Raw genomic sequence first — 71,267 nt, 5'->3', positions numbered from 1 at the left:
TACACACATACACACACATAGTTGTGATTGGTATTAGACCAGATTACTGTGCCTCTATTCTACAAACATTAGATTGGTGTAAAACGGGTTTTATGGTGGTGGCTTTTAAAGGGCACATCTTAACAAAAAACAGAAAGTGTTTGGCCATACTGCCCCCTGGTGGTATTCATGAACCATGCAGTATTTCTTGCTTCTTGGGTGCCTCAGGGTTGAAATGCTAGAAAAAGTCAGAAAGCCAAAGTCCTCCACCCTACACAGGCACCTGGAAAACAATAGATCTGACCTTTGGCTCTAGAAGAGTGAGTCTCCTCTCTGCTCTCTCAATTATTTTCACTGTTTTTGCTCATGCCTTTCCTACCTCCATGCAACCTTCAATCCTTCAGAGTCATTCAAACTGGGCCTCCTTGAGAAAGCATGGCTGGACCTCACCAGCCAGGATTTCCCACCTGTTTTTTTTAGTGTATATTAATTGAACAAAGGGTTTTCATTGTGATATTTATATACAGACATATAAGGTACTATGAATGCATTTGGTTTTGTTTATTTGAGACAGAGTCTTACTATGTAGTGTAGGTTGACTTTGAACTCATGGTTCTTCTACTTCAGCTTCCCAAGTGCTGTGATTCCAGGTGTTCATGATATCCCACATCATCTGTTTATTTTCCTTCCTTCCTTGCCCTCTTAACCCCACCTCTCTCTTTACTTGTGCTAGTTTCTGTGACAAATCCGGGGCCTAGGCACTGTCCCTGGGCTTTTTTGCTCAAGGCTAGCACTCTACCACTTGAGCCACAGCTCCACTTCTAGATTTTTTTGTTGGTTAATCAGAAATAAGTCTCACAGCCAGGCACTGGTGGCTCACGCCTGTAACCCTAGCTACTCAGTTGGCTGAGAGCTAAGGATCTGGGTTCAAAGCAGGCCCAGGCAAGAAAGTTTGTGAGACTTATCTCCAATAAACTACTCAGAAAAAGCTGGAAGTGGTGCTGTGGCTCAAGTGATAGAGTGCTAGTCTTGAGTGAAAGGAGCTCAGGAGTAGCACCCAGGCCCAGAGTTCAAGCCACAGGACTGGCAAAAAAGAAAGAGAGAAAGAAAGAGAGAAAGGAAGAGAGAAAGAGAAAGAGAGAAACAAAGAGAGAAAGAAAGTCTCATAGATTTTCCTGCCCAACATGGCTTTGAATGATGATCCTCAGCCTTCTGAGTAGCTAAGTGTAAGCCACTGGAGTCCACCTCCCACATCTTTCTTTAACCTCTCTAGACTTCACAGCCTGTACTGAATTATCAGATGGAATGAATTTTCTCTAAAACATAGTTCTTTGGTATAATTTCCTAGCTTAAAGAAAATTTAACTGAAAATTTTGCTTCAACTGGTCTATAGAGTTCCTGAAAGGCATAGACTTTTTTTTTAATCCAGTCATGAGGCTTGAACTCTAGACCTGGGTGCTGTCCCTGAGCTCTTCAGCTCAAGACTAGTGCTCTACCACATTAAGCCACAGTACCACTTTACGTTTTCTGGTGGTTAATTGGAGATAAAAGTCTCATGGAGGGCTGGGAAGGTGGCTCAGTGGTAGAGTGCTTGCCTGGCATGCATGAGACCCTGGGTTCAATTCCTCAACACCATATAAGCAGAAAAAGCCAGAAGTGGTGCTGTGGCTCAGGTGGTAGAGTGCTAGCCTTGAGCTGAAGAGCTGAGGGATAGCACCAAGCCCAGAGTTTAGCCCCCCCCCCCCAAAAAAGAAAAGTCTCATGGACTTTCCTGCCCAGGCTGGCTTTGAACAGTAATCCTCAGATCTCAGCCTCCTGAGTAGCTAGGATTACAGGCATGAGCCACTGGTGCCCCTCAAACCATATACTTCTGAGCAGCCAATATGTGCCTGGCACTGAGATGTGTGCTGGATGCTTTTACATCTGTGCCCTCACAGCAATTTTTTAAATTATTATTAACACAGAAGTTGTATGGAGTGGGGGGGGGGGCGCTGTGATATTTCCACTCATGTAAACAATACATGACCATTAACCTCACCCCCTTTATCATCTATCACTCTTCCCAACAATTTAACCAGATTTTATTGTTCTATTTCCCTATGTGTAAATATGAACGATGTTGACCATATTCATCCTCTTTCACCCTCTGTATTAGCCCTCTCTGTTTCTGCTAGTGCCCACCCCTAGAACAGAGCCTGTTTTACTTTCCTGTAATTTTTTAGTGTGCATTAATTGCACCAAGGGGTTTCACCATGTTATTTCAGATGTGTATATGTTACGTTTTGCTCAGAATAACACTCACTATTGCTTCTTACAATGATTCTAATGCAACTCCACTGCACATGAGATATGATCTCAGTATAGACCTGGAAAAAAACTGAGCCTCAAAAAGGTTAAATAACTTTCTCAAAGGCATTTAGCTAATATCAAGCAGAATATGAGTTTGAAGCCTCACACAGAGTGACAAGTCCACAGATTAGATTTCGCATGCAAGCTCATAGCAGTTGGCAGCACCTACCTAGAACAGGCATAGAGAAAGAATTCAAAATCCCTCAGCATGGAGAGTAAGTCGTTAGATTGAGGGGATAGAAGAGAGAAAGATAAGTCTTAAAATTAGGCCCTGACACCACCTGTAGGTCCCAGGAAATGCTTTTAAAGCAACCACTAAAGCTCCTGGAACAAGAATAATCCATTCTCATTGATTTCTTTAAAATGTATTTATGTGAGCACTATTAACTAAGGATTGCTAGGTATTCATTAAAGAATACTGAATATTTATATGTCCATTTCTGAGGTCTGGGAAGAAGCAGTAAGAAAGAAAAGTGTAGATTGTTTCAAGAGATGAGGAAATCTCTCACCCATGGCACATGGGAAGGGAGGGAAGGGATTATGATCCAGTTTAATGGAATACTACGATATTCAGCATGCTATGGAGATGGTCCTCTATGAAAGATAAGGGATCTGCTACTCATGCTGGGATTCCTATTTTCCTCCACTCTGATCTTTATGAATATCTCCTAAGAAACCAGAAAATATATTATGACAGAAGATTTGAAATAATGCTTTCTTGGAAGCCCAGTTGTTGTTTTTGTTTATTTTTTTGTCCTGAGGCTTGAACTCACAGCCAGGGCAATGTCCCTGAGCTTCTTTTGTTCAAGGCTAGCGCTTGAGCCATAGTGCCACTTCTGGCTTTTTCTATTGATACGGTACTGAGGATTCGAGCCCAGGGCTTCATGTATGCTAGGCAAGCACTTTACCACTAAGCCACATTCCCAGCCCTAGAAGCCAAGTTCTAATTTATGTAACCACCATGACCTGAAACAACCTGATACTGACTCCTCCTTTCCCAGAGTTGTCTGGCATCACTAGGTGGAGTACTTCAAAGGACAGAGGAATAAAGACACATTTCTGCTCATCAGAGAGCCTGTTTGGGGGAGCAGCTGCCACATGTATTACTGAGGGAAATCCTCCCAGAACAGCCCAGTGCAATCCTGGTCCTACTGCAGGGACCCCAGCTGCTCTTGATCCTTGTGGATTCCACCCTGGGCTCCAAGGTCACCCTCACGTGCCTGGCCATTGTTCCTGGGGCTGGTGGCAATGGCTGAGTCACAAGTTTCCAATCTCAGCACATTTTGTGCTGGAAGGCCCCACTCATGGCCACTACACACACACACACACACACACACACACACACACACACACACACACACACACACACACACAACACACCAGGCTTAACTTCTCCTTTTCTTATCAGTGGGGTCCCCTGGCCCCCATTTCTGCCACTGAACATTATTCAGGAGCAGCTTGATCTGTCAGAGAGAAGTTCTAAAAACAAGGACTCTCAAGAGAAGTGATTTGAGTCTCAGTCTTCATCTCCACCAAACACCAAGTGGCTTTCACTTTACCCAAAGCTCCCACTCCTTGCCCTTTAGCCCCATTACCAGGCTGCAGAAAAGACTCCCTTTCACAACCCTGTCCTGCAGCAGTGGCTCCTCCTTGCTTCACACTCTGATGATGAAGGAAAGGTGGACAGGGACTCAGGGCTCAGGGCCTCAACACTGCTCACAGAAAACCTCTTACACAAGTGACAGGACTTGTGGGCAGGGGTGGGAGGGAAAAACTGGGAGAAAGTGAAGGAAGGGGTGACATTGCCCAAAAAAGTAATATACTCATTACTTGACTTATGAAATGGTAATCCCTTTGTATAACACCTTAATAGCAACAATAAGATTACATTTTTGGGGGGGGTCGGTCATGGGGCTTGAACTCTGGGCCTGAACACTGTCCCTCAGCTCTTCAATTCAAGGCTAGTGCTCTACCACTTGAGCTACAGCACCACTTCCAGTTTTCGGAGGGGTTTACTGGAGATAAGAGTCTCACAGACTTTCCTGCCCAGCCTGGATTTGAATCTTGATCCTCAGATCTCAGCCTCCTGAGTAGCTAGGATTACAGGCGTGAGCCACCAGTGCCCGGCTAGCTACATTTAAAAAAAAAAAAAAAGAAGTGACAGGCAACTGTTTTTCTGTGCTGAGATAGAACCAAGGGTCCTATACAAGCTCACCACTGAACTACGTTCTCCAGGACTACTTTGCATCTTTCTTTCTTTTCTTTTCCTTCCTTCCTTCCTTCCTTCCTTCCTTCCTTTCTTCCTTCCTTCCTTCCTCTCTTTCTCTTTCTTTCTCTCTCTTTCTTTCTTCCTTTCTTCTTTCTCTCCCTTTCTCTTTTTTATGATTTTTTGTGCGTGAAAATACTATACAGAGGGGTTACAATTACATGGGCAAAATAATGAGTGCATTTCTTATCAAGCATTGTAGCCTCTTCCTTTGTTTCCCCTTCCCATCCCTTCCCATCCTCCCACCCCCCCCCCCACCCAATCCTCCTCCCCACCCCACCAAAGTTGTAAAGTTCGTTTTTCCACATAACGACTTGTACATCTCATTGTTGCAATGGGTCCACCTGTATCCCTATTTAAATGATTTGTTTTTTCTCTTCCCCTCCACAAATTATACCAACCTCAAATACAGTGAAAGCAGGGGTTATACCATGGGGGAGGGACATACAAAGCACAAATAAATAATCTTATAAATGTGTTAGAAACAATCACCTGAAAGAAAAAAAATTTTTTGAATACAAATCTTAGGGTTCATTTCCCTAACATTAACTTATCTGACCTTTTCTGCTTGACTCAGACATATACTAGTTATTGCAAATAAGGGAAACCATGGGACCTAAGTTTCTTTGGGTTCTTTCTCTTTTTGAGAGAGGGTCTCTCTACATACCCTAAGATAGCCTTGAACTCTAGGCCTTCCTGTTTCAGCTTCCCAAGTTCTGGGATTACAGATGTATGCCACCACACTTGGATATCTTTTACGTATTGCTTGTGTGTGTGTGTGTGTGTGTGTGTGTGTGTGCATGTGTGTGCTGGTAGTGGGACATGAACTCAAGGCCTCTACTTAGAGCTCAAGTTTTTGTTTTTGTTTTTGTTTTTTACTTACAGTTGGGGCTCTACCACTTAAGCCACACCCTTATCCAACTTTTTACTGGTTAGTTAGATATGGAAGTCCCATATCTGTCCAGATTGGCTTCCAACCTTGATCCTCAGATCTCAGCCTCCTGAGTAGCTAAGATTATCGTGTGAGCCACCAGTGCCTGGCTCTCCCATTTTTAAACATGCTTTTTCTGTTGAACTGTGAGAACTTTTGTTTTTTGTTTTTTGTATCTTGTTCTTGTGCTGGGGATGAAACCCAGGGCTTCATACATGCGAGGCATGTACCACTGATATACAACCCTGACCCCAAAATTCTCCCTCCCCCCACTATCAGGTTTGAACTTAGGGCCTCACATGCACTCAGCATGCTTATTTGGCTAGTGTTCTACCACTTGAGCCATGCCTTCAGCCCAACCTTTTCCTGGTTATTTTGGAGATGAAGTCCCATGGACTTTTCTGCATAAGCTGGCTTTGAACCATGATACTATGAATTCCAGTCTTCCAAAATTATTTATAGATACTGGATACTAGATTCTTGCCAACTACATGACTTTAAGATACTTACTTTCATTCTTTAGGCTTTCTTCCACTTCTTTGGCTTTCTCCTTTGAACACAAAGTTTTAATTATTTTTCTGATACTAGGGATTGAATATAGGACTTTGCACATTCTAGGCAAAAGCTCTAAAACTGAACTATCTATGGTACTGTACTACAAATTTTCATTGTGGTGAAATACAATTCATCTATATTTTTTCTTCTGTTAAAGGTTTTGGGTTTGGTACTATATTTAAGAAACTAATGCCTGGGCTAGGAATGTGTCTTAATGGTAGAGTGCTTGCCTAGCATGCATGAACCCTGGTTCGATTCCTTAGTACCACAGACACAGAAAAAGCCAGACGTGGTGCTGTGGCTCAAGTAGTAGAGTGCCTGCCTTGAGCAAAAGAAGCTTAGGGACAGTGCCCAGGCCCAGAGTTCAGGCCCCACAACTGACAAAAAAAAAAAAAGAAGAAGAAGAAATCAATGCCTAAAACAAGGTCATAAAGATGTATACTATGTTTCCTCCTAAGAAGTTCTTATTTATAGCTCTTATTTAACTCTTTGATCCATTTTGAGCTTTTGGGATTCTTTTTCTGATTCTGGGATTTGAATTCAGAGCCTCACACTGTAGGTCAACTTTTTGCTCATGGGTAGTGCTCTGCAACTTGAACCATGCCTCCAGTCTGCCTTTCGGCTGCTTAATTGGAGGAGTCTTGCTGATCTTTCTGCCCAGGCTTGCACTCAGCTCAGTTTGTCTTATTTTTGTCTACAGTGTGAGTCTTTACCAAATTCATATGTTGGAAGTTTTAATCCCTCATACTTTATAATGGGACTATATTTAGAGATAAAACTTTTAAGAGATAACTAAGATTAAACAAGGCTGTGTAGAGTGGCCTAACTGTTCTTAGAAGATGAGGAAGTTAGAATACACATGAGGAAATACCACACACACAGGTAGTGTGAAGATAGCCATCTATAACCAAGAAGAGAGGCCTCTGAAGACAAGGCTGGCAACACCAATCTCTGACTTCTAGCTTCCAAAATTGTGAAAATGTAAAGTTATTGCTTAAACCTTCTAGTCTGTTGTACTTACAATAGTGGTCCTAGCACTGTATTAAGGTCCAACTTCATTCCTTTGCATGTAGCTTTCTAGTTATCCCCAATCATTTCTTGAAGAAACTATTTCTTTCCCTTTTGAATGGCCTTTGTATTCTTGCTGAAAATCTAAATCAGATGTATAGACTTTCTGTGGACTCTCAATTCTATTTGTTTATTTAATCTATATGGCTTATCTAGTCTATATGGTTTATGATGGCTTATATGTCTATAGGTATAGTTAATGCTAGTACTATGGGGTACTGATCGCTGTCCCTGAGCTGCTTTTATTCAAGGCTAGTGTTCTGCCACTTGAGCCACAGCTGGACTGCTGGTGTTTAGGTAGTTAACTGGAGATAAGAGTCGCAGGTATTTTCCTGCCTGGGCTGGCTTCAAATTGCAATCCTCTTCTCCCAGCCTCTTGAGTATCTAGGATGATAGGCACGAGCCACTAGTGCTGGCAACACACAATGTTTTAATTACTGTATTTTTTTCTTTGTAGTAAATTCTGAAATTAAGAAGTGTGAGTCCTCCAGCTTAGTTATTTTTCAGGATCCTTTTGGCTATTGTGGAGTCCTTTCTAATTCCATATGAATTTATTGTTTTTTTCTTGTGCCAGCATTGGGCTTTGGGCCCTTATCTTTTTTCACTCTGGTGTTCTACCACTTGAGCCATAGCTCTACTTCTCCCATAATGAATTTAGGATCAGTTTGTCCCTTTCTGCAAAAATGGGAACTGGTATTTGATAAGGGTTGTGTGGAATCTGTGGCTCAGTTTGGAAGATACTGCTTTCTTTGGTATTAGGCCATCATGAACAATGAATGTTCCTTCTGTTTCTTGTATTTTTGTTGCTTATTTAAGGACTTTTCTGAATTAATTTTTGTAAAGTCAGCATTCTTTATTATATGTGGTCAATGAAGTATCTACTTGTTCTACTAGCTTAGTTGTCAGCTTAGTGGTGACTGAACATAGATTCTCTTAAATACTTGAGATTAAAAAAAAAACTCCAGATTTGCACATGGGTGGTGGATATGGGGGTGGGGGAGAATGGGGAGAGGAGCTTTCCTTCAATATTCAATCAAACAGTTTGTAACTCTTCCGTATTCTTCACTTCATATTTGTAAAAGTGCTGAAAGTCAAGTAGAAGTGAGAACCTGTCACTTGCTCAGGTTTCTCCTGAGCATGTGCACAGTCTTAGGAATGCGTGTGATTTTCTGGTTTCCCAGTGAATATGCCACAGTTTTTCAAACACTTCCTTCTCAAACTGATTCCAGGAACTAGCACTTCCTCTCAAGCTTTAGATGAACCCATTGCTTGTTCTAGTGTTATGCAATGGCCTAGGCAGCAACAACTATTTACTTGTAAATGTTTTCAATACCTGATCCTGAGATAGCCACTACCCACCCTCAGCACTAGAGAATGCCAATTAAACCAGATAAAGACGAGTCTTCAGAGCTAGCCCTCCAAGGAGACCCAGCACGAAGGTTCTTTGAAAGGAAACAACCGTAATTCCTTGAGAATGAGATCTATCCTGCTCCCTGTAGTACTGGTTCCTGGACCAGAATGAAACTACTTTCTTCAAAGACACTGCAACACAAAGACGAGAGCAGGATACCTTAAAACTCCACAGAGCTTGCTGTTCTTAGTAAGATTCAGCTAGTTCCTCTTGATATCTCCAGACTTCTGATTCATGTCCAAACTTCTAAAAAATTGGTTTTGACAGCTTTGTCAACTTTTTATGGTTTTTGAAGGGATGAACTTTGATGTTCCTTATTCTGACAATCACAGTTTATTTGGACAAATTGTTCCAGCCTTGGCCGCTGAGGGCTTTTCCAGTTGTTACCTATGTCCTTTTGGCATGCCTCACTTATCCACCTCTGTATTTTTTTTTTTATAGCAATTCCTTTCTTTGTGGTACTACAAGACACTCCACACTCAACTTGTATAACCCAGCCTCAGTCTTCAGACTTTAGGGTTCTTATTTATATATTTATTTATTTTTGGTTGTGGGGTTGAACTCTTCTGGGCCTGGGCACTGTCCCTTAGCTCTTCAGGGTTAGTGCTCTAGCTCTTTGAGCCACAGGGCCACTTCTGGTTTTCTGGTGGTTAACTGGAGATAAGAGTCTCATGGACTTTCCTGCCTGGGCTGGCTTTGAACCACGATCCTCAGATCTCGGCCTCCTGAGTAGCTAGGATTATAGGCATGAGTAATATTCTAAGTAATATTAAGTAATATTCTAAGGAAGTCAGGAGCTGATGGTTCATGCCTGTAATCCTAGCTACTTAGGAGGGTGAGATCAGAGGAATATGGTTCAAAGCCAGCCTGGGCAAGAAAGTCTGTGAGAATCTTTTTTTTTTTTTTTTTTTGGGGGGGGGGTCCAGTCGTGGGGCCTGAACTCTGGGCCTGGGAGCTGTCCTTCAGCTCTTCAGCTCAAGGCTAGCACTCTACCACTTGAGCTACAGCGCCACTTCCGGCTTTTTTCTTTTTGCATATGTGGTGCTGAGGAATCGAACCCAGGGCCTCATGCATGCAAGGCAAGCGCTCTACCACTGAGCCACCTTCCCAGCCCGTCTGTGAGAATCTTAACTCCAATTAACCACTAGAATACAGGAAGTGGAGCTGTGGCTCAAAGTGGTAGAGCAGTAGCCTTGACTGAAAAGGTCAGGGACAGTGCCCAGGCCCCAAGTTCAAGCTCCACAACCAACAAAATTTATATATATATATATATATTTATATATATATATATGTAAGTATTTATATATATTCATTCATTCTAAGGTATATAAGTCAAGAGTCTGTCTCTTGATGGAGAGATGGCTAGAGCAATGGAGAACAAGATACTAGGCTGCTGAGAAAGCTGGGTAAGTCCCTTGATACCTCTTTTCAGTATCTTTCAATCTTCTATCTACCCATCTACCTCTTTTCTGTCCTAAGCTAACTGGATTTTTTTTTTTTTTGGTCTGTTGTGGGGCTTGAACTCTGGGCCTGGGCGCTGTCCTGAGCTCTTCAGCTCAAGGCTAGTGCTCTACCACTTGATCCACAGCACCATTTCTGATTTTCTGGTGGTTAATTGGAGATAAGAGTCTCACAGACTTTCCTGCCTGGGCTGGCTACAAACAGCAATCCTCAGATCTCAGCCTCCTGAATAGTGAGGATTACAGATGAGAGCCACCGGTGCCTGGTGCAGACTGGATTTTTTTGTGGTATCATCGTTCTGTTTGCTTTTGTCTTTTTTATTTTGGTCCGTTGTAAGGCTTGAACTCTGGGCCTGGGCACTTTGCTCAAGGCAAGTGCTCTACCACTTTGAGCCACATTGCCACTTCCAGTTTTCTGGTGGTTAATTGGAGAGAAGAGACTCATGGAGTTTCCTTCCCAGGCTGGGTTTGAACTGCAATCCTCAGCTCTCAACCTCCCAAGTAGCTAAGATTACAGGCATGAGCCACCAGCATCCAGCTAGCTGTGTGTGTGTGTGTGTGTGTGTGAGAGAGAGAGAGAGAGAGAGATACTTGGGTTTAAACTCAGGGCCTCTTGGTTGCTAGATATGTGCTCTACCACCTGAGCCACATCTCAGATCTCTAAGCAAATTTTTTCACGTAGATAGTCTTCAATCATCTTTGAATGTGAGCTGCAACACATAAATCCTGTATTTTAACACATTCTAAATGTGTCTAATGTGTGGGCTACTGACAACCTTCATCACTGCAATTCATTTGATGTTTTTAATTTATTTATTTTGTTTATTTATTTGTTTTGTCAGTCATGGGGCCTGAATTCTGGGCCTGGGCACTGTCCCTCAGCTCTTCAGCTCAAGGCTAGCACTCTACCACTTGAGCCACAGTGCCACTTCTGGCTTTTTCTGCTTATGTGGTGCTAAGAAATTGAACCCAGAGCCTCATGCATGCAAGGCAAACACTCTACCACTGAGCTACCTTCCCAGTTGATGTTTTTAAAAAATTATTTTATTAGTACTTCTTTTTTTTGTGGGACAGTGATGCTTAAAGTCACAAACACACTCTAACTTTCATGGGGCAAATTGTCTATCATGGTCTATAAAGTTTATGAGTTCTACGAGTTTTGACAATACAATTATTTCTTCCACATTGGGTGATATTTACATTCCTTTCCTTTCACATATCATCAGCTGTTCCCTCTTTCCCACTCATCCCCTCCCTCCCATCGCTGCTTAGTTTGTTTTGATCAATGTCCAGTGCAGCTGATGGGTCCTGCTGTTGTATGTTTTTCCCTGATTCCCTCTAGTTCTGTGTCGTCCTCCTGGTTTCCCTCCGGTGTGCACATATATACCATACATGTGATCAGCAGCATGGGGTTATTTAGTGGTGACTCGACCAGAGGAGTGGGGGTCCTTTGTTTCTCAAGTCTTGTTAATTTTGTTGTATCACCTTACGCTTTGGATTTAATAGCCACTTATCACAGAGACCATGTGCCATTTGTCTTTTTGCTCTTGGCTTACCTCACTCAACATGATTTCTTCTAGTTCCATCCATTTCCCTGCAAATGCCATTATTTTGTCCTTTCTGATGGCTGCATTAATATTCTGTTGTGTATAGATACCACAATTTTTGGATCCATTCATCTGTGGTGGGGCATCTGGGTTGTTTCCATATCCTGGCTATTGTGAACAGTACTGCAATAAACATGGAGGTCCACGTGTCCTTGCATCCTGGTTCCTGTTGTTCAGGATAGATGCCTAGGAATAGTATGGCTGGGTCATTGGGGAGGTCAATATTTAGCTTTCTGAAGACCCTCCAAACTGCTTCCCAAAGTAGTTGTTTAAGTGTACATTCCCACCAGCAGTATAATAGGGTTCCTCTTTCTCCACATCCCCTCCAGCATTTGTCGTTGGCTGACTTTAGGATGTGGGCCATTCTGATTGGGGTAAGGTGGTATCTCAGGGTTGTCTTTATTTGCATTTTCTTTACAACCAGGTATGGTGAACATTTCCTCGTGTATTTCTTTGCCATTTTTATCTCTTCTTCTGAGAAGTCTCTCTTTAGCTCCCTTGCTCATTTAGTAATTGGTTTGTTGGGCTTGAGCGGGATTAGTTTCTTGAGTTCCCTGTATATACTGGATACTAACCCCTTGTCTGATATATTGATGGTAAATATTTTTCCCAGTTAGTTGGTTGTCTTTCTATCTTGGTTGCTATGTCTTTAGCTGTGCAGAAACTTTTTATTTTAAGGTACTCCCATTTGTTGAGTCTCTCTCCAATTTGTTGTGCCCCTGGGACTCTGTTCAGGAAGTTCCTGCCTATGCCTATAAGTTCAAGTGTCTCTCCTACTCCGTCCTGCAGAAGTTTCAGAGATTCAGGTTTGATATTAAGGTCTTTAATCCATTTTCAGTTGATGTTAGTACATGGTGATAGGCTGGGGTCCATTTTTACTTTTCTGCATGTGGCCACCCAGTTTTCCCAGCACCAGTAATTGAAGAGGCTGTGCTTCTTCCACTGTATGTCTTCGGCTCCTTTGTCAAATATCAGCTGACTGTAGATATGTGGTTTTATTTCTGGATCTTCTATTCTATTCCATTAGTCTTTGGGTCTGTTTTTGTGCCAGTACCAGGCTGTCTTTGTTATTATGGCTCTATAATAGAGTTTAAAGTCTAGCATCGAGATACCTCCCATGTTGCCTTTTTTGCCTAGAATTGTACTTCTTCTTTAATTTAGTGATTTTTAACTTCCAATTTCAATAAACATTACCTGTGTGAGAGGGTATAAGCTGAATTGGACATTGCACTAGGTTCCAAGAAGTCCATGATGTAGTGTGGGAGAATGAGCTCTACATAAATAACTAGTTATAGATACAGATTATAAGGGACTTTACATTTCTGAGATCATGTGGGCTTTGTTCAGCAGGTAGTGAGTAGCCAATGAAGGCTTTCTCAGAAGAAGCTAACAAGATCTATGCCAAGGAAGTGAGAAGACTGAAATGCACGAGCTTGGAGAAATGCAAGCCAAAGTAGAGTCTTTTGGTTTGGCTCAATGGCAGCAAAGATGGAAAGTCAAGTGGATAGAAACCTTGTCTGGGGGAGGTCAACAGGAAGTCATGAATGTGACCTTTGTGATTATCTGGACAACACTGTTATGCTTTAGAAGAGAATGATGAGGACAAAAGATACTAGTAACTACTGACTACTAGTCAAGTAGTAACTGTACTAGTCAAGGTGACTCTGGGGTAAGCTTCAGTTAACAGTCAAATACCGAAGTCTGAAGAGCCTATCCATAGAGTTTTATTTCCTACCATTCCCAGTGATGACTCTGGGATGCAGTCTGTTTTTATCTATCTTTATCAACTCAACTCCAAAAAGAGAAAGTATGGAGAATACATATCACTTTCACTAAGAGGTCTTTGGCCAGATTTAGTCACATGTTCAAACCTAACTATGAGAGGCTAAAAAATATAGTTGGGAGGGCAGGGATGGACATTTTTGTGATATTTGCTGAGCACCACATTCTCCGTTACAGTCACAGAACTGTTAAAGGCCTTATAATAGTTAATCTTGACTGCCAACTTGACTGTATTGAGAGATGTAGAGCACACATCTGTTATGTCTATGAAGACATTTCCAGAGAGTTGACAAGTGAAGAGAAAAGATCCATCTTGAATGTGGGCTGCACAATCCTATAGGCTGGGGTACAGATGGGCTAAAAGTGAAAAAAGATTACATATATATATATATATATGTATATATAGGATTCATATATAAACATATTCTTCCATCATTTGTTTCTCTAAAGAACTCTACAATCCTATAGCTTACTGGAAGTAAGTGTCACCTCATGAATTTGCTAACACTTCAGTGTACCCTGTGTTCTGAATCTCTTCCTGTTACTTCAGTCTTGGCAAAAGAACTGAAAACAGATTTTTCAGTCTTAGAAAAACAACCCTATGCAGAAACTATAAGTAGGCAGCCTGATGGAAGGTTAGACTATTCCAAGCAACTCCAAACTACGTATCAACCATATGGTGACTGTGCATAACATAAAAATACATTCAGAATGCCTCCATAGTACACATTAATTCAGACATATACACCCATGTTCTGTGACTTGCAGAGTCTTAGAAGCAGATATGGGCCATAGGACTAAAGTACAATAAAGAGGCTATCAATAGAATACAGGACAGTGGTTAAGTCAAGGGTTGTCTGTGCCTGCCAAGCACCCAACTTCCTTCTTAGAGTGGCAAGTAATTCACAGCATGTGAATTATCACCCTATAGCTGAGGAAATGCTCAACTCAAGGGCAGCTAATTTCTTTCTAGGTAAGCAAATGGATTTCTTGAAGTGACTGGAGATTAACTGGGTCAATCAGAAAATAGAACTGGAAAAATTTGAAGAGTATCAGTTGGAATAAATGGAAGAACAACATGATGGAAATAATAGAAATATAGAACCAGCAAAAGCCCGAGGATTGTTTTTCACAGGGTATGAAATAGCTGGTTGTTAGTGCCAGACAATACAGAAGAATACTTCTAAGTAGAATATCACTATGTTGGCATAATGTCCAAGTATCAAGGAATACCAATTTCCTGCCACAAAGAGAACAATGAGGTATTTAGTCCATAGAGTTGTGCTGATCAGATTCCAAACTGTATTTAAATCTCAATAAACCTAGCTGTGTGGCTATTCCTGAACATCTAGCATATGGCTGAGATTTCCTTCTTCCTGAATGCTGTAAGGTTGCTTACAATAACCTCTCATCACTTCCAGTAGTCTGAGAGAGTTATCTGTCACTTGCAACTACAAGAGCTTATAGAAAATAGAAACAAAGTTCTGACACATGCTAGAACATGAATGAATCTTTTTTTTTTTTTTTGTCCAGTCATGTGGCCTGAACTCTGGGCCTGGGCGCTGTCCCTCAGCTCTTCAGCTCAAGGCTAGCACTCTACCACTTGAGCCACAGCACCACTTCTGGCTTTTTTCTTATGTGGTGCTGAGGAATCAAACCCAGGGCCTCATGCATGCAAGGCAAGTGCTCTACCACTGAGCCACCTTCCCAGCCCCATGAATGAATCTTGAAGAAATTAATATAAGTGAAATAAGCCAGACACAAAAGGAGACTATTATATAATCCTACCTCTCTCTGTGTGTGTATATATATATATATATATATATATATATATATATATGTATATATCTCTGTGTGTGTGTGTATATATATATATATATATATGATTGAATAAAACAGTCAAATTCAGCCAGGTGCTGGTGACTCATGTCTGTAATTCTAGCTACTCAGGAGGCTGAGATCGGAGGATCGAGATTCAAAGCCAGCCTGGGCTGAAAAGTCCCTGTAAGACTCTTATCTGCTCTTAACCATCAGAAAATCAGAAGTGTCATTGTGGCTCAAAGTGGTAGAGTGCTACCCTTGAGCAAAAGAACACCCAGGCCCTGAGTTCAAGCTCTATAACTAACCAAAAAAAAAGTCAAATTGTTTTGTGTCTGTGTGTGGGAACTATTGGGACTTTAACTTGCTTTTTTGGTCATTGTTGATACTCTACCTCTTGAGTCACATCTTTAGTTCCGGGTCTTGCTGGTTAATAGGAGATAAGAATGTCTCAAATCTGTCAGTCTGGGTTGGCTTCTAATTGTGCTTCTCAGATCTCAGCCTCCTGAGTAGGTAGGATTATAGGCTCAAGCCACTGGCACCTAATGGACAGTCAAATCCATAAAGAAAGAAACTAGAATGAAAGTTTCCGGAGTATGGTGATAAGGTGGACTGAAGAGTTATTGTTTAGTGGAATGATAGAAAAGTTTTAGAAATAAATAGTGCTGACAAAAATAACATAAGACATGGTGATGATACATGTAACACTGTGGATGCAACTGACCTGAACACATAAAATTGTTAAAATAGTAAGCAATGTAAAATAGTAAAATAATATAGATTTTACCACACACACACACATACATGCACACACACACACACACACACACACACACACACACACACAAAGTAAGTCTTTATTATGGCTAAAATGCAATAGAAAGTAAACCAGCCTAAGGATAGAGAAACTTGGTTCAACACCCAGCGCTTCCACTTTCTAGTTGGCTACATTGGACAAATCAACTACCTTCTCTTTGTCTCTGATTATTAATAATTTTAAGTTTGTTGTATGAGCCAGGTGCTTGTAGCTCATGCTTGTAATCCCAGTTACTCAAGGAGGCTGATATCTGAAGATCACAGTTTGAAACCAGCTGGAGCAGAAAAGTCTATGAGACTCTTCTCTCCAATTAAACATCTAAAAGTCTACAGTGGAACAATGGCTTAAGTGGTTGAAAACCAGCCTTGAGCAAAAAAGCTAAGGAACAGTGCTGACTCTGAGATCAAGTCCCAGTACTAGCACAACATTAAAAAGGTTTGTTGTGAGAAAAAAAAAAAAAGATAACATGCAATAAATCATTACAGAAAGTATCTCATAAAAAGGCTCTTGTTTTCCTTGTTTGGATAAGGAGATGTAAGAGATCCCCTCCCATTTAGATAGGAAAGCGAAAGGTTTGTGTTTTTTTTTTGTATGTATGTCCTTTAACTCAGCACCTGGCATGGTTATAGGAAACTCACTAAATCTGCTTTCAGAGACCCCAGTCTCTTTCCCATTCCATGTTGTCATTTCCACCCCAGCCCTTTTGGGGCCACCATGCTCTGGCATTTTCTCTTCTATTTCCCATGGAAAACAGCCCTAAGGAAGGACTATCTTGTTGCTCAAACTAGAGTTCTTTTGTTCCTGTCTCAGAGTATCTATATTAGGCTTCAAAGCTTTCCAGGGAGAGAAAATCTTGGTCCAGACATCTGCTGAGGTGAATGGAAAGATATTTTTTTAGGCATCAGCAGAAATCTAAGTGTAGAGAAATCTGAGGCTGAAGAAATTCTCCAGGTTCTTTGCATCTTTCTCCAGCCAGGCAATTAATAATCTTGAACCACTGGCTGACTAGGATCCTTTTTCTGGAAATCAGCAAAAGCAAGGCATGGGTCAAAAGGTTTCCCCATTCATTTTCATCCTGACTCTATGCTATCTAGAACCCAGGCACCCACCACAAGGGTGACATGCAAATCTAACCAGTCCATATTAAAAATTTTTTAAAGAAGAAGCAGCAGCAAGCTGGGCACTGGTAGCTCATGCCTGAAATCCCAGCTAGTAGGAAACTGAGATCTGAAGATCACAGCTCTAAGCCAGCTGAAAAGTCTATGAAACTCTTATCTCCAATTAACCAACGAGATCGAAAGTGGAAGGGTGTGTGGTTCAAGTGGTAGAGTGCTAGCCTTGAGCAAAAAAGCCAAGTGAGAGTTCAAAGTGAAGAGGGGGGAAAGGGAAGAGAGGAGAAGGAGGAGGAGGAGGAGGAGGAGGAGGAGGAGGGGGAGGAGGGGGAGGGGGAGGGGGAGGGGGAGGGGGAGGAGGAAGAGGTACAGGAGGAAAAGAGGGGAAGTGGGAGGGAGATACACAGCAACAAAACAAAGGAGCTGTCCATGGTACTGAACTACAACTGAACAGGAGAGTCTCCTTGCTTCTGGGGAGACTCAGGAAATTTAGGTTCAGCATAGTCTCAGACTTAACAGTATGTGAATGAAAAGAAAGTTCTGAGAAGGTGGAATGAGAGGAGAGTAAAGAGTGAATGGGGATCTAGGGAAAGGGAGAGGGAGATAAAAGGAAAATATAGATGCTCAGACTTACGTACCAAGAAACTGCTAAAGTCAAAACAGAAACTTTAGCCAGGTGCCAGTAGCTCATGCCTATAATCCTAGCTACTCAGGCTGATATATGAGGATTGCAGTTCAAAGCCAGCCAGGGCAGCAAAGTCTGTGAGACTCCTATCTCCAATAAACCGCCAGAAAACTGGAAGTGATGCTGTGGCTCTGATGGTAGAGCACTTGCCTTGAGCTGAAGAGCTGAAGGACAATGCCCAGGCCCAGAGTTCAAGCCCCACAATGGACAAAAAGAAAAAAAAAACCAGAAACTTTATTTTTCTATTATTCTATTCTATTCATTTGTTTTGCTAGTACTGAGGGTTCGACCTAAGGGTCTCAAATGGCTTAGCTGGCCATTTAACCCTCACAGTAATTTCATGAGAGGTGGGTCAAAAGTCCTGAAATCTAAATTTCAGAATGGATCCTGAATAAGACCTGTGAATCTGAATTTATGCTCTCAGGAAATTCTAATGATCAACCAGAGATCTGGTTTGGAGACCATTCAGGTAGACAGTTTGATGGCAATTTTACAGATTAGTAAACTAGTGTTCAGCAAGTAATGCATTCAAGGCCACATGGTTAGGATTAACTACAATATAAAACTAACTCTCTCAGGGAAAGAACTTTGCCAAAAGCATTCCTGCCTGTGGGACAGCTAACATCTAAAAATGAAGAAAGAGCTGAAGGCCACCAACTAAATCCTTGAGACCAAGGGGAGTGGTGAGTGTTGCCAAATGCCGCAGAGAGATTGGGGAGGATGTGGCATGATGGAGAACTGGGGACTGACAGAGCAACAAGTCTGTGGCTCTGAGTGCACCACTAGAGGAAGAGGAAGACACCATCCTGGCATGGCAAGGGCACTCTTTCAGGAAATGTGGCCAGCTGGAAGGAGTTATATTTTGTGGTTCAGCCAAGATCACTCCTTTGAAAGATGATAGCTCTGTGCTGAAATTATTAAAACCAAACATCTGGATTTGGGGGCAGGATATCAAGGAAAAGAAGGGGAGGAAATCCAAGGGAGAAAGCTCAGATAAGCTGTGAGATAATGCAAACTGCAGCCCACTCTCCATATTTCCCAGGACCATTGACATTTTGTTGTATTTTGTTTTGTTGTTGCTTCACTTTTTCTGTTCTATGTAGACTCTGGTCATTAGGGTGCTTGCTTCTATTGGAATATGGAAAGGTTAAAGAATGTCTTGGAGGGCTGGGCACGTGGCTTAGTGGTAGATTGCTTGCCTAGCACGCATGAAGCCCTGGGTTTGATTCCTCAGTATCACATAAACAGAAAAAGGCAGAAGTGGCACTGCAGCTCAAGTCATAGAATACTAGCCTTGAGCAAAAGAAGTTCAGGGATAGTGTCCAGGCCCTGAGTTCAAGGTCTAGGACTGGCAAAAAAAAAAAAAAGACACTCTGATGATTTTTAGTAGTCCTGTGTAACAGGGTTGGAACTACATGGGAACTATAACCCAGAAAGTAGAGCTTATGATCGTCTATGTTGTTTCCACTTTGAAATACTCAGGTGGGTACCACAATCAAGGTTGACTGTGTTCTGTTCCTCCAGGGGCAGCCTGTGAAGCCCTGGCATGCACACTGCAGTGGATAGTATCCTGTACTCCTCTCACAAAACCTAATTCATATCCTCTTTCTGGTGGTTATGAAGCAACATCCTTTCACTTGAAAGACAATGATAGTGACAATAAGTTCTTATCCAAGATTGTAGGCTCCATGTTCATCAACCTAATCTTTCATAACCCTGGGGAAGTAGGTGTCATTAACCCCACATACTTACTAAGTGACAGAAGGCACAATTGAACCCCATCACCTCTTGACTCTAAGTCCAGTGTTCTTCCAATTACAAGTAACTTGCTAATGAGTTACTGGTCATAACTCTTTGAAGGCCACCTTAGCCTATTATGGCTGCATAGAAATAAGCAAGTCTCATTGGGTAAGAAGAATTCTGTAGTGATGAAAGAACCTATGTTGGTCTTTGCTGCTAGTGACCTTTGGCAGGGTGTGTCCCTGCTTTGAAGAGAGGCCAGAAGGAAAAAAAACTATGCACAAGTGCTGGCACAATGACTGGCAGGTACTCTTCCATCCTTCGCCAGCCTGGGTCTTTCTAAGCCCAAAGATATCCTAATTGAGCCTAATTTAGGTTTTTGGTGCACTATGAGAAAACAGGTTGTGTCAAGGCCTGACCATCTTCCACAACCAGCCCAAAACCAAGAGATATACTCCAAAGTCCTTTCCTTTGGAGGCTTCTCTAGGCAATTCCCTACCCCATAAAGTGAAATTAAGCTTATCCTAGAAATACAAGATCTTCCAAGAGTAAACAAAGGACTTCAGACTGTGAAGTATAACTGAAAGGGAATTCCTACTGCCTCTCCAAAGCCTGCTCCCACCCTGAGTGATACAATAAGCTTGAAGATAAGCATCTATCACCTAGCACACATCTATCTTTTCACTGTGCAGCAAAGGTCAGCTCAGTCAGCAGTGCTCTTCCCCACTCCTGAAATTTTTACTAAACTTAGGAAGTGGCTTAGCAGAGCCAAGAGAACCAGAAGACTGACTAGAACCCCAAATACCTACAGGGCCAGACAGGTAATGAATTCACACTTGTCAAAGAGGGGCACAGTGGACATGAAAAAGTCAGCATAAAGCCAGGCACCAGGGGCTCACATCTGTAATCCTAGCTATTCAGGAGCCGGGATCTGAGGATCGCGGTTGAGATTTTCTCCGATTAACCAGCAAAAAGCTGGAAATGGAGCTGTAGCTCAAGTGGTAGAGTGCAAGCCTTGCGCAAAAAAGTCAGGGACAACGCCCAGGCTCTGAATTCAAGCCCCGAGTGCACACACACACACACACACACACACCACCATTCTGAAATGTTTTGAAATATAGAGCTTTGAATAATAGCAGCAACAACAATAAAATACAGCGTTTTAAAAACAAATCTCTGCACCCCCCCTTTCTCCAGCCTTCCATCCTGTGCCTTGTTAATGAACTCCAATAATTCCGAGTGCTTTCTGTTATTTGCAGATCTGGGCTCCTTTCTCCCACCTTTTTGTTTTTTTTACCACCCCCTCCCCCCCTACACCCTAGGGCTCACGTACTTTGCGGCCCCGCAGGCTTTCTGCACACCCTCCCATCCTCGGAGCTGCAGAATAGGAGGGAAGCTTTCTTTCAGCCGCATAGACCCACTTTCAACCCCGCCCTGGCGCCCTGGAGACGCCTGAGGGAGGCGACAGGGCCTCGCTCTGAGGACCCCCTACTCTTCCTGGAAAACCCAGACCTCCTTCTCGGTAACTCTGGAATGGAGATGGGCGTAGAAGACGCCTTACAGAAAGCCTGCTCTCCGCGCTGAGAGGCAAAAGGAGGACACAGTCCAGAGACTCGAGACACAGAGTCTTGGGGTTTCTGGCTCGTAAACTCAGATGTCCAGGCGTTCCCCCTCTCCTCTGGTCACTTTCCATCACGATCGGGTCTTGGGGAGTTGCGCTGCGCACGGCGAGAGGCTCTTAACGCACACCGCGCTGCCCCTGCGCCCTGAGCGCACGGCTGCGGTAGTCACCGAGCTTCCCCGCCCCCGCTCCTGGGCGCCCCTCTTCCCTCTCCGCGATGGACCCAGAGCAGAAGCTCCGCCCCCAACGCACCGCCCCGGCCCCGCGCTTTAAAACCCGGTGCGCACCGCCCCACCGCGCCCAGTCTGCCGCACCTCTCGCATCCTGGATAGACTCAGCCGCAGCCGGACACACGGCCCCAATCCCCCCGCACCATGAGCTTCGGTTCCGAGCACTACCTGTGCTCCTCCTCCTCCTACCGCAAGGTGTTCGGGGATGGCTCTCGCCTGTCTGCGCGCCTCTCCGGGGCCGGTGGCCCGGGCAGCTTCCGTTCACAGTCGCTGTCCCGTTGCAACGTGGCCTCCTCAGGCGCCTGCTCCGGGGCCTCGTCGCTCGGTCTAGGTCTGGCCTACCGCCGGCTCCCGGCGTCCGAGGGGCTGGACCTGAGCCAGGCAGCGGCGCGCACCAACGAGTACAAGATCATCCGCACGAATGAGAAGGAGCAGCTGCAGGGCCTCAACGACCGCTTCGCTGTGTTCATCGAGAAGGTGCACCAGCTGGAGACGCAGAACCGTGCGCTGGAGGCCGAGCTGGCCGCGCTGCGCCAGCGCCACGCCGAGCCCTCGCGCGTCGGCGAGCTCTTCCAGCGCGAGCTGCGCGAGCTGCGCGCGCAGCTGGAGGAGGCGAGCTCGGCCCGCGCACAGGCGGTCCTGGAGCGCGACGGGCTGGCCGAGGAGGTGCAGCGGCTGCGGGCGCGCTGCGAAGAGGAGAGCCGCGGGCGCGAGGGCGCCGAGCGCGCCCTGAAGGCGCAGCAGCGCGACGTGGACGGCGCCACGCTGGCCCGCCTGGATCTGGAGAAGAAGGTGGAGTCGCTGCTGGACGAGCTGGCCTTCGTGCGCCAGGTGCACGACGAGGAGGTTGCCGAGCTGTTGGCCACGCTGCAGGCGTCGTCGCAGGCCGCGGCCGAGGTGGACGTGGCTGTGGCTAAACCCGACCTGACTTCGGCTCTGAGAGAGATCCGCGCCCAGTATGAGTCTCTGGCCGCCAAGAACCTGCAGTCGGCGGAAGAATGGTACAAGTCCAAGTTCGCCAACCTGAACGAGCAAGCGGCACGCAGCACCGAGGCCATCCGTGCCAGCCGCGAGGAGATCCACGAGTACCGGCGCCAGCTGCAGGCGCGCACCATCGAGATCGAGGGCCTGCGCGGGGCCAATGAGTCCTTGGAGAGGCAGATTCTGGAGCTGGAGGAGCGGCACTGTGCCGAGGTGGCCGGCTACCAGGTAAGGGCCCTGAGCACCGCATAGGTAAGGGACGCCCTGTGCTCTTTCCCCGCACATCTGCACTTCCTGTAAAACCGTAGTGGGGTGTAAGGGTGTGGGAGGAGAGGGGAGAAGGGAGTCTCCACTGGAGGCGTGGGCAAACGCGCGCGCGCGCGCACACGCACAGACACACACAAGCTGTATAGCTTTTTACTGTGAATTTAGTTGCCCAGAAACTCACTTTCCCAGCCCAGTTTCTAATAAAGCTTTTTGTGTAGTGTGAAAAATCTAAAAGGACGTCTCTTTCTCAGCAAGCGGATAAACACACCCTGGCGACCTGAAAAACAATTCCCTACTCCCAATAGGAGTGAGGCCACTGGAGGCAAGTCGCAGCCTCTCCGTGGTCCCAGAAAGTGCTCTTGCGCTCGCTTGCTTGCGCTCGCTCGCTGGCGCTCTCTCGCGATCTCTCTCCCTCCCTCCTCCCTCCCTCCCCCCCTCTCGCTCTCTCTCGCGCGCGCGCGCTCTCTCCCCCTCCCTCTCTCGCTCTCTCTTGCTCTCTCTCCCTCCTCCTTCCTCCTTCTCTCTTTCTTGTCTGAATTTGAAAGGCTTTCTGTGTGCTTCAGAGTCGTTGTTTATTGCTCAAAGCCAGGAACTGCGAAGACCCCAATCCCAATTTCTGGACATTTGCCCTTAAGGTAGAGAAGGGAACCTTTGAGGTGGATGGTGAGTGAGCTATTAACAAGTGCCCCGCCCCACCACTCCCCCACGCACACACAGTTCCCTAGCCGTCAACCTACGGAGGACATTTCTTCCCAGAGAAAGCTTTACACTAGATGGCTTTTCACTAGTTGGACTAGGTCAGGGCGCTGTCTATGGTGCTGATCTGGAATTCCTCCCATTTCAGAAATAATGTCTCTCATCTCGTGTCCCAGTTAGGAATCTCTAGGCAATTAACTGCTTGCTTTTTTCACCCCTCCCCCCTGCATTACTAACACATCCATCTTGGCTACCTGCGATCAGAGGTCACCCTGTGGGCAGCATCAATTTTCACTTTCATGGTTGGCTTAACACTTAACAAAAACCACTTAATCTGCTCAGCCACACTGAGGCCTCACTTGCAAATTCCAATTACCTTAACATTTTTCCATGTTAAGTGCACAGGACAAATCAGAAAGATGGTTTCTTTGTTATAGGCAACATTTTCCCTCACCTGTCTCTGGTGAAGGCCCTTTACTCTGGTGAGGGTATTGATTGAATCTTTCCTTTCAACAAAGGCCACTGCATCTTCAGGCTTACTACATAGAACATTTTCGGTTGATAAGTACAAAGAACACAGAGGCAGGGTGAATTGAAAATATTGAAGAGAACCAAAATAATGTGGAAAACAACCAAAATAGTGTGGTTCAGTTTCCAGACACAATAAAGCCTTTTTAATTGAATGACTATACGTTAGAAACTTCAGTAGTGTATTCTAGCTAGGTTTGAAGTTTATGTTTGACAACATTAATAGGGTATAGGAACATTAATAAAATAGAACCAAGATACAAGACTCTAGGCATTCACTCTCCGTGAGACCAAAGGAAGACACTGTGAGGAGAAGGATACAAAGACACAATGCCTCTGTGTCTCTGATCATATAAAATAATATTTATTGAAGAGAAAAAAAATTGAACCAAGAAAAGGCATGAAATCTTAAGTGTACTGTTTTTGTCAGAAGCTAAATAATTGTTATGTTAAGGTTATTTACTATTCATTACAAATGGCTCATTTGGTAAAAGATGAAAGCCTGCTTGAATTGTTAATTTGGTTAATTTGACATTACAGTATTATTCAAATAAATACTCCTGTTCTGATTCAAGCTCTGTAGCTTGAACTTTTCACTATGTAGTCTACCTCCTGAACAATACAATTAAGACTTAATTAATTAAGACTTCATGTTTCCTTCCAGAACCCTGAGTTCAGTTCAGTGGTCTTCTGGAGGGAATAGGCCAATATTTCTACCAAAAGAAAAAAGAAAAGAAAAGAAAAAAGAAAAAGAAAATCCATTACACAGAATTGCCCACCAAATTGGGCTATTCTATGTCCCCATTTTGCTTGTTTTAGATTCTACATGCCACCAAGCCTGGGCTCCTTTGCAGTAAAAGGCTTTCAGTGTTAGACAATAGTAGTGTCATCCAGACTTGGTCTACAGAGAACAAAAACCAACAGAAAGTGCAGCATCTGCAGCTTTGCAGTACTATCCTCACCCGCTGAGGCCTTCAGCGTCTCAGTGGGCCTACTAGAGGGAGGAGAAGAGGAGATCAGACAACAGAAAAGAGAATTTCCTCCCTGTTGGGACCTGAGACTGGGTGGGGCTTACCTAGCATCTGGTCAAAAACAATCTCAGTGTGCTGACCAAGGTGAAAAAAACCTCCTTTCCACCCTGAAAATTACCCATTGTTTTCTTGCCCTCTCACCCCCACCCCTCACTCCCCTCCCCGCCCTACACACACTTTCACTGCAGTAATGGGAAACAGCTCTCCTTCACCTTCAGGAATTAATGGTAGGCCCATTTTCCTTTGCTAAGTAACCCTCTCCGAGACACAGAAAGGCCCCATTAAAGTCTCACTTTCCCTGCCCCAGAGAGATGACAGCTTATTTGAGGAGACAGCTTTTTACACTTGAGAAAGGATAAAGAATGATTCAAGGTGACATAGTAAGTACACAATAGTATATGAGAACGTGAACCGGACAAGAGGAGGTTTAGAAAGAGCTAGGACTATTGTCTTCAAAAGCCAAATGCAGCCATCCTAATTGGAAAGCTGAAGGATTTTTCATTTCTGACAGAGAAGTTTCCCATCCCCACAGAGCTAGCTGCTTCATCTTTAGAGTCTCAACTGTACTAATGCTGTTCAAAGACCTTCTTGGAGGGTACTGGGGGGGGTCTCAGATATGAACTGTAGTCAGTCTTAGAAAGCCAGAGCTTTCCTTGAAAGACCTTGCTGAACACTCAAGATCACTGCTGGTTAATGCTCTCCAGGGAGACAAGCCAAGGCTGCCCTCTTCCCTCCAATATGAGATTGGAGTGCAGCCTAATTAAATAGCAGGAAGGGTCTGACCCCTGGGAGATTGGAGATGGAAATGGCTGCGTATAAATCAATAGCTTGATAGATCTATTTCTGGAATTAAGATTCAAGAAAGAAAAAAAGCTACATTTGATCTTTGTATTTTTAAAGCTATTTAATCTGGGTTTTGCTTTGTTTGCCCTTCCCTGTTGCATTTAGCTACTGTCACCTGTGCCACCACAATAACTCCTTTATAGAAATAAATTAAACTAGTCCCCAAGCATACTGACACACCAAGGTCAACTGAGAGCTTAAACAAAAAGATTGTGAGGACCACTCCTAACTGAACAGATTTAGGAGTTCAGAGGCGGAGCCACAAATATGCATTTCCTTTTCTTTAGTCATTTTTTACATTATCTTTAAATGGTATACAAAGGGGTTTCAATTCAGCATGTCAATTTGTGTGTACAAAGCATCTTGATCTATATCACCACTTTCTATAGTCCCCAGAAATATGTATTTTCGATGAAAGGGCCATATCTAGACAGCCTTGTATTCATTTTGGAGCACACTGACTTAAAGCACATATTTTTGTAAAGTGGTATATACATATATATTTAACATACATTTACATACATATGTAGATATACATATGTATGTGTGTGTGTGTGTGTGTAGTGAACCACATGTAAAACCCCTCTTACCTTGCCTGGCTGATTATACAAAGCATAGAGATAGCCCCTTTCCATCAGTATTGTATGGTACTCAATACTGCTTGGCTGGCTGAGTGTTTCCTCAAAAAGTTTATGAAATCCACAGCACCCTGTATATTTCCTTTTTTCTACTACAGATGCTAGTGTGGCTTTCTTGCAGCCAGCATTCTTCCAGGCACGGGCCAGATGCTCAGCAGTCGTCTTGGCTGTCTTAGGAGAGACCCCAGCTGGAGCAGGGAGTGCCTCTCCCCTGTTCCTGCAGGCTAAAGACAGCAGCAGCTGCATGGTTGGGGGAGGGGGCAGACTGCAGTGCTCTGCTCATTTTTCGAGCTGGAGGCCATCTTTGGCAGGGCTTTTGAAGGGCAATGCAAGACACAGCCTGGTGGGAGGAGAACACAAACAAAGACACCAGAGTAGATGAGCTATTACCATCAGTGGTCTACAGTTACTCCTGAAAGGAGTTGAGCTGTGCTTTTTGCCTACTCTGATCCATAAAATAGGCCTGTGAGTTTTATGACATAAAAGTATAAGGAAATCTCATCTGGCTAGAACCCAGCTCTCCACCAACCTCTTATTCAGAAAACACAGCTGTGAAACAAAATAACTCTATTTTTAAGAAATATGAAATAAAACATTTATCGCTAAATCACCTATTAGGAAGTTGGTTCTGCCAGTGCCCTCCACATAATCATTCTTACTTCATGTGATTCTCAAAAATGCTTCCTTTTGCGGGATTGGGGGGGGGGGGTTGGTCTCAAACCTATAGCAGGAGAGGACTCAGGCATTGTCAGGAACCAGAGCAGTCCATCAGGCCACCTCTCAGGACAAAAAAAACCCAGTAAGCAACAATATCAATGTACATCTGCTCTTTGAGGCCATTTAGGGGAGAAATATGTAGTCTTAAAAGATAGACTTAAAAGATAAAAAGAATAGAAAAATAATCCATTATTTTCATGGATATCTTAAATTGCCCAGAAAGGTTGCATTATATTTACTAATTGTGAATGGAGGATAAGTCATTCATTTTAGAAAGTTTTTTTTTTTTTTAATTGAAAATTGTTACCTTAAAAAAGACCTGAGCTGGCACAGTGGCTCACGCCTGTAATCCTAGCTACTCAGGAAGCTGAGATCTGAGGATCTCGGTTCAAAGCCAGCCCGGGTAGGAAAGACCGTGAGACTCATCTCCAATAAACTACTAGAAAACCGGAAGTGACGCTGTGGCTCAAACGGTAGAGCACTCGCCTTGAGCTAAAGAGCTGAAGGAGCGCTCAAACCCAGAGTTCAAGCCCCACGACCGACAAAAAAAAAAAATCTGATGCTTGCTGGGCGCTGGTGGCTCAGCCTGTAATCCTAACTACTCAGGAGACTGAGATCTGAGGATTGCAGTTCAAAGCCAGCTCAGGCAGGAAAGTCTGCGAGACTCTTACCTCCAATTAATCACCAGAAATCCTGAGCTGAAGAGCGGAGGGACAGTGCCCCGGCCCCACAGTTCAAGCCCCACAACTGACAAAAAAAAAAAAAAAATCTTATGCTTTAAGTGATATAGAGCAGGCTCATATTAAAGTTTTGTTATACATAATATTGCATTAACATTATATTTATTTCTTACCTACCTAAAAGTTATAGGGAGAGCTTATGATTAAATTGTCCATGTCATAAAAAAGGACAGAATCACATGATACATTCTTTTTTTTTTGTTTTGTTTTTGTCCGTCATGGGGCCTGAGCTCTGGGCCTGGGCGCTGTCCCTCGGCTCTTCAGCTCAAGGCTAGCACTCTACCACTTGAGCCATAGCGCCACTTCCAGATTTTTCTGCTTATGTGGTGCTGAGGAATCGAACCCAGGGCCTCATGCATGTGAAGCGAGCACTCTACCACTGAGCCACCTTCCCAGCCCCACATGATACATTCTTAACAATAGTTAAAATCACTAATATTTCTTAGGTACTTCTTGTATGCCATGCTATTGCAACGACTTGACTACTTTATCAGAATCACATACTAAAGTGGAGAATGGGAAACCAAAATCCTAACTTGGAGTATCTCAGAAAAGACTACACACAGAAGAAAAATCATTTTTCATATATAGAAATAAAGGATTAAAAAAAATCAAATATAGAGTACTAATATTGGGTATTAGTGCCAGGGCAAAATATACAACCAAAGGATGCCAATAAGCCCTCTTTCTCATAAAGCATCTCTTCCTGTTCCTCTGTGTAAAAATAGTATTTCTTCCTCTTTCTCCTTTTTTTCTTGCTCTACACTTTTCCCCATTGCTATAGTAAAATTGCCTAACCCCTAATGCATCACTAGCAGACTTGCTTGTAGGTTAGTTTAGCCTCAAGCAGCAAACAACAGATGAAATTTCTTGGTAAAAATTGTTTTAAGAAGCTGAATATGAGCCAAGTGCTGGTGGTTCATGCCTGTAATTCTAGCTACTCAGAAGGCTGAGATCTAAGGATTGGGGTTCAAGGCCAGCCCAGGCAGGAAAGTCTATAAGACTCTTATCTTCAATTAACCACCATAAAACCAGAAGTGGTAGTGTTCGCTTTGAGCTGAAGAGCTCAGGGACAGTGTCCAGGCCCAGAGTTCAAGCCCCAAAACCGACCAAAAAAAAAAAAGAAGTTGAATGTGGGGATACACTGTTGTAATCACAGAACTGGAGAGGATGAGACAGAAGGAACAAGTCAAGGCCACTATGGGCTACACAGTTCCTCACTCCATCTCAAAAAAAAAAAACAAACCAGGCACTGACTGATCTAACCTATACTCCTAGATAGTAAGGAAGCTCAGATTTGAGAATCACAGTTCAGAGCCAGCCCTGGAAGATGAACCTTTTGACACTCATCACCAATTAACTAACAAAAAAACAGAAGCACAGGTGTGGCTCAAGTTGTAGAATGCCAGCCTTAAGTAAAACTGGTCTTCAATGTTGAATTGAAATTCCTTTGTACTTAAATATAACTTTTTTTTTTTTGTCAGTTGTGGGGTTTGAACTCAGAGCCTGGGCACTGTCCTTGAGCTCTTTTGCTCAGGACTAGTGCTCTACCAGTTTGAGCTACAGCTCTATTTCCGGTTTTCTGATAGTTAATTGGAGATAAGAGTCTCCTGGACTTTCCTGCCTGGGCTGGCTTTGAACCACAATCCTCAGATCTCAGTCTCCTGAGTAGCTAGGATTACAGGTTTGAACCACTAGCACCTGGCAACATTTTTTTTTTTCAAGTTGAAAACCGGCCAAGAATGTGAGGCCCTGAATTTAAGACCCAGTACAAGCAAAACAAATAAAGGATAAATACACAAATTTTCAAAAATCCTATTACATTCTTGTGATCTCTTCATTCTGAAGTATTTGCATCATAGGCATTTCTTTCATTGCCTTTTATTCTTCACTGTGCACCCAAGATTCAAGAGAGACTCTCCTTTGCATTGTTCCTATCAACATTTATAGAACAGGTAGGTGGCATGAATTTTAATTCCTTCTGAAAATTCTCTTGATTTGGCAGTTGACAATCCTAGACCTATCAACTGAACTTCTAGCACTGCTGCATTACCCCTACTCCAAGGGAATTACAGAGGCCTTCAATACTTGCTTTGTTGGGGTTTCTGATTTGTTCATCAACATTCATATTTCATAAAAATAGCTCTTGATCTACAAAGGTGCAGCTGAATTAGATGGGCTATTTGCTCACAGCTTTTCAGGTCATAAGTAAAGAAGTAGTTATAGCTGCGTGCCGGTGACTCAAGCCTGTAATCCTAGCTACTCAGGAGGCTGAGATCTGAGAATTGTGGTTCAAAGCTAGCCTGGGCAGGAAAGTCTGTGAGACTCTTATCTCTAATAAACCACCAGAAAACCAGAAGTGGCACTGTAGCTCAAGTGATAGAGCACTAGTTTTGAGCTGAAGAGCTGAGGGACAGTGCCCAGACCCAGAGTTCAAGCCCCATGACTGACAAAAAAAAAAAAAAAAGGTAGTTGCCTAGCATCATTCATTTGTTGAACTATATTATTCATTGAGCATCTACAGTGTGCACTGTGCTAGAACCTGGGCTTCTAGGGGTGAACTGGAAAAGGTTGCTTTCAATTCTCCTGCCTCAGCTTCTAGACTGCTGAGATTACAAACATGTATCACCACTCACCAGCTTAGTTACAGTTTTCTTTATCACAACCAGGAATGAGGCTATGTGTTTCTGGCATATAGAGGCTAGAGTTATCCTGTCTAAAATGTCAGTGCTGAGACTGAAAACAATGTTGTAGATTAAAGTGATCAAAAATAAACTAGGACATAAGTAAACAAAATGATTCATGTAACAAAAGCTAAGCACAGAATGGCTTCTTGTAAGTTTTTTTCTTTAAGTATTTTCTAATTTTCCCACAGTTTCTGCATGGACTAGCGGTTGCTCCAGGTAGAGATAAAATAAGGTGCTAGATTGGTGGAGGGAAAGTATTTACATTGGAGAGACCGAGCTGAATCTTCTATGATGAGGAACAGGTCAGATAAAGACCCACTAGCTGCAAGGCTAATGGGTCTGAGACAGCCATGAATTTGGTTATGTGAAGGGAACAAAAGGTTAAGGAGGCTGAGACTGAGCTAAGAGAAGGTGATTGGGTCATACTGAAGGGTTTGGATTTTATTGCAAAGCTATTGGAGGAGCCAGGTGCTGGTGGCTCACACCTGTAATCCTAGCTACTCACAAGGCTGAGATCGGAGAATTGCGGTTCAAAGCCAGCCTGGACAGGAAAGTCTGTGAGGCTCTTATCTCCAATAAACCACCAGAAAACCAGAAGTGACACTGTGGCTCAAGTGATAGAGCGCTAGCCTTGAGCTGAAGAGCTGAGGGACAGCGCCCAGGCCCAGAGTTCAAGCCCCACGTCCAAACAAAAAAAAAAGCTATTGGAGGAGAGTTATATTATTTGCTGGTTTGTGTGTGTGCACCTGTGCGTGTTGGGGTCCTAACTCTGGGACTTTGCTTGTTAGGCAAGTGCTCTACCACTGAGCTACATTCCTAGCCCTTGTATTTAAGAGATCCTTCTGGCTGTTCAATGATCAAAAATTTATCTCATGCCTTCATTTATTTTCCATGCCTTGATGTATACCTGGAAGAATTTGGAGACAAATCATCATATGAACTTAGTGTATGTTTGTGGGTAGGTGTATATATGCATACATATATGCATACATATGTATGCATATATATATATATATATGTATATTATAAGTGTTTTCATTTGAATTGAAAAAGACCACTCCTTTTTTGTAATGTTTCTGCTTCATCCTTATCATATCACTTTCACGTATCACCACATCACTTTCATGAAGTGATTGAACAGCATAGTTCCAGGAAACGATCAAAATGAGGGAGAGAACTATATGTGCCTTGTGGTAGAAGTTTCCAACCCTTGTCCTGCATCTAAGATGCCTTGGATGCTCAGATCCTACCCCATGGCAAAATCAGGCAGAATCAGGACTGTTAGACAGATCTGGATGTAAGTATTTTATTAATCTGTTTGGTGGTTTTACTATCAGGGTGGAGAATCTTTGTCTTGTGGGAATCTGTCTGAACAAATTTCAACTGCTTTGGCCTAAGTATTTTGGATGTGTCCCTTTTCAGGATAGCATTGGTCAGCTGGAGAATGATCTGAGGAACACCAAGAGTGAAATGGCACGCCACCTTCGGGAATACCAGGACTTGCTCAATGTCAAAATGGCCCTAGACATTGAGATAGCAGCTTACAGGTAACTCCTGAATCAAGCTCACCCAAGCAAAGCACATGCCGTTCCAGGGCAGGGCTACCTGCCTACTAACTACTTATAGTCTCTGATTTCCAATCAGTGAGGAAGGATGAAGAGGAACATCACTTTCCTGCCCATTTGCCTTCTATTTGGATATTACCACCTTCACCTTACTAGTCCCAGAATATTGCCCATAAGGGCTAAAAGGGATATAGTGCTAAGGGCTAAAAGGGTTAATGGAGGTACCCAGAGGTTAAAATAAAAATTCATCAGATCAAGCACTAGTGGCTCATACCTGTACTCCTCGCTATTCAGGGGTTGAGATCTGAGGATTGAGATACAAATTCAGCCTGGGGAAGGAAAGTATGTGAGACTCCAATTAACCACCAGAAAACCAGAAGTAGTGCTGTGACTCAAAGTGGTAGAGTGCTAGCCTTGAGCAGAAAAAGTTCAAGGACAGTGCCCAGACCCTGAGTTCAAGCCCCACAACCTACCAAAAAAAAAAAAAAATCATCATGCCAGGCACCAGTGGCTCATGCCACTACTCTTGAGGTTGAGATCTGAAGATCATGGTTTGAAGCTGCCTGGAGCAGGAAAGTCCATGAGACTCTTAGCACCAATAAACTATTTAGAAAAGGCCAGAAGTGGCACTGTAGCTCAAGTGGTAGAGCGCCAGCCTTGAGCAAAAGAAGCTCAGTGGTCAAGCCTGATTTCAAGCCCTAAGACTGGCAAAAAAATAAATAAAATAAAAATAAATCACTGGGCTGTAAGTTTTAAAATAAGGTTTATCTACTTAGAAAAGTCCTGAAAGTTAGCTGGGGGTATGGCTCAAGTGATAGTAACTTGCCTGGCAAGCCTAAAGCCCTGAGTTCAAACCCTCAAACCCCAGTGCTGCATATCCTTCCCCCACCCTGAAAGCTGACATTTCTCTCTGGATTCCTATTCACGGAAGGATGACAGATCTCAAGTTCAGGCTGCATTAAGTGGTTCCTATCTCCCTTATGGATTTAGCACCTCTTTATCCCTGTAGCAGTTAAGGTGTAAATTAGAAAAATTACTTCTCCCTAGAACTTAGTAGACTCCAATTGTCAAAAATGGGTGTGATGTGGCCAAGGGGCGGGTTGTTGGTTTTCCTTCAGGAACATATTTGTGAGTAGGACAGGCTTCCCTTTGACAATAGTTTGAATGTAGCTGATCATGAAGGTGTGTGTGTGTGTGTGTGTGTGTGTGTGTGTGTGTGTGTGTGTGCATGTGCGCACACGCATGTGCAATAGCTTTTGAGCCTTGGAATGCAAAATTACTAGTCTCAATCGTATAAAGTCCTTGGGAATCTAAATAAAGAACAGGGAATGGAGAATTACATTTTATTTTATTTTTCTAGTTATTTTTTTCTAGTTAACAAGTGGACTTCCTGAGAGTTTTTCTCTGTTGGATTTACAGGAAGCTGCTGGAAGGCGAGGAGACACGATTTAGCACCAGTGGATTAAGCATTTCCGGGCTGAATCCACTCCCCAATCCAAGCTACCTGCTCTCTTCTAGAGTCCTCAGTTCTACAAGCTCCAAAGTCTCATCTGCTGGGCTGTCCCTTAAGAAGGAGGAAGAGGAGGAGGAGGCTTCTAAGGTAGCCTCTAAGAAAACCTCTCAGATAGGGGAAACTTTTGAAGAAATATTGGAGGAAACAGTAATATCTACTAAGAAAACTGAGAAGTCAGATATAGAAGAGAGCACCATTTCAAGCCAAAAAATATAATCCTGCTGCTAAAAAAGTGTTAATGCTTAAGGGGGAATAATATGCATTTGACTTGTTAACCAGCCTACTCCTGAACCGCAACACCTGTCACCACTCCTTAGCAACTTCAAGGCTTCTCATATTTAGTATTACATACTTACTTTGTCTGATAGAAAACCACCCCTTAGATGGGATCAAACTGCAGTCCTGGAGCAATCACAGAAGAGTTATCTAAGAATACAGCTTTCTCACCTAAAGCTTAGGCTTCACAGTAATGGAAGATTTCAGGTATAGAAGAACACATGAAGGTGCTAAGTCTAAGTGGTCCTGGTCATCCTCTGAATGAAATTGAAACTTCTATCTGCTCTAACCAGCCATTGCCAAGCTATGTAGTCATATTATAGATACCCAACCATAAGATCACTGCCAGAGATAAACCGATGATCCACATCCAATTCAACCAATAGAACTGAATTACAAATGATAGGTGTTTGTTTAATGGACATTTCCTTCCCACTGCCCTCAATTTCATGTATTCTTTTTCTTCCATCGGGGTGAAAAAGAAAAGGCTAGTGTAGTATTCTCCCCTTTTAAAACACAGTGAGCTTCTCAGAATTTACTCCCTTTGATCCTCTTTGCTCATTCGATAAAGTTAGATGCATGTCCACTATTTCTGTGATTTGTGTAATGAGATCCCTGCCCATTTCATGTGTCTTTAAAGTTATAGGCTTAAAAAAATGGCAGTGATGAATTCTTAGGATTTCCCCTGACAAATGATGAAAACACTCCCTAGATTTTAGGCTTTGGGCTTATTTAAATCTACTTAATTAGGGGGAAAATGACTTCAAAGAATGTAGCTTTTCACTTTAGCTTTAGAAGCACGATAATAGTCATCCCAAGCTGTGATTAAGCTGACCATAGATTTAGTAGTGTAAGTTAGAAGAAGTGAGTTCTTCTAGGAATGGAAAAGGCCAAGGGTCTCCTCTGTGTCAGTTCCTGTGTGGTGGTGTAGAGTTAGCTTTCCCATGTTCTTGCCTTTAGGATCCATGAATTTCCCTTCCTGATAGGTTTCCTTCTCTAGGTCTACAAGAGGCCTTGCTTCCACTCTCCTATGCCTTTTAAGAGTGCTAAGTGTAGGCTATTCTGTCACAATGCTACCGTCCAAAAGTGGAAAAGGGAGGAAAAAAAACCACTTCTGGTCAATCAATACCACCAGCAAATATTTAAAAAAGAAAAAAAAAAAGATCTTTCTCTTCTCCAAGTCTTCCCAACAGTTTGCTGCATGGTTTGCTGCTCAGTTAACAGGTTTCCTTTCCCGTCTGGAGAGGTAGAAAACAGTCCAGGGAGTCAGCTGTTCACCTGCTCAACCGTGTGGCACCACATTGCCCTGTCTGCCACATGTACCAATTTTAATGCAGGATTCATTCCCTGGCAGTGCTCAGTGCTGTCAGAGTGAAGTTGCCCTACCACACATGATGCTTTGCTGAACTTGCTCATTCTCACACTTGCTTCAATAACTCAAGGAACTTGAAAAACACTTTTCTTCCTTTCCCTGACCGGTCGCTGTCTTTACGCCTCACATTTACTGTAAGACTCTAGTAAAATAAGTTAAAAGTCCTCTGAATCCACCTGTGGAACTTGTGTTGTGTGGTTTCTGCTGTTTCGCTGGGTAGTGTTATTTGGGTTCAGGAGGCCATCTAGCTCTGACTAATCCAAGAACATATATGGAAAATTCTAAGCATGGAAAACATTCAGAATTGAAAGGCAGCCGAGCACTGGTGGCTCATGCTTGTAATCCCAGCCACTCCAGAGGCTTAGATCTGAGGATTGTAGTTCAAAGGCAGCCCATGAGTCTCTTATCTCCAGTTAGTACCAGAAAACCAGAGGTGGCACTATGTCTTAAAGTGGTAGAGCACTAGCTTGAGCAAAAAGAACTCAGGGACAGTGCCCAGGCTGAGTTCAAGCCCCACGACTGACCAAAAAAAGGCAGAAAGGGGAAGGGAAGCCAGCAATATCACCTGTTACAACACAACAACAAAATGAGTCCAAGAGATGGTAGGAAAGTCTGCCTGAAGAGTAGACCAATGATCCCAGAATAACTTACTGCCAGTTCTAGAGCCTGAACTCAGGGCTTGGGCGCTGTCCATTAGCTTTTTCCACTCAAGGCTGGTGTGCTACACTTGAGCCATACTTCCACTTCCAGCTTTCTGGTGGTTTTAATTAGAGGTAAGAGTCTCATGGACATTTCTGCCTGGGCTGACTTCAAACTTCAATCCTCAGATCTCAGCCTCTTGCTAGGATTATATGCATGAACAGCGCCCAGCTCGTAAGACTCTTTTATCTCCAATAAACCACCAGAAAAACCAGAAGTGGTACTATGGCTCAAGTGGTAGAGCGCTGAGCTGAAGAGCTGAGGGACAACGCCCAGGCCCAGAGTTCAAGCCCCACAACCAACAATAAATAAATATAAAGAAGCCCAATCTCAGACTGACAAGATTAGGACCCTTTTCTAATGTCACACATCAAATAGCAGACCTGAGATTCAGACCATTGGCTTGTATCCCACTTCACAAACACATGCCTTCTTGATGTTGCTCCTTTGCATAAAAGAAAGTGCCTACTGATAGTGGTGGTAGATGCTGTAGTCCCAGCACTCACAAGGCTGATGCAGAATTGAAATTTGAAGCCAGCCTGGACAACATAGCAAGACTGTCTCAAAAAACTTTGTGTGTGTGTGTGTGTGTGTGTGTGTGTGTGTGTGTGTGTGTGAGATGGAGCGTGAACTCTAGGCCTGGGCACTGTCCCTCAGTTCTTCCCTCAAGACTAGCACTCTACCACTTGAGCCACCGTGCCACTTCTGGTTTTTTGGTGGTTTATTGAAGAGTCTCACTGGGAAGGTAGCTCAGTGGTAGAGTGCTTGCCTTGCATGCACTTCGATTCCTCAGCACCACAAAAGCAGTAAAAGCCAGAAGTGGCGTTGTGGCTCAAGTGGTAGAATGGTAGCCTTGAGCTAAAGAGCTGAGGAACAGTACCCAGGCCCAGAGTTCAGGCCCCATGACCGAACAAAAGAAAAAAAAAGACAGACTTTCCTGCCCTGGCTGGCTTTGAACCATGATCCTCAGATCTCAGCCACCTGAGTAGCTAGGATTACAGGCGTAAGCCACCGATGCCCAGCTTAAAAATCTTTTTTTTTTTTTTTTTTTTGTTTGTCAGTCGTGGGACTTGAACTCTGGGCCTGGGCACTGTCCCTCAGCTCTTCAGCTCAAGGCTAGCACCCTACCACTTGAGCCACAGCACCACTTTTTTTGGGGGGGGAGGAGGGTTGCTTATGTGGAGCTGAGGAATGGAACCCAAGGCCTCATGAATTTGAGGCAAGCACTCTACCACTGACCAACCTCCCAGCCCCTTAAAAAACTTTTTTAAAAGGTGCCTACTTGGGCTGGGATGGTGACCTAGTGGTAGAGTGCTTGCCTTGCATGCATGAGGCCCTGGACTCGATTCCTCAGCACTGCATATGGAGAAAAAGCTGGAAGTGACGCTGTGGCTCAAGTGGTAGAGTGCTTGCCTTGAGCTGAAGAGCTGAGGGACAGCGCCCAGGCCCAGAGTTGAGGCCCCATGACCAAAAAAAAAAAAAAAAGTGCCTACTTGAGCTAGGAACAGGTGGCTCACACCTTGTAATCTTAACTATCTCAGAGCTGAGATTGGGAAGATCTGGTTCATGACCATCCTAGGCAGAAAAGTTTGCAAGATTCTTCAACTGAGATCTGGGCATGGTGGTGAGGTCCTGTTTTCCTATCCACAACAGGAAGCCTGAAGCAGGTAGATAGTGGCCCAGGCACATGCCATAACAAGCAACAAGACCCTATCTCAAAAGTAACCAGCATAAATTGGGCCCTGATACCTCATGCCTGTAGTCTAATCTATTCAGGAGGCTGAGATCTGGAGGATACTAGTTGGAGGTCAGCCTGGGCAGGAAAGTCTGTGAGACTCTGTCTCCAAAATAACTATCAAAAAACTGGACTTGAGGTGTGCCTCAAATGGTAGAATGCCAGCCAGGCAAGCATAAGGCCTTAAATTCAAAACCAATACCACCAAAAAGGGGAGGGGCAGTAAAGGCATGTCTCAGCAGAACACCTACCTAACAAGTGCAAGCCCTTAAGTTCAAACAGCAGTACTGCCAATTTTTTTTCCTAAAGTGCCTACTTTAGGGAGTAGGTATACTTCTTACCTACTTTTCCACCTTTTCCTCACCAGGCTTTACTTGCAGGTTTTCTGTACAGAGGCCCTTGGCAAGTCTGACCAGGGTCCCTTCTGTTTCTGTTATTTTGAGTCCTTAACTTCCATTTGCCACAGGGAGTGGGGAATATTTCTTTTTCTATTTCTCCTTACTTTAACCCTGTTGTACTAAAATAAATCTTTGCTAAAACTTTAAAAACAAAAAGCAAAGCCCATTGGAATGAAAAACAAGCATTAACAGTGGATTGTTGTCAGGGCTGGAGAGGGAGCAATGGCAAGTCACTATTCACTGAATATGGGGTTTCTTTCTTTCTTTTTTTCTGTGAGGACTGCAGCTTGAACTGCTTCTGCTTGGCTTCTATCAAACTGGCACTCTACCACTTGAGCCACATTTCCACTGCTGGCTTTTTGGTGGTTAATTGGAGATAAAGAGTCCAGACTTTCCTGCTTGGGCTAGCAAGGAAGCTTGATCCTCAGATCTCAGCCTCTTGGGTGGCTAGGATTACAGGAGTGAGCTACTAACATCCATCTGTTTGGGGTTTCGTTTTAGAGAGAATAGGGGTTTCAATTTAGAGAAAATTAGAGTGCATGGCTGCAAAATATTTAAAGTGTACTAATCACTATTTTTACCCCTTATGTTCTTTATTTAGAGACTGCTCTCTAGCTCAGGCTGCTGGGTTTCAGGCATGGATCACAACACTCAGCTTCTGAATCATTCACTTTGATTTTATGCTATGTAAACCTCACTTCAGGGAATTTATGGAATTATCAAAAAAAAAAAAATGCCAGTGGCTCATGCCTATAAGCCTAGATACTCAGGAAGCTGAGATCTGAGGACTGCAGTTCAAAGCCAGTCCAGGCAGGAAAGCTGTGAGACTCTCTAATTAACTACCAAAAAGGCCAGAAGTGGTGCTGTGGCTCAAGTGGTTGAGTGCTAACCTTGAGCACAAAAGCTCAAGGACAGTGCCCAGACCCTGAGTTCAAGCTCCAGAACTGGTGCATGTGTGTGCATGGCATACACACACACACACACACACACAATGTCCCTGAAATATACTGTACCTGATGCTCCAGTGAGAAGAGACATTTAGGGCGATGACAGAAGCCAAATCCAGTAAGAGTAGATTTCAACATAGAGGCTGGAGAAAATGTCAGAAATCACCTTTGATGTAAAAGTAGAAAAAAGAACAAAAGCAGCTAGAAATGTAGCTTAACTTATGAGCACCTGCCATGGCTTTCAACTGTTATTATATCATCAGCCATCTCCAAGGTCCTGAAAAAATCTAAATAGTAAGAATCTATTTTCCCCTTAGAATTAAATTAATTGATGCATCTGAGAGTAAATAATAATTGAAAATGGAAATATCTGAGAGGTGAGCTTTGTGGGCCCTTAAAACAGAACGCATGTATAAAATTGTATTTTTCCTTATAGAACATATACCACGGATGTTACATTTCCCAGTTTAGTGAACAGATTAGATTTATATTATCAAGCATCTTGCCAATTTCACATCTCTTACGGATATGCCATTTGCAAATGTGTGAGTGCTCCTGGATCCTGCTAAACAAAGGACTGCTTTTATTACATTACCATGCCCTGCTGCATGCTTTCAAAGGAGACAGATTACCACACAGATCAAAGGGCTGCTCCTCCTCTATTGATCTCCTAAAAGATTATTTGATTGCAGTCACCTTTTATGATGAGATTTCACAAGCTTACCAGGGACCACTAGGGACCAGCTAGGATTTATAAATCTTTTCTTCACATACACATGAGATTATAACAGTGAAGATCTCTTTTGTATTTTTGTCAATGTATATTAATCATCCCTGAAGACATGTAAAGGTTTATGCATTGGCAATGCTTCCGTGGTCCTTTGTAGCCTAGGCTACAAAGGAAGATGAAGATTGATAGTGGAGGACTTCATAGGCTCCTTCCTCTTGGATTCACCACTGCAGATAGCAGATGGCTACGCCTTCCCTAGATGGAGCAGGTGGTCTATGTTCAGTATCAGTGACATTTCATTCTAGCCTTATCACAGGCTTACCAGAGTGTAACTAAAAGCATTTGTATAAGGTCTAGAATTTTGGAATATGATAAGTAGCAGGTTCTAGTCAATTGCTGATTATTGCACAGGACAAAAAACAAAAATGAGTATCTTTTCTTAGAAATGTTTCTGGGTTTTTTTGGTCATGGGACTTGAACTTTGGGCCTGAGTGCTGTCCCTCAGTTCTTCAGCTCAAGGCTAGCGCTCTACCATTTGAGCTACAGCACCACTTCCAGTTTTCTGGTGGTTTGTTGGAAATAAGAGTTTCACAGACTTTCTTGCCCGGGCTGGCTTTGAACTGCGATCCTAGATCTCAGCCTCTTGAGTAGCTAGGATTTCAGGCGTGAGCCACCAGTGCCTGGCTTGTGGTTTGTTTTTTAAGAGCCTGGGTCTGCGGGGAGCTGGTGGCTCATAGCTGTAATCCTAGTTACTCAGTAGGCTGATATCTGAGAATCATGGTTCAAAGCCCGCCTGGGCAGGAAAGTGAGATTCTTATCTCCAATTAAGCACCAGAAATATGGAAGTGGTGCTGTGGCTCCAAGTGGTAGAGTGCTAGCCTTGGGCAAAAGAGCTGAGACAGCACCCAGGCCCCAAGTTCAAGCCCCACAGCCAAACAAAAACACAAAAACAAAAACAACCCTCTATCCTTAGCCTCAAATGTCACTGGTAATACCAGAATATGCCACCTAATATGCTAATTTATTTTGTTTATCTTTTTTGTACCAGCACTAGGGCTTAAAGTTGGGCTTCCTTCTACCCCAAAGGCTAACAAACCAACATTTGTGGCTCAATTCCAGCTTTTTTTGGTAGATATAGTTAATTGGAGATCAGAGTTCCATAGACTTTCCTGTCCAGGCTGGCTTTGAACCATGATCCTCAGCCTCCTAAGTAGCTAAAATTAGAGGTGTGAGCCATTGGCCCCTGGCTCAGATGTACTCCCCCATCCCCTCAGGTTGTAGGGCTTGAACTCAGGGCTCTGTCTCTAAGCTATTTTTGTTCAAGGCTAGCACTCTACCACTTTGAGCTACAGTTCCACTTCTGGTTTTCTGGTGGTTAATTGGAGATAAGAATCTCACGGCCTTTACAGTCTGTGCTGGCTTTGAACTGTGATCCTCAGATTTCAGCCTCCTCAGAACCTAAGGATTACAGGTGTGAGCTACCAGCACCCAGCTCCAGATGTACTTTTAAAAAATGTACTTTTTAACTCACTTAGATTCATCTCCCATGTAGCTTAACACAGAAGTGTAATGTTCTGACGCAACATAAAGAATTTCTGATGTCTTAAAGGGCTAACCAATCTTTTTGGGGGATGAGGGCTGGTACTGGGGGCCTTGAAGGATGTTGACCCCTATTTTCTCAAAGCTAGAGCCCTACCTCCACTTGCAGTCTTTTTCTGGTTAATTGGAGATAAGAGTCTCTTGGGAGTTGGGAAGGTGGCTCGGTGGTAGAGCGCTTGCCTTGCATGCCTGAGGCCCTGGGTTTGATTCCTTAGCACCACATAAGCAAAAAGAAAAAAGCCGGAAGTGGCGTTGTGGCTCAAGTGGTAGAACGCTAGCCTTGAGCTGAAGAGCTGAGGGACAGTGCCCAGGCCCAGAGTTCAGGCCCCACGACTGGACCCCCCCCTCCAAAAAAAAAATCTTTTCCTATTTAAATGAAAAGAATGTCACAAATAAGAACCCTTAGAAGAACCATAGAACAAAAGAAAAAGTCAATAGAGATGGAGCAGAATATCCACTCCATGTGAGCATTTGGAAGGCTTTCAGATCAATATTCATTTCATTTGTGAGAAGACTATTAATCTCTGTAGAAAATAAAATTTAGATTTTACCAGTCTAGTTTTATAGAGAATGATAATTAAATTCATGTGTACACCACCACACTGAACAAAAGGGCTTACTAAGTCATGGGCTACTTGAGAAAAAAAACCTTAACATTCAGAATTAGCCTCTGCTTAAATCTTTTCTACTATCAGGGGGTTTTCAAGATGACAAAATACAGATCCAGGCATAGTAGCTCAAGCCTGTATCAAAGCTAATTGGGAGGTAGAAATCAGGGATCAAGGCTTGAGACTAAACCAGGCAAAGGTTTTTAAAGCTTCATCTCAACCAGTAACTTGAGTGTGGTAGCTCACTTGTTTCTCTGGATACAAAGAAAGCTCTACGGCTGGGTGAAGCACAAGTAGGAGGATTACAGACCAGGCTAGCTTCGCATAAAGCAAGACCCTACCTACTTCAAAGAGCAAATAACAACAGGAAAAAAAAAGAAGAGCTAACCCCCATCCAGGCCTGTGGCTCAAGTGGTAGAGCAACTTGCCTTGCAAGGGCAAAGTTCATTTCCCCAGTCCTGTCAAAAGATGGCAAAATAGGGGCTGGGAAGGTGGCTCAGTGGTAGAGCGCTTGCCTTGCATGCATGAGGCCCTGGGTTCGATTCCTCAGCACCACATAAGCAAAAAGAAAAAAGCCGGAAGTGGCGCTGTGGCTCAAGTGGTAGAGTGCTAGCCTTGAGTTGAAGAGCTGAGGGACAGCACCCAGGCCCAGAGTTGAGGCCCCACGACCGGACCCAAAAAGAAAAAAAAAAAAAAAAGATGGCAAAATATAGGAATAGAGGTGTGACTCAAGTGGTAGAGCACCAGTTGGGTACAGAAGAAGCTGTTTAAGAGTGTGAGGCCTGCAGGGTACTGGTGGCTCATTCCTGTAATCCTAGCTACTCAGGAGGCTGAGATCTGAGGATTGTAGTTCAAAGCCAGAAATGGTAGAGTGCTCAACTTGAGCTGAAGAGCTGAGGGACAGTGCCCAGGCCCAGAGTTCAAGCCCCATGACTGACAAAAAAAAAAAAAGTATGAGGCCTTGAGTTCAAGCCCAGTATAAGCACAAATAGGAGGGAAAAGACAAAATACAGGATGTTGGTTTCAACTATTAGAATTTTAAGAAAAAAAATTTAGAATAACACATCTGATAAGCAATTATGGCCTGGTGACCTTATGAGAACATTTGTGTGGGTATATGCCCTTTGGTCAAGCTATATAAGACAAATCAGTGGGCTCACAGCATTACGTTTATAAAGTCTAAGCCAAGGCACTGGAAGAAAGAAGTTTTCACTTGTACTTCAGAGAAGTAATCCTGAGACTAGATAAAAATGTATTTGAAGCTGGGCGCTGGTGGCTCACACCTGTAATTCTAGCTACTCAGAAGGCTGAGATCTAAGGATCACAGTTCAAAGCCAGCCCAGGCAGGAAAGTCTGTGAGACTTTTATCTCCAATAAAACCCACTAGAAGCCGGGCGCTGGTGGCTCACGCCTGTAATCCTAGCTACTCAGGAGGCTGAGATCTGAGGATCGCGGTTCAAAGCCAGCCCGGGCAGGAGAGACCGTGAGACTCCTATCTCCAATAAAACCACCAGAAAACCGGAAGTGGCGCTGTAGCTCAAGTGGTAGAGCTCTCGCCTTGAGCTGAAGAGCTGAGGGACAGCGCCCAGGCCCAGAGTTCAAGCCCCACGGCCGACCAAAAAAAAACCCCCACTAGAAAACCGGAAGTGGCACTGTGGCTCAAGCGGTAGAGCGCTTGCCTTGAGCTGAAGAGCGCAGGGACAGCACCCAAGCCCAGAGTTCAAGCCCCACAACTGACAGAAAAAAAATGTATTTGATTCAATCAGGAGAGAAGGGCAATGCACTATAAAGAAAAGGGAAGCTCAGTGAAGCCCAAAGTCACAAGAGATGATGCAGACCTATATGAGAGAGAAAACAGGGTAGTGTTTAAGGCCAGACTGAGAAACCTGCTAAGTACACAATTTGTCAAACTACAATTACCACAAGCATCCTTCAAAATATCTGTTCTGTAGCACCACAGATAAAACTAGAAGATAAATAGAAACCTGTGCCTAGTTCCTTGGGGTTTATTTTTATAGGACTCCTGTATATATGCCTGTTGCTGATTTTAATCTGTATCCTTTATTAAAACAACCATAAATACATCAGTTTTTCTGAGTCCTGTGACTCCCTTTTGTGAATTGCTGAATCTCAGGTGGCCTTGGGGATCCCAACACACATTGGTTAACATGAGATAATTTAAGTGTTAAGTCATTTCTGTGAAAAAATGTAAGAGACAATGAATTGTGTAGTTGCTACTCTGACAACTATTGAGTAACAGTGTCTACTACAGTTAGTGAAAGATACTTATTAAATATCTATTTTGTGGCAGCTTAACTTTGATTCAAGACATCTAATTTACCTTTATTTTTGGTAGGACTGGAGTTTGAATTTAGGGCCTTACACTTGATAGGAAGGTGCTCTACTACTTGAATCACATCTCAAGCTCTTGACACCGTATCTCTTAAAGGGTTCTTGCTATTTAAAAATCCACAGTAAGCCAGGGCCAGTGGCTTATGCCTGTAATCCTATCTGCTCAGGAGGTTGAGATCTGAGGACCGTGGCTCAAAGCCAGCCTGGGCAGGAAAATCTGTGAGACCCTTATCTCCAATTAACTACCAGAAAACCAGAAGTGGTACTGTGGCTCAAACTGGTAGAGTATTAGCCTTGACTGAAAAAGCTCAGAGACAGTGCCCAGGCCCTGAGTTCAAGCCCCGTGATCATAAAAAGAAAAAAGAAATCCACAGTAAATTCAGGCACACTAGTGGCTCACACCTGGATCCTAGCTACACGAGGCTGAGATCTGAAGATCACAGTTCAAAGCCAGTCTGGGCAGAAAAGTCCATGAGACTTTTTTTTTTGTCAGTCGTGGGGCTTGAACTCTGGGTTTGGGTGCTATCCCTGAGCTCTTCCGCTCAGAGCGAGCGCTCAATCACTTAAGCTATAGTGCCAGTTTTGTAGTGGTTTATTGGAGATAAGAGTCTCACGGGCTTTCCTGCCTGGGCTGGCTTTGAACCGCAATCCTCAGATCTCAGCCTCTTGAGTAACTAAGGATTACAGGCGTGAGCCACCAGTACTCCATGAGACTCTTATCTCTAGTTAACAATCAAAAAGCAGAAGTAGAGCTGTGGCTCAAGTGGTACATTGCTAGCCCTGAACACAAAAGCTTAGAACAATGCCCAGACCCCAAATTTAAGCTCTAGGACAGGCACACACACACACACATACACACACACACACACTTCACAGTAAAGACATCTCAAAATAGGCTAAAATAAATTTTTATTAAATGTTAGAAGAGATTGATACACAACTCACAAATTCTTTACAAAACAACTGCCAATCTGTGTCCAATTTTTAAAGTACTATACACATTTGGAAATTTTGCTGTGAAATAGAATGTAAAAATATGTCTTTTAGAAAGCATTAAAGATGATTATAATCAAAATAATGTTTAAAATGGAAGTCTTTGCATGAAAGCGAGCTTTCAGTGAAAAAATAATGAGTAAGTGAACTTTAAACATTAAATAGATAAAGCTGACTTACTGAGGAAATGAGTAAGTATTCTGTAAACTTCTGAAATTCACCTGATATGTTTTATTACTTTCAGAAGCAATGCCATTATGAGGTATCAACAACCATAGTATAGGAATCTTGAGTGATACCACTATGCCAGAAGCACTGGTAACAACCAACTGTATAGGCAAACAAAAATTTTAAAAAAATCATCACAAAGAAGCACCTCTTCTGAAACATGTTAAGATGTCTTATTACACTGGAGGCTTATGGCACAGGTCAAAAACCCTACAGGAGACAATCTCTCCACATAAAGTAATAGTAATTCATCCATTTTAGAACTGAGTAACATCTCTTTAGTAGTGTTACTGGTATAAAAGAAAAGACAGAAGTTTAAACTATGATACAACATACAAAAAACAGTCAACAGTTAGGGTCTTTGAAAGTATACTCTTAGGTTTAATAAAGACCGACTTTTGTTAAACTGAATCTCTAATTCCAAAAAGGTAACTGACCAACTGATGCCATTCAGGACAGCAGAAGCCCAACCACCAACTTGGAAGATACATTGTTTAACAAAGGAGTGAATGGTCACCAGTTTACCTCAAAGATGGGAAGGGAACAGAAATCAACTGCAAAATATATGCAATTACAAGGAATTTAAAATTCAATGTTGTCAACTTTTTGCCCTGAGCTGAGTGCTTTTTATATATAATCTCTGAAGAAACAGATGCATTCCATTGTTCCAAGTTGTGCCTATAAATGCTATTGTTCCTGGTACTGGAAACAGACAGAGTATGTCTTATAGAGCAGAGCGGTGGTGACTATATTTGGTGGGAATCTTTGGTGAGATGCAGTTGTGCAAAAAACTTCTTCCTCCTCCTCCCAATACCCCTAGCATATTCAAGTTATTTTCAGAGGAGAAATGACAAGACCATAATGAAGGACAAGCAGACCATCCTGAAAAGAGGGGGGAAAAAGAGAGAGACTACTTTAATAGTTCTTTAAAAGCTAGTAATATACATGATCTAAATCCAACATTAATATGAAATTCTTTGCATAAACACAGTATCACCAAGAAAAGGAAATTTCTTAAGAGCATGAAGGATCCAAGATAAATGTATCTGTTGACTTACTCAATTGCCTAATCACCAAACACGTAAGTTGTTTTCTTCTTCTTGTTCTTTTTTGAGGTGAGGTCTTGCTATATTCCCTAGCCTTGTCTAGAACTCCAGGGTGGTCTTCTTGTGTGATTTCCCCCAACTACCTGGGGCTCTAGGTATGCCACCATACAGGCTCAATGTTTGGTGGCTCATGCCCATAATCTTAGCTACTCAGGAGGCTGAGATATGAGGATCATGGTTCAAAGCCAGCATGGGCTGGAAAGTCCATGAGACTTTTATCTCCAACTAACCATCAGAAGACTGGAAGTAGAGCTGTGGTTTGAAGTGGTAGAGCACTAGCCTTGAGCAGAAAACCCAAGGACAGCACCCAGGCCCTGCATTTAAGCTCCATGACCAAGGAAAAAAACCTCTCAGGAGCCAATTCTATTATTATCATATAACCATACCAGGTGTATTTATGACTATCAGTTCTCCAAAAAGAACTAAAGGAATAAGCTGGAGATGGTGGTATAAACTTTTAAATCCTAACACTTGGGGGTTGAAGTAAGCCATGAGCTTGAGGCCAATCTAGGCTATACAGGTCACCCCTCTCCTCTCAAAAAATTAGAAATACTGTTTTCTTTCTTCACAGACTACCTAAGCACTGTGTGTATGTATATAATTGTGTGTGTGTGTGTGTGTGTGTGTGTGTGTGTGTGTGTGTGAACTGTCATAAAACATCACAGAACACATAAATGCAGCTCACTACTATGGTAAGTGATAAAACTTAGAGATTCTCACCCAATTGAACGAAATTTAAAATATTGTATATTTTATTTTCTCCTTGAAGATTATCCTTGGAAGAGGACAATGATTCCAGTGTTTTAATCTGATTTTTTGTGGCTTTCTATCTTCCTCTATCTGGTTGCATCCTCTGCACCCAGTGAGCAACCCACTCTCCTTCAGATGCACTGGAAAAATAGCTAAAAATACAGACTCATTGGGAGATGTGCAAGACCTGTCCTGAGCAGCAGAGGAGGCTGGGGCACTCGAGCCACGCCCCGCCAGGCCTGCGCCTGCTGTGTCTTCTCTTTTCCTTCTGTGCTGGGCTCACATGGCTCTGCTTCCTCATGTCTCATCCACAGCTCCATTCACTGCAATCTGGCTTCTGTTCCTGGCAACTCTAGCCAAAGCTCACCAAAATCCCAAAAAAGGGCTCACAAATTCAAATACTCACAAGGGCCAAGAAAGTAATGTAAATACTTACGCTAGGTATGTGAGTCAACAAGGAATGGTACATTAAAGAACAGGTGCCTATCTGAAAGAATTGAAACTTAAATATTTAAAACATAGTGTAAGTAAAATAAAGGTTAACCTCATACCATGTTTGGTCCATGCACTGTCAAGTCTGTTCCAGACTAATTAGCATTATCAAAGTAAATCAATTCATGTAACACAAATAGAAAGATTCCACTAACAGATTTACATGAATATAAATTAAGTTTTACATAAGGTTAATTTTTGCATATAGTTATGTTTGAGAAATGAAAAACATCATTTTGTGAAATATACTGCTAAGAACTCAGATATAAAACTGAAATTGTAGTTACAAGCTATTTCAAGACACCAAAATGACCTCAATGCATATATAAATTCACATTCTATGAAATAAGTGCTTATAAGCAAAATTTGTATCTAGCTGTTTACATTCTTTGCAAACATGTATGAATATTTCCTATATGTTTATATTTCCTTTTCAGGTAGCTTTGTTCATGGTGTTAGTAACTATCTGTCATGATTTGGATACAGTTGGTCTCCAAAAAGATCATGTGCCGGAAGCTTGACTTCAAGTGTAGTAGAACCTCAAAAGAGGTCAGTGAGGGTTAGTGGGAGGTTCTTAGGTCATTGGATATCTTCTATCACAAATGGATGAGTGTGTCTCAAGGGACTAGGTCAGGTCTATTGGGACTGACTGACAGTTGTTTGTTAGCAGGCCCTCGGATCAATCCTCAGCAATGCCAAAAAGAATGATAGAGAATGAGTTAACTCTCTCTGCCTGTTCTCTCTGTCTCTGTGTGTGTATGTCTGTCTCTCTCTTTTTTTTGGGGGGTCTGGTCGTGGGGCCTGAACTCTGTCCCTCAGCTCTTCAGCTCAAGGCAAGCCCTCTACCACTAGAGCCACAGCGCCACTTCCGGCTTTTTTCTTTTTGCTTATGTGGTGCTGAGGAATCGAACCCAGGGCCTCATGCATGCAAGGCAAGCGCTCTACCACTGAGCCACCTTCCCAGCCCCTCTCTCTCTTTTGGTTCTGAGACTGGGACTAGAACTCGGTACCTTACTCATTAGCTGGCACTCTATCAACTGAGCCATACCTCCAGTCCCGCTGCCTATTCTCTTACACACACATCCCTTTTCTGCAAGCTGCTGGTTCGACTTCTCAGCCAGGGGCTCTGTCCAGAACACCAGCACTATGCTATTTTGACTTTCTAGCCACCAGAATCATGAGCCAAATATACAGATACTTTGCTATAGTGATACAAAAGCGAATAAAACTACCCCAAATAGAGTTTTCTTTAAGTCAAATTATGTCCCTTCATTTTGACTCAAAAACTCTCCAATCAATAGTTTCCCAGAGTTAATAGTTTAAATAGTTTAAAATCCAGAGTTCATACCATGGCCAATAAGTTCCCGTATGATTTTATTCCAACTGTCAAGATCTCAGTTCCTACCATCTTTTCCCTCCCTTGCTACATCCTAGCCTTCCCCTTTGAGGTGGAATTCAAGTCCTAATAATGACCTTCCACCAAAAAAGAAAAGTGTTCTTATGGATATGCAGCATATGTTACATAATGATAGACTATGTGTAAAAAGGCAGTCCTATCGATTATAATAAAGCCTATGTGTGCAGTGGACTAGACCACTTCTGTTTGTATAAATTCACTCTGGGATGTCTGCAAATGAAATTGCCTAGTGATGGATTTCTCCAAACCTATGCCCATCATTAAGGAATGACTGTATTAGCTTAGTAGTCTTCAAATCTTTACTGTAGTGATGGAGTACTAGGAATGTGGGGCTGAACTGCATGGGAGATGGGAGGAAGAGTCCTGGTTCACTCACTGAGTCACTGTGGGAATTACATGTATTTTCTGTAACTCAGTTTCCCTATCTTTAGAATGTTTTCTCCATTCTTACCCCATAGATAAAACCCATGCAAACCATTTAAAATATTTGTAGTTCAGAAAACTTTAACAAAATTGTGAACTGTCTATGAAAACTTCCCTATTAACATGGAACTTTTTTTTCATGAAATAATTTTGTGTGTTCAGCATAGGCTTGATGAATCTGAGGCCTACCTGCATTGCTGAGTCACCTATTGCATGTCGGATTTCTCGGAGAGTCTGGTACGGCTCTAGCAAGTGGTCACCACAGATGATATCTACCTATGAGAAAGCAGGAGTATTATCAGACAACTTCCCTACATAATTACTTATAGATCAGACTTGGCTATTTTATTTTAGACTCATTAAACATTTTTATAAAATGTCTTAGAAATCTTTTCTATTTGGGCTGGGAAGGTGGCTTAGTGGTAGAGTGCTTGCCTTGCATGCATGAGGCCCTGGGTTCAATTCCTCAGCACTACATAAGCAGAAAAAGCCAGAAGTGATATGGTGGCTCAAGTGGTAGAGCACCATCCTTAAGCTGAAGAGCTGAGGGACAGCACACAGCCCAGAGTTCAAGCCCCACGACCAGCAATAAAAAAAATAAATAAAGTTACAGGGCTGGGAATGTGGCTTAGAAGTAGAGTGCTTGTCTAGCATGAATGAAGCACTGGATTCAATTACTCAGTACCACAAAAACAGAAGAAGCTAAAAGTGGTCAATGGCTCAAGTAGTAGAGTGCCAGCCTTGAGCTGAAGAGCTGAGGGACAGCGCCTAGGCCCAGAGTTCAACCCATGACTGACAAAAAAAAAAAAAAAAATCTATTAAGGGCTGGGAAGGTGGTTCAGTGATAGTGCTTGCCTCACATGCATGAGGCCCTGGGTTTGATTCCTCAGTACCATATAAACAGAAAAGGCCAGAAGTGGTGTTAAGGCTCAAGTGGCAGAGCACTGGCCTTGAGCAAAAGCAGCTCAGGGACAACACCTAGGGCCCAGAGTTCAAAAGCCCCATGACCCACACACAAAAAAACAAAAACAAAAACAAATTTATTAAGTAGGATTAGAGGTGGCCCTGCAGTCAGTCCCTAATACTACCAAAACTCAAAAACCTCTGCTGTAAAATAGTAATTTTTCTTACAATTTAGCCCCAAGTTTAGCAGCTGGTCAGTTACTATTTGATAAGTATGGTCCTAGATGTTATGTGTGCCATGTGGATTTGGTTATTATTTTTGTTTTCACAAAAATGGGACCATGCTATAAAACCATGTTTTATAAACTTAAAAAAAAATTTAGCCAGGTACCAGTGGCTCATGCCTATAATCCTAGCTATTCAGGCAATTGAGATGTGAGGATAAAGATTAGAAGCCAACTTAAGAAGAAAATGTCATAAGACTGTATCTCCAACTAACTATCAAAAAGCTGAGAGAGGGCTGGGAAGGTAGCTCATGCATGCATTGCACGCATGAGGCCCTGGTTTCAATTCCTCAGCACCACATAAACAGAAAAGGCCAGAAGTGGCCCTGTGGCTCAAGTGGTAGAGTGCTGGCCTTGAGCTGAAGAGCTTAGGGACGGCACCCAGGCCCAGAGTTCAGGCCCCACAACAGACCAACAAAAAAGCTGGGAGATAAGCTATAGTGGGGGCTAGGAATGTGGCTCAGTGGTAGAGTGCTAGCATGCATGAAGCCCTGGATTAGATTCCTCAGTACCACATAGCCCCAAAAAGCTGCAAGTGGTGCTGTGACTCAAGACTCAAGTGGTAGAGCATTAGCCTTGAGCAAAGGAAGCACAGGGACAGTGCCCATGCCCTGAGTTCAAGCCTCAGGACTGGGAGAAAGAGAGAGAGAGGGAATAAGAGGGACAGAGAGGGAGGGAGAAGGAGAGGGAAGGAGAGAGGGAGAAAGAGAGAAAGAGGGAGAGAGAGAAAGGAGAGGAGAGGAGAGAATCTAATGTTCTATCCTTTATATAAAGAAGTTTTGGAGATCAATGTGCTATATAATTTTTAAAATCTCACATTATAAAAGCAAAAGAATGGCTAAACATAAAATGAGACACAAAAGAATATAATGAAAGTAAAATATGAATAAAAAATTCTGCTACATCAGCCATGGTAATCCAGATCAATGTTTTGTTCATTTTAGAAATAATTTTTAAGCCAGGCGCTGGTGGCTCATGCCTGTAATCCTAGCTACTCAGGAGGCTGAGATCTGAGGATCTCGGTTCAAAGCCAGCCCGGGCAGGAGAGACCGTGAGACTCCTATCTCCAATAAACCACCAGAAAACCGGAAGTGGCGCTGTAGCTCAAGTGGTAGAGCACTTGCCTTGAGCTGAAGAGCTGAGGGACAGCACCCAGGCCCAGAGTTCAAGCCCCACGACCAACCAAAAACAAAAAAAAGAAATAATTTTTAAGCCAGATGAAGTTGAGCACAACTATAATTCCAGCTATATCTGAGGCAGATGAAGAAGGACTGCAAGTTCAATGGCAGTCCAGGCCAAAAGTAATGGCAAGAACCGGTCTCAAGAACATAAACAGAAAAAGGCTGGGAAGTATAGCTCAGTTATGGTTAATTTGAGTTAGCTCAAGTTATAGCTCAGATAGTGCTATGTCAATATTAGCTCAATTTAGCCATTACACAGTATATACAATTTCAAAACATCATGTTGCACATGACGCATATGTACATAATTTTAATAATCCAAAAAATAAAAGTAATAGAAAAGGTAAGTAGTAGTGGCCCACACCTATAAACTTAGCTACTCAGGAGGCTGAGATCTGAGGATCATAATTTGAAACCAGACCAGGCAGGATTGTCCATGAGACTCTTATCTTCAAGTAACCACCAAAAAGTTGGAGGTAGAGTTGTAGCTCAAGTGGTAGATCACCAGCCTTGACTGGAAAAGCTGACAGTGTTCAGGCCCTGAGTTCAAGCTCTAATATAAGAACCAACCAGCCAACCAACCAAATAAATAAATGGTAGAATCCCTAAAACCAAATTTGAGCTTTGGCATATTTATTTATTTATTTATTATCTCTCTCCCCTGTACTGGGGTTTGTAGTCAGAGCCTCATACTTGCTTGGAAAGTTACCACTTGAGTCCCAGCTTTTAAATCACCAAGTGCAATATTTATCAATGGGAATTGTACTTTGACCAAAAGCTAGCCATGGAGGAAGTAATCTGTATCCTGGAGAAAGCCCTCCTGAATATTACTTTTATTTTGGAGTACTAGGGTTTGAACTCAGGGCCTTGTGCTTGTTAAATAGGTGTTCCACCACCTAAATCAAGCCCTGAGCCCTTTTGTTTTGGGGACAGGGTCTTGAATCAATGCCCAAGTGGGCCTAGCCTGAGATCCTGTTGATTCTTCCAATGTAGCTAGAACAATAGGTGTATGTCACTACATTCAGATTTTTTTGGTTGAAATGAGATGTCACTAGTTTTTGCCTGAATTGACCTTTAACCAAAACCTTCCTTATCTCTCTCATTTTTTGGAGAGGAGAAAGGTGGAGGGGTACTAGAGTCTGAACTCAGCCTCATGTTCATTTCTCTTGCTTGCTCACAGCTGGCATTCTGCCAGTTGAACAATACTTCAGCCTGAAAATAGTTTTGGCTGGTTATTTTGGAAAGAATCTCATAGACTTTCTGCCCAGGCTGGCTTCAAACCATGGTCCTCTAGATCTCAACTCCCTAAGTGGTTTAGGATTACAGACATGAGCTACCATACCCAGCTGTTTGTTGACCTTGCTTGTCATGCTGCAAGGATATTCTCCTAAGAAAAGTCAATGAATTATCTTTTGCTCTGCTGAAATTGAGCCCCTAGAAGTTCTTTAATATTTATAATGTCCTCAGTTTTTTCTTTGACACCAAGAGATGGTCACCAGTAACAATTAAGAAATGGGTAGTAAATCAAGTGGCGCGGTGGCTCAAGTGGTAGAGCGCTAGCCTTGAGCTGAAGAGCTGAGGGACAGCGCCCAGACCCAGAGTTCAGGCCCCACGACTGGACCCAAAAAAAAAAAAAAAAAAATTTGGGCTGGGAAGGTGGCTCAGTGGTAGAGCGCTTGCCTTGCATGCATGAGGCCCTGGGTTCAATTCCTTAGTTAGCACCACATAAGCAAAAAGAAAAAAGCTGGAAGTGGCGCTATGGCTCAAGTGGTAGAGCGCTAGCCTTGAGCTGAAGAGCTGAGGGACAGTGCCCAGGCCCAGAGTTCAGGCCCCACAACCAGACTCAAAAAAAAAAAAAAAAGAAAAAGAAATGGGTAGTAAATCAAACATGATTAAATTTGGGGATGGGTATCTCTGTGAATCAGTATTTATTTATTTAATTTATTTATTTTTGGTTGGCTGTGGGGCTTGAACTCTGGGTTTGTTCGCTGTCCCTACGCTCTTCAGCCCACGGTGAACACTCTGCCGCTTGAGCCACAGTGCCACTTCTGGTTTTCTAGTGGTTTATTGGAGATAAGAGTCTCATGGACTTTCCTGCCTGGGCTAGCTTTCAACCACGATCCTTAGATCTTAGCCTCCTGAGTAGTTAGGATTACAAGCATGAGCCACTGGCGGCCAGCTTGAATCAGTATTTAATTAGCAATTACAATGCCTACAGCATAAAAGCCGCTACATGAAATTCTAGATGATTCTTTAATATGCTAATATGCTAACGATAGTCTCACAATGTCACCTATTGTCTTACATACATATACTATACCTGACAAGCTGGATCAAGACCCATTTTTCTTCTGAGGAATTTTTCTACATGTCCAATAGTTGCTTCTCCTGAAACTCGAACAAACTTCTTTTCCAATGGCTACAAAAATAAGTAGATAAAACTATTTCATATATACTTTATTTATATATACTTATATGTATATTACATGAACTTTAAAAACAAATTTTACAGCAAAAATGACTCAATAGGATCTTGAAAAAAAATTACTATGAAATTTTAACTTAAGAAGAAAAACAGGAATTCTGTACAGCTTCTCCTTTTTGAGAAATATGTCAATAATTGTTTTATTTAATTAATTTTTGGCACCAGTACTACGTATTGAATTCAGGATCTAGTTGCTATTCTTTAGCTTTTTCACTCAAGGATAGTACTCTACCACTTGAGTGGTAGAGCTCCACTTCCAGCTACGTGGTGTTTAATTAGAGATAAGAGTCTCATGGATTTTCCTGTCCAGGCTGGCTTTGAACTGCAACTCTCAGATCTCAGCTTCTTATTAGCTAGGATCACAGGTGTGAGCCATTGGGGTAAAGCTCCAATAATTGTTCAATACAAGAAAAAAACAATGTAGAAGAGGGACCTCTAGCCTTAAAATAAAACCATAAAGGTCATAGTGATTATATCAATCAAATACAATATATCTGGAACTTGATTTAAATAAAAAGTATAAAGCAGGAGCTGGGAAGGTGGCTCAGTGGTAGAACGCTTGCCTTGCACGCATGAGGCCCTGGGTTCGATTCCTCAGCACCACATAAGCAAAAAGAAAAAAAAAAGTATAAAGCAATCAAATTAAGGTTATCAATCCTATAATTCTAGAAAATTCAATTTAGGAAATGCAAACAATACATGCATACTGGGCTGGGGTTATAGCTCAATAAGACAGAGCAGTGGCCTAGCATGTGTGAGGCACTGAATTTGATCCCTAGCACTGAAGGGGAAAATATGAAGTGGAGCAACTTTTTTTATTTATTTTTTGTCAGTTGTGGGGCCTGAACTTTGGGCCTGGGCATTGTCCCTCAGCTCTTCAGCTCAAGGCTAGTGCTCTACCACTTGAATGACAGCGCCACTTACGGCTTTTTTTGTTTATGTGGAACTGAACCCAGGGACTTGTGCATGCAAAGCAAGCACTCAACCACTGAGCCACCTTCCCAGCCCAAAGTGGAGCAACTTTATTATACTTATCAAAGTAGTTTATGGTCAGGTGCTGGTGGCTTATGCCTGTAATCCTAGCTACTCAGGAGGCTGAAATCATGGTTTAAAGCCAACTAGGGCAGGAAAATACCTGAGACTCTTATCTCCAATTAACCATCAGAAAACTAGAAGTAGGGCTGTGGATCAGAGTGGTAGAGCACTACTCTTGAGCAAAAAAAGCCCAGTAACAATGCTCAGGCCCTGAGTTCAAGCCCCAGGACCTACCAGAAGAAAAAAAAAATCTTATCTTTTAGAAGGAAACTGAGTTATGAACTTACACAGTCTGGGGTTTGGTTCAAAATTATGAGAAAAGGGCTGGGAAGGTGGCTCAGTGGTAGAGCGCTTACCTTGCATGCATGAGGCCCTGGATTCAATTCCTCAGCACCACACAAGCAAAAAGAAAAAAAGCCGGAAGTGGTGCTGTGGCTCAAGTGGTAGAGCACTAGCCTTGAGCTGAAGAGCTGAGGGACAGTGCCCAGGCCCAGAATTCAGGCCCCACGAGCGGACCCCCCCCAAAAAAAAAATTATGAGGAAAAAATCGTGAAGGTACATAGAAAAGAGACTGGCTATGAATTTATAATTACTGAAGTGATGTGCACATCATGGTTATACTCTTCTACATTTTTTTTTCCTGGTCCTGGGGCTTGAACTCTCAGGCCTGGGTGCTGTCCCTGAGCTGCTTTTGCTTAAGGGTAGTGCTCTACCACTGAGCCACATCTCCATTTCTAGCTTTTTCTGTGATTAATTAGAGATAAAGAGTCTCATGGACTTTCCTGCCTGGGTGGGCTTCAAACCTTCTGAGTAGCTATGATTACAGGCATGAGCTAGCAGCAGCTGGCCTACTTTTCTACTTTTTAAGAGTTAAAATTTTCCATGGTAAGCTGGGTGTGGGGGCAATGTCTATAGCTGAGGATACTCTGGAGGCTGAAACAGAAGGATCTCTTGAGCCCAGATATTTGAGATCAGCCTGGGCATTACAGTGGATCTCATTTTAAAATAAAAAAGGGAATTCATAATAAAGTTTTCCTTTTAATATGGAAAATGGAAAGTTATTTAGAAATGTGTGGAATGTGATACAAGAAAATCTGAGGTAGAGGAGGTGAGAGGCAGAATGACAAAAAGGTTGAAAGTAGAAATCAATACTATCCTGGTTCTCTTTTTCTGAAAATTAAGGATATCACCAACTAATGCAAATGAAAAGCTCAAAGAATCAGAACTTACTGGGTACCTGTTAGAAAGCTTGCAAAACATTTTTCAGTACTAGCCGAGAAAGTGAACGAGTGAATGAGTTTAGAATGGATATCTAGGGGACTGAGGCAGATTGGATATACATTTGTTCCACAATAATAACATTCAGCTTCCTTATTCTTTTTTTTTTTTTTGGGTCAATCATGGGGCTTTAACTCTGGGCTTGGGCGCTGTCCCTCAGCTCTTCAGCTCAAGGCGAGCATTCTACCACTTGAGCTTCAGTGCCACTTCCAGTTTTCTAGAGGTTTACTGGAGATAGGAGTTTCACGGTCTTTCCTGCCTGGGCTGGCTTTGAACTGTGATCCTCAGATCTAAGCCTCCTGAGTAGGTAGGATTACAGACGTGAGCCACCAGTGCCCGGCTCAGCTTCCTTATTCTTTTTTTTTTTTTTTTTTTTGGGGGGGTCCGGTCATGGGGCCTGAACTCTGGGCCTGGGCACTGCCCTCAGCTCTTCAGCTAAAAGCTAGCACTCTACCACTTGAGCCACAGCGCCACTTCTGGCTTCTTTTTGTTTATGTGGTGCTGAGGAATCGAACCCAAGGTCTCATGCATGCAAGGCAAGTGCTCTACCACTGAGCCACCTTCCCAGCCCTAGCTTCCTTATTCTTAAGATCTTTCCTGGGCTAGGCATATGGTTTAGTACTATAGGACTTGACTAGCAGGACAGCCTCTAGGTTGATATCAAGTACTAAAATAGATCTTATACCCCATACTCAAGTTAATAGGGTTTTTTAAAACTATATAATTTGCATGTAACAGCCTCCTCTATGTACAAATAAACAGTAAGAAAATTCCACCTCCTTTCACATTAGTATAGAAATCTTTCCTGCCAACTACAACATCAAAAATATAATATGATAAAAGTTGAGCCAGCCAGAATACATCACATATACCTGTGATCCCAGAATCCAGGAGGCTGAAGCAGGAGGATCACAAATTGGGAACAAGCCTACATAAATAGACTCTGTCTCAAAAATTTTTTTAAAAAATGTAGGAAGATTTTAAGTTTTCTTTTTTTTTCCTTTTTTGGTCAGTCATGGAGCTTGAACTCTAGGTCTGGGTTCTGTCCCTCAGTTCTTCAGCTCAAGGCGAACGCTCTACCACTTAAGCCACAGTGCCACTTCTGGTTTTCTGGTGGTTTATTGGAGATAGAAGTCTCATGGACTTTCCTGGCTGGGCTGGCTTTGAACCTTGACCCTCAGATCTCAGGCTCCTGAGTAGCTAGGATTATAGGCGTGAGCCACTGGCACCCAGCTTAAGTTTTCTTCTAGTATGGAAGATACTATCAACTCATGATCTATTACCTTGAAAAATACTCTGACCTTAAACTGAAAAAGTATAGAAACAATGACTATCTGGTATCAAAGAAACCAGGATGTGACTCTGAAATACCAATGACCACCAAAAGGAACTTAAGACTCCTTAGAGAAATAATTGATTCCATGTTTGAGGAAAGAGACGTACAATGTAGACATGGAACATTTTGTCATTTCAGATAGCAAGGACTATGGCATGACAGGACAACTTGAACTAATAAAGACAAGTAAAAAAAAATGGATTGTGCAAATATATTTACATCGTGAATTCATAATAAAGACAAATAAAACCTAAATATGGCTGATTCATTACAATTAACAATTTATATGCTCCTTGAGCTATTTCTTTTCTTTTTGTTGGTTGTGGAACTTGAACTCAGGGCCTGGGCTCTTTCCTTGAACTCTTTTGCTCAAGGCTAGTGCTTTACCATTTTGAGCCACAGTTCCACTTCCAGTTTTTGAGTGGTTAATTGGAGAGTCTTATAGATTTTTCTGCCAGGTTGCTTTTGAACTATGATCTTCAGATCTCAGTTTCCTGAGTAGCTAGGATTACAGGCATAAGCTACCCATGCCCAGCTGAGCTATTTCAATCAGTAGGTTCTAGTTAAGATTCTTTTACCTCTTTTTATTTTTATTTGCTGAAGAAATGGAATCATTTGCCATGTGGAGATGTGGTCTATTTATTTCTTCGTGTAATTTAACATGTTCTGTTGTCCCTTGTATTTCTTGGAAATGAGGTGTTCAATCTAGAAGCATAATCACACATTACAGGTGGAATCATATCATGTTCTCTGATGTGTGAGGGTCAGAATGACCTAAATATCCTAGGTGTACATGTGCTTTTGTGGAAACAACAGAATACTGATTTATTTCTAGTTTATTCTTTATGAGGCTTTAGAATTCTTGGCTTTCTGGCTTCTGGAGGTTACTAGAAAAATATCTTCAGGCACATAGGAGCTATAACTCTATGATGGTACCATACAGAAAGTTATCTGCCACTTTCTCATGTTATAAAATGTATCATAACCTAAAGTGAACCAATTGGTATGACTCTTTACAACTTAAAGAGATTCAGTTTACCAAAAATCATGGAGACTTAATACTGCATTGCCTTTATCATAGTCATCTGAGATAAACTATAAACTTCAATCTAAACTGGGTACTGGTGGCTCATGCCTATAATCCTAGCTCTCAGGAGGCTAAGACTGAAGATCATGGTTTGAAGCCAACCTGGGCTGAATACTCCCAATGAGACTCATCTCCAATTAAATATTAGAAAATCAGAAGTGGCACTGTGGTTCAAATGGTAGAGTGCTAGCCTTAAGCAAAGGAGCTCAGAGAAAGTGCCTAGGTTCTGAGTTCAAGACCCATGACCGACCAAAAAACAAAAACAAAACACAAACTTCAATCTAGAGAAGTACCTATTTCTATGTTTTTTGGTTTTTTTTTTTTTTTTTTTTGCCAGTCGTGGGGCCTGAACTCTGGGCCCTGTCCCTCAGCTCTTCAGTTCAAGGCTAGTGCTCTACCACTTGAGCCACAGCGCCACTTCTGGCTTTTTCTGCTTATGTGGTGCTGAGGAATCGAACCCAGGGCCTCATGCATGCAAGGCAAGTACTCTACCACTGAGGCACCTTCCCAGTCCTATTTCTTTCTTTCTTTTTTTTTTTTGGGGGGGGAGGAGGGGGGAGTCCGGTTGTGGGGCCTGAACTCTGGGCCTGGGCGCTGTCCCTCAGCTCTTCAGCTCAAGGCTAGCACTCTACCACTTGAGCCACAGCGCCACTTCTGGCTTTTTCTGCTTATGTGGTGCTAAGGAATCGAACCCAGGGCCTCATGCATGCAAGGCAAGTACTCTACCACTGAGGCACCTTCCCAGCCCTATTTCTTTTTTTTTTTTTTTTTTCGGGGGGGGGAGTCCGGTCGTGGGGCCTGAACTCTGGGCCTGGGCGCTGTCCCTCAGCTCTTCAGCTCAAGGCTAGCACTCTACCACTTCAGCCACAGTGCCACTTCTGGGTTTTTTCTTTTTGTTTATGTGGTGCTGAGGAATTGAACCCAGGGCCTCATGCATGCAAGGCAAGCACTCTACCACTGAGCCACCTTCCCAGCCCTCCCAGCCCTATTTCTATGTTTTAATTCATATTTGTAAGCTAGAGTGTTCATAAAATATACAGAAGTGGCACTGTGGCTCAAGTGGTAGAGCGCTAGCCTTGAGCTGAAGAACTGAGGGACAGTGCCCAGGCCCAGAGTTCAAGCCCCACGACCAAACAAAAAAATAAAAAATTGGCAAAAAACAAAATATACAACCAAGAATACTTCACCTAACTTTAGTATATGGAGACCTTGACAATCACTGAAAATCTCAAAGATCAAAGTTACCTATTCCTTAATATTACTTAATATTCCTTAGTCCCTAGTAACTAAAAGATGATTTTCTCCTTTAAAGAAGTTACTGTTCCCAAGGTGGGGAAGGTAGCTCATTGGTAGAGTGATTGCCTTGCATGTACAAGGCCCTGGGTTCAGTTCCTTAGCACCACATAAGTAGCAAAAGCTAGAAGTGGCGCTGTGGCTCAAGTGGTAGAGCACTAGCCTTGAGCTGAAAAGCTGAGGGACAGTGCTCAGGCCCAGAGTTTAGGCCCCATGACCAGCAAAAAAAAAAAAAGTTACTATTCCCAAGCTAGGAGCCAGTGGCTCATGTCTATAACCCTGGCTACTCATGAGGCTGAGATCTGAGAATCAAAGTTTGAAGCCATCCTGGCCAAGAAATGTATGAGACTCTTATCTCCAATTAACCAGCAGAAAACCAGAAGTGGAGCTGTAGCTTGAAGTGGTAAAATGCTAGTCTTGAGCAAGAAAAGCTCAGGGACAGTGACCAGACTCTTGAGTTCAAGCCCTACAATTGACAAGAAAAAAAAAAGAAAAGAAAGGAAAAAAAATGATAATTTCTGGATGATTCATACTACAGCAGCAACACTATACACATGGCATCTGGGATTGGGGGCCTTTTAACACAAATCTGAAATTATCTTACCTCTAAAATCTCAGTGAATAACAAGTAGCCAAGTTAGTTTGACTCAAAATGCTGCTTGTAAACAAAATTTTGAGTTCACATTTACCAATGTCAATTATTAAAGGTAAAGCTTTGGTTTCAGAATTTTATAAACTAGGGGCTGGGAAGGTGACTCAGTGGTAGAGCACTTGCCTTACATGCCTGAGGCCCTGGGTTCGATTCCTCAGCACTACATAAGCAAAAAGAAAAAGCTGGAAGTGGCGCTGTGGCTCAAGTGGTAGAGCGCTAGCCTTGAGCTGAAGAGCTGAGGGACAGCGCTGAGGCCCAGAGTTCAGGTCCCACGACTGGACCCCCCAAAAAAAACAACAACAGAATTTTATAAACTATTTGCTTATTTTTTCATTTCTACTGTTCTGAAAAATTCCTTTTTTTTTTGGTCCCAGACCTGGGGCTTGAACTCAGGGCCTGGGCATGGTCCCTTACCTTTCTCACTCAAGGCTAGAGCTCTACCACTTGAGCCACAGCTCCAGTTCTGGTGGTGTGTGTGTGTGTGCTCTACCACTTGAGCCACAGCTCCAGTTCTGGTGATGTGTGTGTCTAGTGGTGTGTGTGTGTGTGTGTGTGTGTGTGTGTGTGTGTGTGTGTGTGTCTGTGTGTGTGTGTGTGTGTCTGTCTGTGTGTGTGTGTGTGTGTGTGTGTGTGTGTGTGTGTGTGTGTGCTCTATCACTTGAGCCACAGCTCTAGTTCTGGTGGTGTGTGTGTGTCTGGTGGTGTGTGCTGTGTGTGTGTGCTTAACTGGAATTAAGAATTTCACACACTTTCCTACCCAGGCTGACTTCTAACTGTGTGTGTGTGTGTGTGTGTGTGTGTGTGTGCGTGCGCGTATGTGTGTGTTACTGGAATTAAGAATTTCACACACTTTCCTACCCAGGCTGACTTCTAAACATGATCCTCAGCCTCCTGAGTAGCTAGGATTACAGGTGTCACCAGCATCTAGCCCATTCTTTTTTGTTTGCTGGTTGGTTGGTTGGTTGGTAATGGTGTTTGAACTGTCCTTGAGCTTCTTTGGCTCAAGGCTAGCACTTTGACTCAAGCCAAAGCACCACTTCTGGCCTTTTCTGTTTATGTGATACTGAGGAATCGAACCCAGGGCTTCATGCATGCTAAGCAAGCACTCTACCACTAAGCCATATTCCAAGCCCTGGTGTCTTCTTATCTAGGGGTGGTGGAGGCATTCAGTACTGGGATTGAACTCATGTCCTCATGCTTGTGAAGCAGGTGCTCTACCACATGAGTTTACCTCCAGCCCCTTTGCCTTAGTTATTTTCCAAATACGGTCTTGTTTATGGAAGGGCCAGCATGGGGTGTGATCTTGCTACTTTTGCATCCCTATGTTGCTGGGGATGTCAGGAAAGCACATTGTTATCCCTTATGCTTCCTTCATACCTGTAGTAATAGGCACACACCACTATATCCAGCCATTGAGTGAACTTTTCTGCCCAGGCTGGGCCTCAATCTCAATCCCCTGATCTCTGCTTACCAAGGAACTAGCCATACCGGTATAAGCCACATAGCCCAGGCTTGTCTCTTATTCTCACATACCTATAACAGACCAGTGCTGAATGCATATGTTCCAACAACTTACTTATCAATTTTTTTTATCATAATAGAAGATATTCTCCATTAGGTTGCTAGTTTGATTCAACTGTATATACAGATCATTTCATGAAATAAATTAAAAAAGTAAAATACCTTAAAATGTCCTGTATCTTCATTAGCACTGAAAAAGGAGAGCAAGCCTAATCAATATTTACTTTAAGTTAAATGAATAAAAAACAAAACATGAAAATAAAATCTGAGAAACAATGATTTACTTTAAAACATGGCCACCTTAACTTTTATGAAATGAGCAAATGTAACTGGCATTTCTGCCACCTGGTGGTAAGGCAAAAGTTCTGTCTAGCATTTCATGTAACTTTCTTTTTTGGTCGGTTGTGGGGCTTGAACTCGGCTTGGGTGCAGTTCCTATGTGTGCTCTTCAGCTCAAGGCGAACACTCTACTGCTTGAGCCACAGTACCACTTCCAGTTTTCTAGTAGTTTATTGAGATAAGAGTCTCATGGATTTTCCTGCCTAGGCTGGCTTTGAACCATGATCCTCAGATCTCAGCCTCCTGAGTAGCTAGGATTACAAGCATGAGCCACCAGCACCAGGCTTCATATAACTTTCTATACTTAATTTCAGAACTTAAAAAAAAATATTTTCCTTCCTCCTCTTCTTTCTTCCTTGTTTTTCGGGTAGGGGTACTAGTGTTTGAACTCAGAGCCTTGCACTTACTAGGCAGGTGCTCCTCCTTTTGAGCCAATCCCTCCAGCCCCTTTTTAACCTTGGTTATTTTTTGGGTAGTCTCAAATTTATGATTGAGTGGGTCTGGACTGAGATTGCTTCCTGAATGACTAGGAAAACAGGTGGGTCACACACTGCACACACCTTTTTGTCGGTGTGGGTCTTGAACACTTGACCTGGGCACTGTCCCTCTGCACTTCAGCTCAAGGAGAGTGCTCTACCACTTGAGTCACAGTGCTACTTCCAGTTTTCTGGTGGTTAATTGGAGATAAGAGTCTCATGGGCTTTCCTGCCCGTGCTGGCTGTGAACGGCGATCCTTAGATCTTAGCCTCCTCAGTAGCTAGGATTACAGGCGTGAGCACCAACACCCAGCTTGGGGGTCTCACTTTTTTCCCAGGCTCATCTTTCAACAAAAATTTTCCTAATCTCCACCTCCCAAGAAGTACTTGGAAAAGATACAATATTTAGAGTTTCTCCAGTTAGGATTTTAGCATTTTGCAGCTTAAACTACAATTTCTCTTTGAAATCTTTGTTGTTGTTGATGCTGTTCTTGTCGTACAGCTTCTCATACTCTCACTTGGCTTTTTTTTTCAAGATGCTGGTAGAGCACCAGCATCTCCATTTTCAGCTTTTTTGCTAGTTAATTAGAGATGAGTGTTTCAAGGATTTTTTTGCCCAGGTTACTTGAGATCCAGCATCATGAGTAGCCAGTATTACAGACCTAAACCATTAGATTAATTTCTGTCTGTATGCCTGTCTCTCTTTTTTTTGCTTGAACTCAGACCTGGGCCCTGCCCTTAAAACTAGCACTCTACTATTTAGGCCACAGCTCTGCGTCTAGCTTTTTGATGGTTAATTGGAGATAAAGTGTTTCATGGACTTTTCCTGCCTAAACTGGCTTTGAACTGCAATCCTAAAATGCTACCTAAAATGCCACACTTCTGAGTATCTAGGATTACAGGCATTAGCCACCAGCACCAGCTTTATATACACATATATATATATTTTTTTTGTCGGTCGTGGGGCTTGAACTCTGGGCCTGTCCCTGCACTCTTCAGCTCAAGGTGAGCACTCTACTGCTTGAGCCACAGCACCACTTCCGGTTTTCTAGTGGTTAACTGGAGATAAGAATCTCACTAACTTTTCTGCCTGGGCTGGCTTTGAAATGTGACCCTCAGATCTCAGCCTCCTCTGTAGCTAGGATTACAGGCATGAGCCACCAGTGCCCAGCTCTCTCTCTCTCTTTTTAATGGTAATTAATGTGATTTTTCCTCTTAGTTAACTTTTTTTTTTTTAATTTATTTTTTGGGTCCGGTCATGGGGCCTGAACTCTGGGCCTGGGCACTATCCCTCAGCTCTTCAGCTCAAGGCTAGCGCTCTACCACTTGAGCTACAGCGTCAATTCTAGCTTTTTTCTTTTTGCTTATGTGGTGCTGAGGAATCGAACCCAGGGCCTTATGCATGCAAGGCAAGTGCTCTACCACTGAGCCACCTTCCCAGCCCTTTAGGTAACTTTTATATGGTAAGATTTCTTACCTGGCTTTTGTTTTTTCTGCTGCTTCACTTGAAAGATAACCACTTGGCATGATTTTACTCAGTTTGCCTTTTATATTATTCCTTGATTAAATCTATTACTTTAATGTCATAAGGGAAATTAGGGGCACTGACATTGAGCATCTACTTTGTGCCACACCTTATATTAGGTATCATGTATTTATGAACATTTTCATCTAGTCCTGACATCCAGGAAACCAAGCATAAGTAACCTTTATACTTCTACTGGGACAACTCACTCACCACTTGTCCTGTTGGCAAAGAGCTTCCTATATAGTTTCTTAAAAATTAAGTTGAGGACATAGGATGAATATTTCAGGAGACAGATATAACACAATCTAAGTGCCAAGAAATGATATGGGCAGCTTATAATTATGAGAAAATGACTGAAGCAAAATAGTCATCAATGACACAAAATAAGAAAAAGAGATTTTTTTAAAAACTGTATTTCCTTTTTCTTTTCTTTTTTGGAACTGGGAATCCAACCCAAGACATTGTACTTGCTAGGCAAGCTTTTTGCCACTGAGCTACATACTAGCCTAGGTTTTTCTAAGAAAAGAATTTTGACTTTCTTCTGTGAGCTATAAAGGTCTACCATGTGCTACAATGTAGCACTTGAGATTATAAAAAATATCTTACTACTTTGGAAAATAATTTTGTAAAAATCAAGGAAAGGTGTATATGAAAATTCAGCAAATTTAAATCTTCAGTATCCTGAATTTTGTTGCTGCTGTTGTTGTACTGTGATTTAAACTCAGGGCACTGCGTTTTCTATGCCGCTGCTCAATCACTTAAGCCACGTCCCCAGCCTCCATAATTAATTTCTGTGTGTATATGCAAGAACCAGGGTCTCTCACTCAGCTTTTCACACTTATGGCCAGGTCTCTATTACTGGAGCCATGGTTAACTAGAGGTAATAGAGTTTGAAGAGTTTTCTGCCAAGGCTGACTTTGAACCACAATCTTCCAAGTCTCAGGCTTCTGGATAGCTAAGATTAAAGGCATGAACCACTGGCATCTAGCTCTTACAATTATTTTTTAGGAGAACGTAAAAAAAATTAATCTGAGTACAGGACAATTTTATAATTGGAACCGGAACTTTAAAACATTCTTTGTGCCTCTGAGCCCTGAGAAAATATATAATACCAAATTATGATGATGGGGGGGGGGGTGTAATAAAGGAGGGAGAGGGAGAGGATGGAACCAACCTTTTCTGTATTTTGTGTTGTATAATTTCTTCAACACCAATCACTATCATATCAATACATATAGTCAGCTGATCTCAATAAAAGTTGTTTCAAGGGGCTGGGAAGGTGGCTCAGTTGGTAGAGCGCTTGCCTTGCATGCATGAGGCCCTGGGTTGGATTCCTCAGCACCACATAAGCAGAAAAAGCCAGAAGTGGTGCTGTGGCTCAAGTGGTAGAGTACTAGCCTTGAGCTAAAGAATGCAGGGAGAACACCCAGGACCAGAGTTCAAGCCCCACGACCAAAAAAAAAAAAAAAATTGTTTCAAATGGACATGGTGAGACACACCTATGATTCCAGCACTTTAGAGAGAGGCTGACCAGCAGGACCAGGAGTTCAAGACCAACCTAACTACATACACTTTGTGTCAAAAAAAAAAACAAATATTTCTTCATGCTAAAGTTAAAAGGGAGAATTTTTTTTTTTTAGTTGTACTCACCCAATGAACTCTAGTAATAAAGACATATCAAGTTCAGGTGGAATACGAAACACTGATTCTAGAACTTTCTTAGCTCTTCCTTTGTTTGAAGGGACTGGCTGTGGAACAGCTATTTGACAAAACAAACAAAAATTTTACATTGAGATATTTGACAAAAAGGTATGTAACTATATTGACTAAAAGATCACAAAGCATTTTATCACTCTCTCTTACATTAGTAGCATCTACACTGTCAAACACCAGTGTATTTAGTGGCAAACTCAGAGGCTATTCCACAAGGAAGGCAGATATGGGTGGCTGGTTTTTCAGGGTCATAGACAGAGTTCATCAGAACAATATTAGTATTTGTACATAGTACTTTATAAATCCTAATATACTTCAGGGCTCATTGTTAGCTCATTATATTCAGCCTACTCCTATTATAATACCTATTATAACTCCTGCTCTAAAAAAAAAACAACAAACAAACAAAAAAAACACCTGATGAGTGAATTACAGGACTTGCTTAACCAACCAGGTAGTAGAACTGCTAAATTGGATTGTCATATTATGATATTACAGCATCATAAAAATGTCTAAGCAGTTACTATGTGCCAGGCACTGTTTTAAGTGCTTATATTACTCAATGCATTTTTTTTTATGAAGTGCCATTATTATCTGCATTTACAAATAAGGAAATTGAGACACTGGAGTTGTTTGTTAAGATCACGTAGTAGAATGGCAGGGTTAGGAACAAACTCAAAAATCTAGCTCTTGAGCCTACACCTCTTATTCTTCTAAACAATTTAACTGGGTTTACACTGTAACATCACCTTCAAACTATCTCTCCCTCTCTGATCATATAACTAACCATCCTTAAAAAGAACCCCAAGGGGCACAAGTTTTACTAATTAGATATCTTTCTGTTTGTCAGTTGTGGGGCTAGAACTCAGGGTCTGGGCATTGTCCCCAAGTTCTTTCATTCGAGGCTAGTGCTCTACCACTTAGAACCAGTGTCACTTCTGGTTTTCTGGTGGTTAACTGGAGATAAAAATCCATGGACTTTCCTGCCCCGGCTGGCTTTAAACCATGATCCTCAGATCTCGGTCTCCTTAGTAGCTAGGATTACAGGCATGAAGCATTGGTGCCTGGCTTTAGAATTCTTTAATCTATAAGTACATTACAGTATTCAGCCAAACTTACCAGGTTTAGGTACTTCTAGACCTCTTTCTTTATAGAAATCATGCATTTGCTTTTTTTCTCCTAAAAAATGATAAAACATAGACTAAATTATACTTAAATTGTAACTAGTAGAGTCAGAGATGCTGAGGTTCACAACAATGCAATAAAAGAAACTTACTTTCCTCTAGATTGATCACTAATTTGTACACTATATCTTGTAACTGTCGGTCCAACCTAACAAAAAAAGAAAGGATGAAGAATATCTCAGAATTCAGAGAAATACATTTTGGTACAGTGTGAATTCATCATCTAGAACCTAAGATATAGTTCATCTGAGAAGAACTTAAGCACTTATATCTAATCATAAGCATTTGATTCCTTGATGTACACTAAACTGTTCCTTGTTATACTTGGTCCAGTCCTCAATAAGAATTTGAGCTTGAGGGCTGAGACTGTATTCTAAACATCTGTGTATGATCTACAAAACATTCACTCTTTTTTTTTTGTTTGTTTTTCTTTTATCCTGTTTATTAGTTTGTCTTTGAGAGGGTAAGGGGGACACAGAAAAGATAGGGCAAAAGGTGAACAAATGTAGTAGTGGCACTCATTAGACACTATATAGAAAATAACTATATCTTGTGGGTGGGATCAGAGGGATAGACTGGGAGAGAGCGAGGGAAGGGAGACATGGTTCTGTAACATGTAACTGTAACCCCTCTGTATATTACCTCTACAATAATAAGAAAATATTTTTTTTAAAACATTCACTCTTCTGTAAAGGTAACAAAAGCTTAATATTTGGGAAGTGAATGAAAGTAATTTACTTTTGGTATTTTTCTTCTCCTAGGAAACAAAGCAAGAACTAAAAATTTGGTTAATAAGTCATAATGAATTGACTGATGAAGAGGCCAGTTGTTTCAGTATCCATTCTAAAAGAACAGCCTAAGTATTATATAATGAAAAACGACTAAACTATCCCCATTAATTTGGTTGATGGGATTAAAATCCTCAAGGAAAGGAGCTTATATTTTCTTTTTTATTTTTATTTATTTTTCAATCCTCAGTAGACATCACAGTGCCTGGAACATAGTAAGTATTCTACACACATATAATTCTCTTTTAATTTTGAGAGAAGTCAAGACTTTATTCCCAACTACATCTTGTCAAATTTACAGGGGAAAAATTTTTTAAAATAATTGTTACTCAGCCAGGAGTTAGTGACTCATACCTGTAATCCTAGCTACTCAGGAGGCTGAAATCTGAGGATGACAGTTCAAAGCCCGCCCAGGCAGCAAAATCAGTGAAACTCTTATCTCTATTAAACCACCAGAAAAACGGAAGTGGCACTGTGGCTCAAGTGGTAGAGCACTAGCTTTGAACTAAAGAGCTGAATGACAGTGCCCCGGCCCAGAGTTCAAGCCTCATGACCGATGATAATAATAATAACAACAACAACAACAACTTATATATTCTTCTTACCTTATGTTATAAAGAGGTTGTGTCTGATGCACTACAATATTGCATTTTGGACACCGGTTGCTATAGTAGAAATGTCTTACAATGCAGCTTTTACAAACTGTTGAAAAGAAATTTTAATTAGGACATTTTAAAGATTTAAAAAATGGAAAATATTCAGAATCGTAAACCATATGCTTACAAGTATGAAGACATTCTGTAATGGTAGTCGCATCTATTAAGTAACCTTTGCAAATGGAACATAAGATGTATGGGGTCAGCTCAGCGAGATTAATCAGGCGCTGTAAAGGAAATGATAATAATTTTAAAATAGCAACTCTTTCCCCTCTCGAATTCTTCAGTCAGCCAGGCCTAGCGGACTGTGCCTGTACTCCCAGCTAAATCAAGTGGCTGATAGCTTGCTTGAGCCTAGGAGTTCAAGGGCAGCCTGGGCAACACAGAAAGAGACAGACCACCGCCATCTTTTAACAAATCAAACCACAATCACAAAATTTCATTGTAAACAATGTATAAGTTTAATTGCAACAGAGAAACAGAGAACTCCAACCCTTCAAAAGACGGCTGAAAGTTACGAGGACTCAGAAATGTTTCCAAGAGATGGGATTCTCTTGGATACATTGTATGTTGACATACAATATCAATGTATACAATGTAAACGTCATCTCACCGTATACTTTTCTTACACAATGGGAAAACTTCCCGTGTATTGGTTTTCAAGTTTCATAAATTCATTCCGACCCAGCAAGTGCATTATCTAACTTGATGAAGAATGAAGTGTCTCGTTATTAAGGAACCAACTCTCCCATGGAGGGCGGATAAAGGAAGAAAGGTTTACCGTCCTCCCCACCCACACCCTGAAGAAAGAGACCACGTCCTGGGTCTGGTAGGGCCGGGGTAACGGTCTCCGGGACGCCTCGCCCGCGGGTGATCACCGAATACTTTGCAGGATGGAGGAGGACGACCCCGAGAGCCCTAGGCGACCTGCAGGGACCTCACAAAGTAAGTGGGCAGGCCACGGGCCGGGGAGCGAGGCCTGCCCGCGCCACGCGCCAGGGCGGGTGGGGGGCACCGGTGCCAACTGCTGCAGCAGCCTTGGGGGGGGGACCCCTCCGGGGATGGGGGTGACCAGGGCCCTCCCAGAGCCGTCCCCCCCACCCCCCGGCCGCAAATACCTCCTCCTCGTCCTCGGACTCGGGCCGCCCCGCCTCCAGCCTGAGCGAGAAGTGGCTCATTTCTTCCTCCTCCTCCTCCTCGTCCTCCTCCTCGTCCTCCTCCATTTCCTCTTCCTCCTCCAGCTCCTCGTCGTAGTCTTCGAAGCGGCCTTTCAAGCGGCCGAGGCTGCCTTCGAACTCCAGCTCCTGAGGCCGGGAACCCGAGCAGCCGGAGGCCCCCGCCTCAGGCTGGGGCGCTGGGGTGAGCGCAGGCGGGGAGTCCGGAGGTGGGGACGGCCTGGCCGCGGCTTCCTCGGCCTCCGCCGGGCCCCCGCTACCCACCGTCACCACGGAGACCCCCTCCATGGCGAGGGCCGAAGGCTGCGAGACTGGGCAGCCGGAAAGCGCGGGAGTTCCGCGGGTCCCCCCAGTCGCTCCACTGCGCAGGCGCGGGGAACTTGCCGGGGCAGCTGGGAAATGTGGTTCACCTGGAAACCCAGCGGCTCAGGTGTATGGGGCGGGGCTAGCGGGCCGCACCTTCAAGGACTGTCACTCCATTTTCTGTTTTGAAAAGCTTGATGCTCTCGCCACCGACTTTTTTTTTCTTTTGGAGTCTATTAATTGTACAAAGTGAGTTTCAGTGTGGGATTTCCATATATAGAGTGACCA

General features: G+C 42.8%; 2 protein-coding genes across 3 annotated transcripts; one reads left to right on the top strand and one right to left on the bottom strand.

The window, feature by feature from the left end:
* The first annotated feature begins 21,518 nt into the window (after positions 1–21,518).
* Positions 21,519–33,853, top strand: Ina (internexin neuronal intermediate filament protein alpha). Its single transcript, XM_042689610.1, has 3 exons — positions 21,519–22,640; positions 31,982–32,106; positions 33,544–33,853. The coding sequence occupies exons 1-3, from the start codon at positions 21,576–21,578 to the stop codon at positions 33,851–33,853; spliced, it is 1,500 nt and encodes a 499-aa protein (XP_042545544.1). The 5' UTR covers positions 21,519–21,575.
* An 11,392-nt stretch (positions 33,854–45,245) lies between these two features.
* On the bottom strand, positions 45,246–71,065 carry Pcgf6 (polycomb group ring finger 6). Of its 2 annotated transcripts, none has more exons than XM_042689585.1 (10): positions 70,620–71,055; positions 69,629–69,728; positions 69,451–69,547; positions 68,150–68,205; positions 67,993–68,052; positions 66,811–66,919; positions 62,980–63,007; positions 54,451–54,549; positions 49,952–50,038; positions 45,246–46,456 (listed from the first exon to the last, which is right to left on the bottom strand). In XM_042689585.1, the coding sequence occupies exons 1-10, from the start codon at positions 70,962–70,964 to the stop codon at positions 46,400–46,402; spliced, it is 1,038 nt and encodes a 345-aa protein (XP_042545519.1). In that variant the 5' UTR covers positions 70,965–71,055; the 3' UTR covers positions 45,246–46,399. The 2 variants fall into 2 exon arrangements, with proteins under 2 accessions (XP_042545519.1, XP_042545518.1); XM_042689584.1 differs by lacking the exon at positions 45,246–46,456 and adding an exon at positions 47,331–47,917 and having other exon boundaries at positions 70,620–71,065.
* Between the last annotated feature and the right edge of the window lie 202 nt (positions 71,066–71,267).

This window comes from Dipodomys spectabilis, unplaced genomic scaffold, assembly GCF_019054845.1.
Source record: "Dipodomys spectabilis isolate Male_0828 unplaced genomic scaffold, ASM1905484v1 ptg000125l, whole genome shotgun sequence".
Classification (NCBI taxonomy): Eukaryota; Metazoa; Chordata; class Mammalia; order Rodentia; family Heteromyidae; genus Dipodomys; species Dipodomys spectabilis.
This window is presented reverse-complemented; position numbering and strand designations above follow the sequence as displayed.

Excerpts from the sequence above, each read along its gene's own strand:
- Ina (XM_042689610.1), top strand. The coding sequence starts at position 21,576 with ATGAGCTTCGGTTCCGAGCACTACCTGTGCTCCTCCTCCTCCTACCGC. Across the intron at positions 22,641-31,981 it reads CCGAGGTGGCCGGCTACCAG|GATAGCATTGGTCAGCTGGA; the intron begins GTAAGGGCCCTG and ends GTCCCTTTTCAG. Across the intron at positions 32,107-33,543 it reads ATTGAGATAGCAGCTTACAG|GAAGCTGCTGGAAGGCGAGG; the intron begins GTAACTCCTGAA and ends TTGGATTTACAG.
- Pcgf6 (XM_042689584.1), bottom strand. The coding sequence starts at position 70,964 with ATGGAGGGGGTCTCCGTGGTGACGGTGGGTAGCGGGGGCCCGGCGGAG. Across the intron at positions 69,548-69,628 it reads TACAGAATGTCTTCATACTT|TTTGTAAAAGCTGCATTGTA; the intron begins GTAAGCATATGG and ends TCTTTTCAACAG. Across the intron at positions 47,918-49,951 it reads TAGGTGACTCAGCAATGCAG|ATAGGCACCTGTTCTTTAAT; the intron begins GTAGGCCTCAGA and ends CAATTCTTTCAG.